This window comes from Heterodontus francisci, chromosome 19 (assembly GCF_036365525.1).
Source record: "Heterodontus francisci isolate sHetFra1 chromosome 19, sHetFra1.hap1, whole genome shotgun sequence".
NCBI lineage: Eukaryota > Metazoa > Chordata > Chondrichthyes > Heterodontiformes > Heterodontidae > Heterodontus > Heterodontus francisci.
In genome coordinates this window covers 15,324,669-15,396,757 of record NC_090389.1, presented here as the reverse complement: position 1 = coordinate 15,396,757, position 72,089 = coordinate 15,324,669, and the positions used below count along the sequence as shown (strand labels likewise).

Genomic DNA, 72,089 nt, shown 5'->3' with positions numbered 1-72,089 from the left:
CAGGTACAGGTTGTTCGATTGTTTATTTAAGCATACGCAGGGAGAGATATCACCCCGGGTATTCCGACGTAATACTCTAACTTTACATTCAGGAGCACAAACTTATATACCGTTCTTATCATACAATGTGTTCAAATAATGGATGATTGATTATAAAACAGAAACTAAACTAGACAATGGCCACTCGGGAATGTGTGAATGGCCTTTTTCCTGCCCCAAGATATAGTAATCACACCTACTATTGGCAATGCAACTGGAGCCACTCCCCCATTGAGGGCAGGATATGACCATGTGGGAGTGGTCCTGGATGGCCAGGGTGGGATGAATAACCCAGTTGGACAATCCGATTTAAGGTATTGCCTTATATGCAAGGGCCAGGGTCAGGAGGGTGTATAAAGCCACAGCCCTCAAGGACATTGTTACTGCAGTCGGTAGAGTGGACTGGTCAGCCATTCCGGACGTGCCTGGAAATCTGTTGAAGACCACCTGAGTCAAACCCGAGCTCGCGCGATTCCTAAGCAACCAGTGTCATTGTGAGTATATACTGTTGCTTAGAGATTTAATAAAAGTGTATCACATTTAGTGAAACAGTATCCAAGTTGTTGCGTGCCATTGAAATCAAGAGTAAAGACAAGAACCTTTAGACCAGAGAGGGGGTCTTACAGCGTTGAGAATTAATTTAGCAGGCTTTTCTTCAAAGACAGGAGACGAGATGAGTTGACATAGTGGACTTCTCAGGGTCTTTTAGAGAGGTGCTGGAAAGCTGAGCTGGGTTGTGGTCTTCTCTCCTTCCTTGGGAATTCTCTTCTCTCCTTGGAGGTTCTCTTCTTTCCTTGGAAGTTCTCTCCCTTTTCTTCTCCTACAGGCTGAGCTGAGCTGGGGTTCTGACCTTCAGGCTGATTTTTCAGATTCAATTTCAGACACAGAAAGTCCACCTTCTGCCCTGTCACTTCTCTGCACACATCTTCCCCACTTACCAGGTTTTCTGTTCAATTTTTAACTTGTGACAACCAGTAAACATTGTTGTCAACAAGTCCATTCAGTGCTCTCTTGATGACCCTCTTGGGAAAAAAAACTGGTCCAACATTTCTTCAGTTTGACTGAATTCTCAAAAGATTATTTTTAACAAAAAGTGAAGTACTTTCGTAAGAGTTGTGACTTCATCCCATACCAGTTTTCCGTTATCTGCAGTCTGTGGTCTCATTTCTATGCTCGCACAGTCATGTCCCTTGTAAACATAATTGTATTAGGTACTTCACACTTTTTATAGATGAACAAACTTCAACATTAATATAAGTGTAATATTTTAAGATTAAGTATGGGTTATAAGGTACCACCCAACAATTATCGAGTCCATATTTTTCAACTTTTAACTCACGTTGGTATTGCGTCTCCTATATTGGGGATAAGCATAAGTGTCTTCAGTTTTGTTTATAAATCCTTTCAGAAATTTTTTACTGCATTGATCATCCCACATACATGGTGAATTAGGATTGAGACTTGGGCCATGTACCATGTAAGCTTTAACAATCTTGAAGAGCCTTCCTTGTTGCTCGGGGAATTCTGCTCTAACAGTCTTGTCGATATTATATTTGTCACATATTTGTCTTCATTGACTAAGTTTATAATGATGTGTGCATGTTGCTGCTACCTAGAGGTGCCTTTACTCTGAGGTCATGAATTAATCCTGTCACATTACACAATACCAAGTCTAATATAACCTGCTGTCTCGTTGGTTCCAGAATGTGCTGCACTAAGAAACTATCTCAAAAGCATTCTATGAACCCCTCATCCAGGTTACTATTGCCAATCTGATTTTTCCAGTTTATATGTACATTAAAATCACCCATGATTATTGCTGTCCCTTTATCACAAGCATCCAATATTTCTTCTTGTATACTTCGTCCTACATTGTGTTTACTTTTAGGGGGCCTGTAGACCACTCCCATTCATGACTTCTTTCCTCTATTATTCCTCATCTCCACCCAAACAGATTCCACATCCTGGTCTCCTGAACCAAGTTCATCACTAATTATTGAACCAATGCCATCCTTAATTAACCGTGCTATCCCACCACCTTTACCGAGCTTCCTATTCTTCTTAAATGTCATATACCCCTCAATATTCAGGACACAATCCTTGTCATCCTGTAGCCATGTCTCCTTAATGGCTATCAGATCATATTTATTTACTTCAATGTGCGCTATCAGTTTGTCTACTTTGTTCTAAATGCTACATGCATTCAGATACAGAGCCTTTAGTTATGTCTTTTGTTACCTTTCAACATCTAGTCTTGACTGTTGGTGTGTTCTTAGGTTAGCCCGTCGAGCCTGCTCTGCCATTCAATTAGATCATGGCTGATCACCTACCTCAACGCCACTTTCCCGTGCTATCCCCATATCCCTTGATGTCAATAATATCCAGAAATCTATCGATTTATGTCTTGAACATGTTCAATGATTGAGCTTCCACAGCCCTCTGGGGTACAGAATTCCAAAGATTCACCACCCTCTAACTGAAGAAATTTCTCCTCATCTCAGTCATAAATGGCTTATCCCTTATTCTGAGACTATGTCCCCTGGTTCTGGACTCACCAGCCAGGGGAAACATCTCCATCCATCCTGTCATGCTCTGTAAGAATTTTGTAAGTTTCAATGACATCACCTCTCATTCTTTGAAACTAGAGAATACAGGCCCAGTTTCCTCAATCTCTCCTCATAAGACAATCCCGCCATCACAGGGATTAGTCTGGTGAATCTCTGGCAAATATATCCTTCCTTAGATAAGGAGACCAAAACTGTACACAATACTCCAAGTGCAGTCTCACCAAGTCTCTATACAACTGCAGCAAGACTTGAGTGTGGGGTGGAGGCAGATTCAATCGAGGCCTTCAAAAGAGAACTGGATAATTATCTGAAGAGGAAAAAAAATATTGCAGGGCTACAGGGAAAGGGTAGGGGAGTGGGACTAGAGAATTGCTGTTGCAGAGAACCGGCATTGACAAAACGGGCTGAATGTAACCATTCTGTGATTCTCACAGCTCTCAATTTATGCGTTTGCGTTTTTGTGCTTCAAAATTTGGTCAGAAGCAATTTGAAAGCAGATATACTATGATACATTGTTAGTAATTTATTTGGATTAGTTTAGTCAGAATAATTTGTAGTTGAAGCAATGAACTCTATTCATACTGAATAGTAATGGACCTAGGTCTCTTGAGTTCAGACTTCTCCAACCCTTTCATTATCAAGTTCAAACTCCTAAGCAATCGCAATTTGATCCACTGGTGGTGAAGCCAACTGGAAAAAGTAGATGGGCTGCAGCCCTTGGTATTAATATTTTAATAAGCTTTTAAAGTTTGAAAACAAATTTTGACATCGTACAATCATCTTTTGAAAAACATAGGCTATCTTAGCTCTTTTCAAGCACTGAAAATTGCACTTTGAATGGGAAGCAGGTGTGTGTTACGTTGTCATACATTTAAGTATGATTTAAGTATCTGTCTTGGTTCAGTGGTAACACACTCATCTTTGAGTTAGAAGGTTGTGGGTCCCACTCCAGAAACCTCAGCACATAATGGAGACTAGCTGAGTTGCTCTTGCTGAGAGCCAGCACGGACTCGATGGGCTGAATGGCCTCCTTCTGTGCCGTAACCATTATATGATTCTATGATCCTTTACTCCTATACTCAACGCCCCTTGCAATGAAAGCCAACATACCGTTTGCCTTCCTAATTACTTGCTGCACCTACATACGAGCTTTTAGTGACTCATGAACAAGGACACCCAGGTCCCTTTGGACATCAACACTTCCCAACCTCTCACCATTTAAGGAATACTCTGTCTTTCTGTTTTTTCAACCGAAGTGGATAACTTCACACTTATTCATGTTATATTCCATGCCATGTTCTTGCCCATTCACTTAGCCTGCCCAAGTCCCCTTGAAGCCTCCTTGCATCCTCCTCACAGCTTACATTCCCACCTAGTTTTGTGTCATCAGCAAATTTGGAAATATTACATTTGGGCCCCACATCCAAATCATTTATATAGATTATGACCAGCTATGGCCCAAGTACTGATCCTTGCGGTACCCCACAAGTCACAGCCTGCCATCCTGAAAAGGACACATTTATTCCTACTCTCTGTTTTCTGTCTGTTAACCAATCCTCAATCCATTGCAGTTTATTACCCCAATCCCATGTGCTCTAATTTTGTTTACTAACTTCCTTTGTGGGACCTTATGAAAAGCCTTCTGAAAAGCCAAATACACCACATCCACTGGTTCTCCTTTATGTGCAATACATCACCTGCCCTGCCATCCTTATTGCATTTTACTTAACTAATTACTTTCTTAATAAATTTTTTAAATTAATGCCTCTCCTTACCACCACTTATTTCAGATTCCCACAGACACTTGTTTGGGTCTGAAAAACTGAACTAGCTCTTCCTCAGAGAAAGAAATCAGCAGAGAATATTACCATCTTCTCGAGACAAGGAGGCCAAAGAAGAAGAAGAAGATTTGTTTTAATAATTATCAGCTAGGTCATAAATATCCCAAGAATTATAAGGGTCTGGGAGACCTCTCTTCAATACGTATCTCCCCACTTAAGGAGATACAGAGAGGGGTTCCTGCAGTTGTATACAGAATACTACATGAGACGATTTACTAACTTTTTTATAAAGTTATTAAAGAATTGAGCGTGCAATACACTTTTGAGTATATCATAACATTAAAGATTACTAAAAGGTGGAAAACATAATCTCATTTCTAAAATAGAATCCAAAAGTTCAACCTCGCCAATGTTACAGCAGAATATCTTAGAATATCCATCAAAATTCAAAGTAAACTGTTACCTTAAATTCCCCGAATAAGCCTCCTGCTTAACAAGGCAAAACGCTCTTGGTTAAGAGCAGAATTATCTTGTCATGCAGTCAGCTTCCTTTACTATGAGGTGAGAAGCATTGTTGAGAAATTGAATATTTCTAATTTTTTGACTGTAAAGTTCCTATGCTTATACTGTTTCTAACCTGATTAGCTCATCCCTTGCAAATGTGGATGTCACCTTTCTGTGAATGTTCCTCCCTCTTTTATTATCTTTATAAGGTTGTATCATTCATTATTATTCTTAATTATTGTTGAGAATTCCCTTATCTTGAAGTTGTGAGCCTTTATCCGGTCAAAACATTTGCAGTGTTTTTTGTGACACAATGACTGATTTATTGAGTGTGTTTTATTCTTAAAACCCCCTTTTTATCAAAAATCGTTTCAGTAACCTCTTTTTTTATCCTTTGGGTTACCTCAGGGTCACATACCATCTGTTTCTTATAGATAATGCTCCATTTTGTGGTTGATTATTCAGATAATGGTTCCCTAGTACTATCCTGTATCACATTAAGATGATCTAGCTATGTTTTATTTCATTATATTAAAAGGCCAGCTCATCAGGACTATAGGTATCTGTGTATGCCATGTATGGCGTGTCTCAATTTCTCCCTGTGTCTGCGTGGGTTTTCTCCGGGTGCTCCGGTTTCCTCCCACAAGCCAAAAGACTTGCAGGTTGATAGGTAAATTGGCCAGTATAAATTGTCACTAGTATAGGTAGGTGGTAGGGAAATATAGGGACAGGTGGGGATGTTTGGTAGGAATGTGGGATTAGTGTAGGATTAGTATAAATGGGCGGTTGATGTTCGGCACAGACTCGGTGGGCCGAAGGGCCTGTTTCAGTGCTGTATCTCTAATCTAATCTAATCTAATTCCATTAATTGATCAATAGTGCAAGTGGACATCATTATATTTTTTCTAGGCCTGTTTAGCCTAAAGGTGAACTTTTTTTCACACATTTCAATGTAGCAGAGATGTTGGGAGGGATTTTTAACTGAAGGGGAATCATGAATTTTTAACCCTGCTTTTAAAAGGAAATTATGAAAACCGACAATTTATTCAATCTTTAATTGTATTAAATAACTCGTTATTCCTAAAGTGTAATGTATTAATTATATCTGAATTCTACCTAATGAAGTGTATGTAGTAATTATCTATATTCTTTCCTAATTATTCCTATTATACCGATATTTCATCACAGCCTATGTTCTGGACATTGATAACGTTCAATGCTTTCAGCAATTTCAGACCATCTTGGATTGCAGGTCAATGTAATAAATAGATGTGGCTTCCCGAATTTTCTGATAATGCCATGATGTCTTGATAATTCTGCTGCACTGCCCTTATCTTGCATATTAACCTTACATCGAATGCCTTTTGGAAATTCAAGTATATTACATCTACTGGCTCCCCTTTTTTAATATTTCATGGCATGTGGTGCCACTGGAAAGGCCATCCCTAATTGCCCTTGACATCTGAGTGGCTTGCTTGGCCATTTCAAAGGGCAGTTAAGAGTCAACCACATTGCTGTGGGTCTGGAGTCACATGTAGGCCAAACCAGGTAAAGACTGCAGATTTCCTTCCCTAAAGGACATTAGTGAACTAGATGGCTTTTTATGAAAATCGACGATCATTTCATAGGCTCATTACTGAGACTACCTTTGATTTGAAATTAAATTTCACCAGCTGCCTTGGGATTTGAACCCATGTCCCGGGCCTCTGGATTACTAGCTCAGTGACATTACTACTACACCACCGTCTCCCCCTTTATATGTTTCATTGTAGGTAGTTAGATTTATGGCTGAATTCTTGAGTGTGTACGAAACACACTTCTGACTGTACATCTGAAAACCTTGAACATATCTACTGTATACCTGGAGCCAAATGTAAACACAAAAAAAGCTTTCATTTCCACAACTCACCTCTGTCACAGTTGAAAATGGTGCCGATAAACTTGTTGCCATGTCCTGAGTGCTGAAACAACATCTATACAAATTAGTCATGTATTTCCATTACTCACTTCTAGCGCCCAACAAATATACCCAACAATAGATAATAACAACCTGCATTTATGTAGCGGCTTTACAAGTGTTATCAAACAGAATCTGACACCAAGCCACATAAAGAGATATTAGGCCAGATGACAAAAGCTTGGTCAAAGAGATAGATTTTAAGGAGCATTTTAAAGGAAGTAGAGAGGCAGAAAGATTTAGGGAGAGGATTCCAGAGCTTGGGGCCTATGCAGCTGAAGGCATTGCTGCTAATGAGTTGTATCAGATGTATTAGCTCCTTCCATCATCCAATAAAATCATTCAACAAATTCAATTCATATTTCCAGGAACAGGATTACCATTTGAGTTTTGGTTTGTCAGCTTTTATAAAGGTAGCCGTTCTCATCTCTCCGATCACCCCACAATGCACATCTCCTGACAGGGTAGGGTATGTATATATAGGACGGCTCCCCACCCTCCCTAATGTGGGCAGTTGTTACTTTTTACTACTGTCCAGTAATATTAATTATCAAAATTCAAGTAGTCAGTTTGTGTTGAAAGATAGTTGCTCATGGCTGTGTGGATGATTTTTCCGCTCTGACCATCTTTGCGCATTGCGTGCGGCAAAGTTTTTCTTTTTAAAATGGCTGAGCCAGGCTGGTGTTTGGACTGGGTCAAAGGTGCCGGCTTAAACCAGCTCCAGACCGGGTGCCGACGTTGCTCTCTTACTTGGCTGCTGTCATGTATACAAGACTGGCTCACTGCCGACTCCGTGTTCAATTTCTCCTTGGGATTCTCTCCTGAGGGGATCCCACTGGCTTCCACTCTGGCACCATGAGTGCAGAGAGGTACTGTTGGGTTTACAGGAGTAGGAGGTACTGCACCCGTTCACTTGGTGAGACAAAACATTGGCTCTCTGCTGTACTCCCACTATTATTCCTGGCCCATTTATGTGCTGTATATTAAGAGAGTGCCTACAGATTAGGATGACTGATAGGTTCACACCTTACCAGAGAAACTATTTACATTGCTTCATGGAAACCGCATAGAATCCATCTAATCGTAGACCCAATGGATGGGAATATCTGCACGGTCTTTATCGTACGGAAATTTATTTCAGAGGCCCACAGGTAGTAATCGATGAAAAGAGAGTTGAGGTCTTCAGCCACATGTGACCTTTACCAAGGTGCGAACAGTGGTGGATGGGAAAAGTGCCTGTGATCCATCCAGTCTGTCACACACAATTGTGATGCCTTGTGCAACTGAAGCCATGTGATGTTCTAGTTAGTATCGAGCTTCTTGGTTAGTGTCGAGCTTCCTGAGTGTTGTTGGAGCTGAACTAACCAGGGAATTGGAGAGTATTTCATTATAAGCCTGACTTGTGGCTTGTAGGTAGTGGACAAATGTCAAATGAATTCTACCTTCTTCCTCTTGGCCTTCGTTGCTGTAAGTAAGGTTCATGCTCTCCTAACCCTCTCCATATTATCTATATTGACATGAGAAAAGGGGGGGATGCTTGTTTTGATAGGGAATACCTGGTAGTTTTGTGTGTCTTCTGCCACACCTGACCCTCTGGTCTGTCTAATCTGTCCCACACAATTGCGACCTCTTTAGCTGATTGTAACTAATCCAAGAGATATGGCCAGGTTCCAGAATCTGCTCCCATATTAATTCCACAGCCACAGATCTCCACTCTCCGGAATGGGAGACTATCTGTATTTTCAGTTTTTCCATGAGTTCTTCTGATTACCTCATGGCTTCAACATAGGACAGTGGCTGAGAGATTCTGTAGTCTGCACATATAACTAGACTGGCTATGTTGGGAGAACAACCATCATCGCCACCCAATCCAAGTTGTCCACATTGCTGTTAGTTTTGAAGTTCCAGGATTTTGACTCATTGGCGATGAGGGAACAGCGATATGTGTCCAAGCTGAAATGGTTTGTGACTTGGCCAGATACCTGGAGGTGATGATGTTCCCCTGCATCTGTTCCCATGTCCTTCTAGGCTTTAGAGTTCACAGGTTTGGCAGTTGCTGTTGAAGAAACCTGACTTTCTGCAGTGCATCTTGTAGATGGTTCACACTGCTGCCAATGTGCGTCGGTGGTGGAGGGAGTGAATGTTTGTGGATCGTCAAGTGGGCTATTTTGTCCTGGATGATGTTGAGCTTTTTGAGTGTTGTTGGAGCTGCACTCATCCAGGCAAGTGGAGACTATTCCACCACACTCCTGACTTGTGTCTTGGAGATGGTGAAGGGGTGATAAATGAATTCTGCCCATTTCCTCTTGGCCTTCGTCACTGTAAATACTTTTCATAGTCTTGGAATTCTGTCCAAGTCTTTTATTTTGACATGAGGCAATGCCTTTTCAAAAGGAAAAGCCAGTAGTATTGTGTGTCTTCAGCAGCACATGAGTTTTACAGACAATGATGGACAGGAAAAGACCCTCAGGTCCATCTAGTCTGTCCCATACAATTGTGCCACCTTGTGCATTGCAATATAGAGACTTCCCACTGCACCTGATACCATGTGATCTCCTGGGAGAGCCAAAACTCCAGGACAGTTTGGGAAGAATGTTTGAGAAATTCCTCTCCAATCTCCTGTAACAATTTTGCACTTTATCTCCTCTTAAGTGGGCCCGACTACCACCTGGAGGTGTCCTTTTGTACAATAGATTTTACTGATTAACCGGGTCTTGTACTTTCTTTGTCAGTTGGTGAGAATCTCTCTCCCTTAAGGGAAGTGGGTAATTTCCAATGAGGTCTGCGTAATTCCGGTTTCATTTTATTCTACATCACAATTAACAATTATCCGCTTTTGTTTACTTCATTTCAAATAGTCAGACTAGTGTGGCGATCTGATCATTACAAGACAGAGAAATACAGACTATATCAAAATAATAACAACTTGTACTTATTTAGCAGCTTTCAAGCATTATGACACATAATATAACACTGAGCCACAAAAGATTACCAAAAGCTTGGTAAATGAAGGAGCATCTTAAAGAAGGAAAGAGAGGTACAGAGATGGTGAGATTTAGGGAGGGAATTCCAGAGCTTAGGGCCTTGGTAGCTGAAGGCACCCCCGCCAAAGGTGGAGCAACTAAATTTGGGAATGCTCAGAAGGCCAGTATTGGCAGAACATAGAAATCTCGGGGCGGGGAATGGGTGGTGGCTGTTGGTGTTAATGGTCCCAGTGACTTCTTAAGCTCGTCAAACGTGTGTTGAAGATCTTCCTGCCAGATAAACGGTACTTCTTCTTTCAGAAGTTCCCGAAGAGACAAGGCTTTCTGTGCAAAATTTGGTATGGATGGTTAAAGAAAATTGAATAAATCTAAACAATGTTGAAGTTCACTCTTATCTTGCAGGTTAGGCATTGCACTCATGTCCTCCAGTTTGCTAGGATCAGGACAGATGCCAGTGTCTGAACATATTGACCCAAAAAAGTTGATCTGTTGTACATTCATGTTGCATTTTTGGCCGTTGAGCACAAGTTCTTCTCGATGTGCTGCTTCCATCACACTCCTGTTTTGTTCGGCCAACAATAGCGATGTCCTCTGCCGTGCGGATGCATCCTGGAATTTATAGAACATAGAACATTACAGCGCTGTACAGGCCCTTCGGCCCTCGATGTTGCGCTGACCTGTGAAACCATCTGACCTACACTATTCCATTGTTATCCATATGTCTATCCAATGACCACTTAAATGCCCTTAAAGTTGGCGAGTCTACTACTGTTGCAGGCAGGGCGTTCCACGCCCCTACTACTCTCTGAGTAAAGAAACTACCTCTGACATCTGTCCTATATCTATCACCCCTCAACTTAAAGCTATGTCCCCTCGTGTTTGCCATCACCATCCGAGGAAAAAGACTCTCACTATCCACCCTATCTAACCCTCTGATTATCTTATATGTCTCTATTAAGTCACCTCTCCTCCTCCTTCTCTCTAACGAAAACAACCTCAAGTCCCTCAGCCTTTCCTCGTCAGACCTTCCCTCCATACCAGGCAACATCCTAGTAAATCTCCTCTGCACCCTTTCCAAAGCTTCCACATCCTTCCTATAATGCGGTGACCAGAACTGCACGCAATACTTCAGGTGCGGCCGCACCAGAGTTTTGTACAGCTGCAGCATGACCTCGTGGCTCCGAAACTCGCTCCCCCTACTAATAAAAGCTAACACACCATATGCCTTCTTAACAGCCCTATTAACCTGGGTGGCAACTTTCAGGGATTTATGTACCTGGACACCAAGATCTCTCTGCTCATCTACACTACCAAGAATCTTCCCATTAGCCCAGTACTCTGCATTCCTGTTACTCCTTCCAAAGTGAATCACCTCACACTTTTCCGCATTAAACTCCATTTGCCATCTCTCAGCCCAGCTCTGCAGCCTATCTATGTCCCTCTGTAACCTACAACATCCTTCGGCACTATCCACAACTCCACCGACCTTCGTGTCATCCGCAAATTTACTAACACACCCTTCTACACCCAGGTCATTTATAAAAATGACAAACAGCAGTGGCCCCAAAACAGATCCTTGCGGTACACCACTAGTAACTAAACTCCAGGATGAAAATTTGCCATCAACCACCACCATCTGTCTTCTTTCAGCGAGCCAATTTCTGATCCAAAGCACTAAATCACCTTCAATCCCATACTTCCGTATTTTCTGCAATAGCCTACCGTGGGGGAACCTTATCAAACGTTTACTGAAATCCATATACACCACATCCACGGTTTTACCCTCATCCACCTGTTTGGTCACCTTCTCAAAAAACTCAATAAGGTATGTGAGGCACAACCTACCCTTCACAAAACCGTGCTGACTATCGCTAATGAACTTATTCTTTTCAAGATGATTATAAATCCTATCTCTTATAACCTTTTCCAACATTTTACCCACAACCGAAGTAAGGCTCACAGGTCTATAATTAGCAGGGCTGTCTCTACTCCCCTTCTTGAACAAGGGGACAACATTTGCTATCCTGCAGTCTTCCAGCACTATTCCTGTCGACAATGACGACATAAAGATCAAGGACAAAGGCTCTGCAATCTCCCCCCTGGCTTCCCAGAGAATCCTAGGATAAATCCCATCTGGCCCAGGGGACTTATCTATTTTCACACTTTCCAAAATTGCTAACACCTCCTCCTTGTGAACCTCAATCCCATCTAGCCTAGTAGTCTGTATCTCAGTATTCTCCTCGACAACATTTTCTATCTCTACTGTAAATACTGACGAAAAATATTCATTTAACGCTTCCCCTATCTCCTCTGATTCCACACACAACTTCCCACTACTATCCTTGATTGGCCCTAATCTAACTCTAGTCATTCTTTTATTCCTGATATACCTATAGAAAGCCTTAGGGTTTTCCTTGATCCTATCCACCAATGACTTCTCGTGTCCTCTCCTCGCTCTTCTAAGCTCTCCCTTTAGATCCTTCCTGGCTAGCTTGTAACTCTCAAGCACCCTAACTGAGCCTTCACGTCTCATCCTAACATAAGCCTTCTTCTTCCTCTTGACAAGCGCTTCAACTTCTTTAGTAAACCACGGCTCCCTCGCTCGACAACTTCCTCCCTGCCTGACAGGTACATACTTATCAAGGACACGCAGTAGCTGCTCCTTGAATAAGCTCCACATTTCGATTGTGCCCATCCCCTGCAGTTTCTTTCCCCATCCTACGCATCCTAAATCTTGCCTAATCGCATCATAATTTCCTTTCCCCCAGCTATAATTCTTGCCCTGCGGTATATACCTGTCCCTGCCCATCGCTAAGGTAAACCTAACCGAATTGTGATCACTATCACCAAAGTGCTCACCTACATCTAAATCTAACACCTGGCCGGGTTCATTACCCAGTACCAAATCCAATGTGGCATCGCCCCTGGTTGGCCTGTCTACATACTGTGTCAGAAAACCCTCCTGCACACACTGGACAAAAACTGACCCATCTAAAGTACTCGAACTATAGTATTTCCAGTCAATATTTGGAAAGTTAAAGTCCCCCATAACAATTACCCTGTTACTCTCGCTCCTGTCGAGAATCATCTTCGCTATCCTTTCCTCTACATCTCTGGAACTATTCGGAGGTCTATAGAAAACTCCCAACAGGGTGACCTCTCTTCTCCTGTTTCTATCCTCGGCCCATACTACCTCAGTAGACGAGTCCTCAAACGTCCTTTCTGCCGCCGTAATACTCTCCTTGATTAACAATGCCACACCCCCCCCTCTTTTACCATCTTCTCTGTTCTTACTGAAACATCTAAATCCCGGAACCTGCAACATCCATTCCTGTCCCTGCTCTACCCATGTCTCCGAAATGGCCACAACATCGAGATCCCAGGTACCAACCCATGCTGCAAGCTCACCCACCTTATTCCGGATGCTCCTGGCATTGAAGTAGACACACTTTAAACCAAGTTCTTGCTTGCCAGTGCCCTCTTGCGTCCTTGTAACCTTATCCCTGACCTCACTACTCTCAACATCCTGTACACTGGAACTACAATTTAGGTTCCCATCCCCCTGCTGAATTAGTTTAAACCCCCCCGAAGAGCACTAGCAAATCTCCCCCCCAGGATATTGGTACCCCTCTGGTTCAGGTGAAGACCATCCTGTTTGTAGAAAGAGCCCCAATTATCCAGGAAACCAAAACCCTCCCTCCTACACCATCCCTGCAGCCACGTGTTCAACTCCTCTCTCTCCCTATTCCTCGCTTCGCTATCACGTGGCACGGGCAACAACCCAGAGATAACAACTCTGTTTGTTCTCGCTCTAAGCTTCCACCCTAGCTCCCTGAATTTCTGCTTTAAATCCCCATCTCTCTTCCTACCTATGTCGTTGGTGCCTATGTGGACCACGACTTGGGGCTGCTCCCCCTCCCCCTTAAGGATCCCAAAAACACGATCCGAGACATCACGAACCCTGGCACCTGGGAGGCAACACACCAACCATGAGTCTCTCTCGTTCCCACAGAACCTCCTATCTGTTCCCCTAACTATGGAGTCCCCAATGACTAATGCTCTGCTCCTCTTCCCCCTTCCCTTCTGAGCAACAGGGACAGACTCTGTGCCAGAGACCTGTACCCCATTGCTTACCCCGGTAAGTCATCCCCCCCAACAGCATCCAAAACGGTATACCTGTTGTTGAGGGAAACGGCCACAGGGGATCCCTGCACTGCTTGCTGGTTCCCTCTCCTTCCCCTGACGGTAACCCATCTACCTACTTCTTTTACCTGAGGTGTGACTACCTCCCTATAACTCCTCTCAATAACCCCCTCCGCCTCCCGAATGATCCGAAGTTCATCCAGCTCCAGCTCCAGTTCCCTAACGCGGTTCTCGAGGAGCTGGAGTTGGGTGCACTTCCCGCAGATGCAGTCAGCAGGGACACTCTTGGCGACCCTTACCTCCCACATTCTGCAGGAGGAACATTCAACTGTCTTAACCTCCATTCCCACTATTCTAAATTCCCAACAAATCTACTGAAAACCAAAAAAAAAAAGTCAAAACTTGTTAGCTTAGCAATCCGACGGACAGAACTTTTTTTTTGGTTAGAGGAGGAGGATGGGTGGGAGACACTACCCGAGTAGTGTTTCGGGTAAAGCAACCGCCCAAATATGTAACCTCACTTACCCAGCAGTCCCGCGTGCGCTCCGCCTATCCACGAGAAATGGCTTCCGATTTCTTGGCGCGCTTTTCAAAGCTCTGCTCCCGCTGTTCTCTCTCTCTCTCTCTCTCTCTCTCTCTGTGGCTTCCGATTTCCGATTTCACATGCAATATGGTCCATGTGTAGTTGGAAAAGATCTTGGTTTACGGAAAGTCTGAATGGTAATTGTTGGAAACAGTATCTCTCGAACGGAGTGCGGAATGACGTTAGCTCCTGAGAGGTCTTTTCCAAATGTACTGACCAGTATCCATTTTTACCATCACATTCGGAGAAAAATTTGGGGTTCACAAACTTGGGGTTTAGTTCCTCGAGAGTGGGAATTTTATGTGGGCATCATTTCAATGCTGCATTCAGACGCCTTGGGTCGAAACAAACTCATATGGAGTAATCTTTTTTGATGATGCATATAATGGAGCTACACCAATCGGTGTGATGCCGAACTTTACAGATTATGCCATCTTTTTCCATCTTATCCAGTTCTACTTTCAGCTTACTCTGCATACGGATACTGCAATTATGCAGAGGATCAATGGAAGGAATAGCGTCTGCATGTATATGCCATACTGCATCACCTTTGAAACTTCCAATCCTGTCAAACCTATCCGGTTATGCAATGTTAGGTCGGCTACGGAGGTGATTGGGTTGTCCTTGTGGTCTGTAATCTTCCCCATTTTCATGTCAAAGCTATGAATGGTAACCAGGTTAGGTCTCTGCACACCGGTAGGCCTGCAATCACCGGACCTGTGGTGACCACAATATAGAATATCTGGCATGACCGCGGTGAGTGGTTGCAGCGACATTCAAGTGCAATGGATCCCAGTGATGAAATCCCTGAGCCGTTGTAGGTATCCAATAGGCAGTCTATATCTTGATCACCCACCCTCGAGGTTATATACTCTTTGTTGTTCTATTAGTGCCAGAAGGGGCACCGAAAGGGCGAGGGAGGGCTCCCCTAGTTTTTTGTCACATCGAGTAACTCCTTCTGTTGCTGGGGCGTCAACTGTTTGAACTTCTCTAGGAGGTCATTACCATCAGGGGATGGACCTGGTCTTGGTGCCGGATTGTATCCTTGCCGTCCTCTGCCCCGTCCCTTTACTCTACACGTCTTAGCCCAATGGCCTTCCTTTCCGCAGTAGTGGCATGCCCCGGGTCACTTATCAGGGCCTTTGGGCGTCCAACCCGCCTGCAGGGCTCGGAGCTTTGCTCCCATGTCCCTGTCCAGCTGATTGCATCGGTCAACCACTATTGCGAAGGATATATCTGTGCCGTCCCAATTCGGTAGGGTTATCTTCAACATCTTTGATAGTTCTGGTTTTAATCCCGCGACAAACGCCGACTTCAGAGGTGGAAAGCGGGAGTCGTCTAGTGCCTCTGGGGCAAGGTCCGTTATCCCCGAGTATTCCGACCAAACAGATCTAAACCTCTCTTCATACTCCCGCACCTCTTTGGTACTGTGTTGGTGACAGGCTATAATTTTATTCCAATCCGTCTTTGAGGGACAGAACGCTCGCAGCCACTGAGTAATCGCAGCCCATCCGGCATCTAGTTGTTGCTCGTCTTCGCCCAAAGCAGTTTGGACCTCTCTGTTCAGCTTTCGCCCCGCTCGCCTGGGCACCATGACAGTCAAAATCTGTACCCCGTCCCACGGGTGGAGGTGGTAAATTCCCTTCAGACGTTCCAACTTTTCCCATATTTTCTGGCCCCCCTTTTTCGGGTCAGGCAATTTTTCAGACCATTTGTCAATTTTCTCAGGGTCCGCTGGGATGTGTACCCAGTGTGTCTGGTGCTCAGACGTGATCACCTCGTTACCGTCTGTAGTCTTCTTTTCCTACTTGACCTTAACATGTTTCTGTTTAAGGGTGGGGGGGGGGCGAACCGCGCAAAAGGAAACTCATCACCCAAATCACTTTGATTGTTGGAGGACACAGATTCCTCTATACCGGCTTCGCGCCGTTGTGTATTCTATAATTTTTTTTGTAATGAGTCCAAGTTCGGATACAAGTGGGGTGGTGGAGGTCCGTGGGGTCCGCAGGGTGGTGGAGGTCCGCGGGGTCTGCAGGGTGGTCCCGGTCCCTGTCGCCTGTTCTTCTCGTAATTGTTTCTTAAATTCTTTTAATTCGGCTTCTAACTTTTCCGATTGAAGTTTCTCCTTCCTCAGTTTTTCGCAAACTGCCTTCAATTGGTCCTTCGCACTGTTCAGGTCGTGGTGGCGTTGAGTTTGTTGGATAATTTCATTACGCTGTCGGATCTGTCCCATTACGGCTAAGGACCACTGGGTTCGTTTTTCCCCAAGCCCTCTTTATATCTTCCAGGGACCACTGTCCCTTGGAGGCACCGTATTTCTGTTCAATTTCAATACAGGTTTTAGCCAAATTAAACTGTTGTTCAATATATCCTTTTTACTGCCAAAGAATTTCATCTTCGGAAACGTCCGGCGGGGCCCGCCCGCCTTTGACGACAGTTGGTAACTGTCGGTTGCCTTCGTCGGTCATTGTATCGATTCGTTCAGGGAGTGAAGGGGGTCTCAAGCCGTGAGGCTTTTCAGCCGATCTGGTGTGAGCACAGTCAAACACTGCTGAGTCAGACGTCTATGAAAGGTGCCTCGAGCCTAAGAAAAGTTCAGGATTGTGTGGTGGTGAACCGTAATCAGACAACGGCCGAGGACTTTTTTAACGTAAGGAGGAGTCCTTATCTCCAGGGCGCCGATATAGGTCCAATGTCTAGGGCTTCGGTTTTAATCCTCCAGCGATCCTGCCGACTACGCCAAGTTGTTGGATCCCATCAATTACAAAGAGAGATGAAGTCTGACCGTAACGTTTAGAAACTTTATTGCAGTATATGGTTGTTACATTGCTAGGTTACAAAAAGCAAAACAAAAGAACATGCAAAAGAACAAAACAAAAGAACATGTGCTCACTACATCAAGCCTTATTCAAACAAAATTAGTAACGCCTCCCCCCCCCCCACCCCCACCCCTTGTTTCTGAGTGGTTTTCAGACTTCTATTATCAGTGCATGATTGGTTCAAAAATTTCTGTTAAAGATTTGATTACAGCCTCTGAATTCTGACCATGTAGTAGCTTAACTTCAACCCATCTTGAATAATAGTCAACGACAATAAGGAACATCTTCCCTTTGTGCTCAAAGGGATCGATTCCTAGACACTGCCATGGTCTGGACGGAAATGAAGATGACATAAGTGGCTGTCTCACCTCTTGTCTGGTATAGCACATGCGATGCATCTGGAGGCGGTAATGGCGGCCATTACGTCTGACATCATTGCGTGGTGACGTCAGTGCGCGCATTCATACTGGCAAGCGGGCAAATGTTTGGACGCACTGATGACGTCCGCGATCGCTCTGCACACGCTCTGTGTTGTCAGGAGAAACTCCATTTTCTCTAACCTCCCACTGCCGGCTTAGCTGAATGGCTTTTTGTAAACTCAAGTCTTCCCTCAACTGTAGTGCATCATCAATAATCCTAACTATGATTCTATCGCAAATCAATTCCTTAAGCAAGCTTCTATACTCACAATCTTCATCGATCTTGTATAGGTCATTAATAAATGATTCAACGCTTTCCCCTTTTCTCTGGGTGCGCTTATTAAATTTTGCCTGCTTGTAGATAATGTTTTTTCTGATCTTGAAATACCCTTCTATATCTTTCATGACTTCACATAAATAGTTTGCTTCTCATCGATTCCTTGGGTTATGAGAATGTAGTCTGCACACTCCCCCATTGTGTATAACAACGTACTGACCTGCTCTTTGTCTGGTCTCTGAGCTAAACCCGATGCAGAACGGTTCTTCTCGAACTTCCGGACCCATTTCAGCCACGCCTCGGCTTGGTTTGGACCTGCTACCCACTTGAAGGCCTCTGACAAGGGCAATGAATTTTCCATGATATGAGAACAGAACGTGCCAGAAATACTCAGTAGGTCTGGCAGCATTTGTGTCAAGAGAAACAGAGTTAACGTTTCAGGTCTGCGACCCTTCATCAGAACTGGCAAAAGTTAGAATTGTAACAGTCTTTGAGCAAGTGCAAGTGGGGAGGGAGGAAGAAGGACAAGAAGGAAGGACTGTGATAGGGCAGTGGGGGGAGAGATTACATGACAGATATCATGGAACAGAATGCAAATGAGTGCTAAATAGTTGTAGTGAAAGACAAAGCACAAGTCCAGATAGAGTTCTAATGGCAGAATAATGAACAGCTCTGTCTGAAAGCAAGAACATGAAAAATAGGTTAGAGACTAGCACATGGGTAAAAATTAAATAAATACATTTGAAAAGGATATATAAATAAATAAATAACTGATTAAAAATAATAAACAAAAAATAATGGGACTCATGGTCTGAAATTATTGAACTCAATATTGAGTCCCGAAGGCTGTAGAGTGCCTAAACGGCAAATGAGATGCTGTTCCTTGAGCTTGCATTGATGTTCACTGGAACACTGCAGCTGGCCAAGGACAGAAATGTGGGCATGGGAACAAAGTGGTGAATTAAAATGGCAAGCAACCAAAAGCTTGGGATTATGCTTACGGACCGAGCTGAGGTGTTCTGCAAGTGGTCACCCAATCTGCATTTGGTCTTCCCACTGTGAGCAGTGAATACAGTATACTAAATTGAAAGAAGTACAAGTAAATCGCTGCTTTACCTGGAAAGAGCGTTTGGGGCCTTGGATGGTGAGGAGAGAGGAGGTAAAAGGGCTGGTATTACACCTCCTGCGATTGCATGGAAGGTGCCGTGGCAAAGAGAAGAGCTGTCAGGGTTGATGGAGGAGTGGACCAGGGTGTCGTGGAGGGAACAGTCCCTTTGGAATGCTGACGGGAGCGGACGGGAAGATGTGTTTGGTGGTGGCATCATGCTGGAGGTGACGGAAATGACGGAGGATGATCTTTTGGATATGGAGGCTGGTGGGGTGGAAAATGAGGATAAGGGGAACCTTGTCGCAGTTCTGGGAGGGAGTGGAAGGGATGAGAGCAGAAGTGCAGGAAATGGGTCGGATATCGTCGCGGGCCCTTCCAACCACAGTCGGGGGGGAATCCTCGGTTGAGGAAAAGGATGGCAGTGTGTGAGGAAGTGTAATCAAGGTAGCTATGGGAGTCAGTGGGCTTATAATGAACATTAGTGGACAGCCTATCCCCAGAGATGGAGACAGCGAAGTCAAGGAAGGGAAGTGTCGGAGATGGACCATCTGAAGTTGAGAGAAGGGTGGTAATTAAGTTGATAAAGTTTTCCAGTTTAGGGCGAGAGCAGGAAGCAGCACTGATACAGTCATCAATGTACCAGAAAAATAGGTGAGGGAGGGGGCCTGACTAGGAATGAAACAAGGAATGTTTGACATATTCCACAAAAAGACAGGCATAACTAGGACCCATGCGGGTACCCAAAGAAACATCTTTGATTTGAAGGAAGTGAGTGGAGTTGAAGGAGTTGTTGTTCAATGTGAGAACAAGTTCAGCCAAGCAGAGGAGGGTGATGGTGGTTGGGGACTGGAACAGGCTGAAACAATGGGTCTGCCAGGACAGTCCTGTTTGTGGATTTTGGGAAGGAGGTAAGCGGGCTGTCTGGGTTTGCAGGACTATGAGGTTGGAAGCTGTAGAGGGAAGATCTCCGGAAGAGATGAGGTCAGTGACAGTCCTTGCGACAGTGGCTTGATGTTCTGTGGTGGGGTCATGGTCCAGGGGGAGTTGGAAGAAGTGTCTGAGGGTTGGCGTTCAGCCTCTGCAAGGTAGACGTCAGTATGCCAGACAACAACAGCACCACCCTTGTCAGTGGATTTGATCACAATGTCAGGTTTGGACCTAAGAGAACAGAGTGCAACCAATTCGGGGGAGACAGGTTAGAGTGAGCGAGGGGAGCGGGGAAATTGAGACGGCCAATGTCTCACCGACAGTTCTCAAAGAAAAGATCAAAAGCGGGTAAGAGGCCAGAGGGAGGGATCCAGGTGGAGGGAGAATACTGGAGGTGGGGTGAATGGGTCTGTTGGTCAGGGGGAGGACTCCTGGTCAAAGATGTGAGCACGGAGGTGAAGGTGACAAAAGAAAAGATCAACGTCATGTCAAGCGTGAAATTCATTGAGGTGGGAGCATAAGGGTATAAAACTGAGTCCTATGCTCAGTACAGATCATTCAGCGTCAGAGAGGGGAAGGTCAGGGAATATTGTGAATACACGGCAAGGGATGAGGTTAGGAGAAGGGATGGGGTCGGGGGAAGGGGAAGAAAGATCTGGAGGGGCATTGGTGCCCATGAGTTGCTGGGGTTTGTGTTCCTTAACACCTGAAAGGGAGAGAAAAAGTTTTTTGTTCATGACTTTTCCATCTTCTTCTGCTTTTTTGGTGTTTTACTGATGTTATCATTTCTTCTCCTCTACGATCACTTTTCTGCTGCCACCATGTAATATCCGGGTTTTGTGCCAAATAAAGTTATTGATCTGGGTTAAGGTAACTGGAGTTTATTTACAAACGTCTATCATCTGTGGCTGCCACTACAGTACAACTCACACGAGGCTAGGTGCAATCTGTAACACATCCTGAAATGATGCTTGCAATCTATTTAAATATCTACCTAGCGACAACCTACATTACATTATACTACAGCTTGAGCCATCACTTTCTACTTCTGTGGGTACATGCTTTTCAGTATGTGAAGTGGAAGAATGTTAGCACTCACACCTGTATTGATTTTTGTCCACAGTGTATGTTTCCCAGGTTTCTGTGGGAATGCGATGTGAATAGTGGCAATGGCTTCGGATGGTACAATAGTGTCAATACGGTTTGTGATGTTGACTTTATGGAATGCCTGCTGACTGTGTGTGTTAATGCTCTGATCATCCTCATCATTCACCCAATGCAGTCTGGCTGGTCATTTCATGGATTTGCTGTTTATGATATCTGGTACGCGCCTTTTGTTTGTTGGACCCATCTTGCATCCAACTGTGGCTTGTCCTGGTGTCAAGCCACCTGTTCTGGCTTCAGCTTCCTGCATTGAAGTTTCCAGTCTCCTCTGGTGCCACATGCCTTACATATGTTGTGGAAAGCTGGACAATTTCTGGGTAAATGTATGAGACTGCACTGCCTGCATGGCTTACCAGGTTTGTTTGAATTGTCTACCGTGCCAATAGTGGACGTAGTGCACAGAGCCTGTAAACTCTGTCTACCCATAAAGATTCCTTCATACTTGTGTCCGCTTTTGAGTAATGCTTCCAAGCTGTAACCTTTGGGTTGGTCCAAAAGATCCTTTTGAAACACTTCGATTGGGGTAAAAGATATCACAAGCTCGATGATTCTATCAGCCAGTTCTGCCTCTGAAAAGCTACAATCACGCCCCTTACCTCTGCAGCAGCTCACAAACTGATCTATTATCTCGTTGGGTTGCTGTCTGAAAGACATAAATTTGAGATAGTGTATATGAAAATTAAGCTTAACTCTTAACTGGACTTCAAATGTAGACCATATTTTGCTTGGGTCTTTGAGGCTGTCTTCTGACAGTCCTGATATGTTCAGTCTATGGAGACCTTTGTTTCCTGTGGCTATTTTTACTTTGATGGCTTGTCTGTCTGGCTTGGAGACAGCCAAGTCCAGAAAATATAGTTCCATCCGTTGCCTGAACAAATTGAATTCAGTAAGGAGGTCTGCTGCCTTCCAATTCAGGAATGGGAATTTTGGATTCATCCTGGCAGTATTCACAGGATTTTCAATGATATCTGAGGCAGGAACAAATATTCAGCCTCGCACAGTTCCTCAGGGCTTTAATTCTGTGGCTCCACTGGCTTGCAGTTCCTTGGATGGCCACACCCTGGTGTTGGACGTAGGATCGATGGTGTTGTAGCTGCCATCCTGTGCTTTTGTTAGGCCCTGCTCATGAAGCTGCAATTCGGCGCGAAGACGCCCCATCGCCTAAAGAAATTGTCTAATGGTCTTTTTCAGCCTTCTTCAAGCTGTTTGTGGCTCGATGGACTCTTTTGCCTGACCCTGTCAATAACATTGGCCCCCACTCCCCACCCACCCCCCCCCCCCCCCCCCCCGTACACCCAATCTGGTTGCTCCGTTAATGGAGCAGTGCCCAGTGCCACACCTCACAGAGTTGGTTCGCTAACAATTGTTCCTGTACAAGTTGTAGCAGTAGTTGAACTCAGACGGATGCTCCTTGATTTGCAGTTGTTTTACTGGGACCCGCCGCCTACCTGTTGGATCGAGGTGCAGTGTCCAGACCACGCGGATTTGCTGTGGATTGGACGGCTACACAGTTGCAGAATCGCTCACACACAGGCTTCCGTGCTGCTGTAAGTACTGCAGATGTACTTGTTATGTCTTCAAACTTCCACTGGAATTCTGTAGTGTGTGGAGGGGTTCAGTGTTGCAGATTCAGCAAAATCGCCAATTCAAATCTTTAAACACCACCAGCTGCCACCATATTGTGTTTTCTACTTTACAGAAACACACCAATTACATGAAGAGGATTGGTAACTCAATTAGGTAAGTTGATTAAGGAAAGCCAGCATGGATTTCTTAAGGGAAAATCATGTTTAACTAACTTGCTGGAGTTTTTTGAGGAGGTAACGGAGAGGGTTGATGAGGGCAATGCTGTTGATGTAATGTACATGGACTTTCAAAAGGCATTTGATAGAGTGCCACACAACAGACTTGTGAGCAAACCTGTAGCTCATGGAATAAAAGGGACAGTAGCAGTATGGATACGAAATTGGCTGAATGACAGGAAACAAAGAGTAGTGTTTAATGGATGTTTTCCAGGCTGGAAGGTTTGTAGTGGAGTTCCCCAGGGATCAGTGTTGGGACCCTTGCTTTTCCCGATATATATTAATGACCTAGACCTTGGTGTACAGGGCACAATTTCAACGTTTGCAGATGATATAAAACTTGGAAGCATTGTGAACTGTGAGGAGGATAGTGTAGAACTTCAAAAGGACATAGACAAGTTGGTGGAATGGGCAGACAGGCGGCAGATGAAGTTCAATGCAGAGAAATGTGAGGTGATCATTTTGATAGGAAGAACTTGGAGAGACAATATAGAATAAAGGGTACAATTCTAAAAGGGGTGCAGGAGCAGAGGGACCTCGGTGTATATGTGCATAAGTCATGAAGGTGGCAGGACAGGTTGAGAGAGCAGTTTATAAAGCGTACAGTATCCTGGGCTTTGTTAATAGGGGCATAGAGTACAAGAGCAAGGAAGTTATATTGAATTTGTATAAGACACTAGTTCGGCCTCAGCTGAAGTATTGCGTCCAATTCTGGGCGCCACACTTGAGGAAAGATGTGGGGGCATTGCAGACAGTACAGAAAAGATTCATGAGAATGGTTCCAGGGATGAGGAATTTCAGTTATGAAGATAGATTGGAGAAGATAGGACTGTTTTCCTTGGAGAATAGAAGGCTTAGAGGTGATTTGATAGAATTATTCAAAACCGTGAGCGGTCTGGACTGAGTAGATAGTGAAACTGTTCCCATTCATGAAAGGATTGAGAACGAGAGGGCACAGATTTAAAGTATTTGGTATGATAAACAAAAGTGACATGAGGAAGAACCTTTTCATGCAGCTAGTGGTTAAGGTCTGGAATGTGCTGCCTGAAAACGTGGTGGAGGCAGGTTCAATTGAAGTTACACAGTTATATGAAAATGAAGAATGTGCAGGGTTTTGGGGAGAAGGCAGGGGAATGGAACTGAGGGAATTGTTCTTTCAGAGAGCCAGTGCGGATATGATGGGCTGAATGGCCTCCTTCTGCGCTGTAACGATTCTGTGATTCTATGTTGGCATACCTTTACCATCCTGTCTTGCAGACGTTCTCTCTCTGCAAGTGATCTGCCACCATTCCGTGTGCAGTATCTGAGCTCGGCCTTCTGCACTGCCTTGCCCAATATCCTCGCATGTCACAAGCTTTACACTGGCCCTGGTACGGCGGACAACTGCAAATAGGGCGAGTCAGGACTTCTGAGCCTTGGTTACCATACCAATTGCTGTAGCTACCCCCAACACTTGTAACTGTTGGTGTCCAGCCATGATGGCTTCAAATTTCCTTCCATCATTAAGTAGTGCATCTTTGGTGTGCCCTTTCTTCTTTTCTAGCAGCTCTTTTTGAAAAGCCTCTAGTGGGGTAGACGAAATTACCAACTAGTTCTGACAATTCGGTATCTGTGAAGTCACAATATTGAGCTTTGTCTTGGCACCTTGCAACAAACTGGTCAATGGACTCATCTTGCCTGTGCTGGTAGGTCATAAGCTCAAGCCTATGCATGCAGAAATTTAGTTGCACCTTCAATTGCTGCTCCAGGAATGTCCAGATCTTACCAGGGTCCTTCAGGGTTCCGAAGAAGGGTCACTGACCCGAAACGTTAACTCTGCTTCTCTTTTTACAGATGCTGCCAGACCTGCTGAGTGGTTCCAGCATTTCTTGTTTTTATTTCCTTCAGATCTTCATCTGATAACCCTGAGGTATTGAGCCACTTCAAACCTTTTCTACCCATTGCAATCTTAATTTTGGTAGCTTGTTTCTCTGGTTCAGTGACTTCCAGGTCTAAGAAACATGACACATTCACCCATGAATCCCCCATGTTTCTAGCTGCTCTTCTTTATTCTTCTGTGTGCATTCCTACGCGGTGCTCCCCCTGCACTGTCAGCTGAAGTGGAAGCAGGCTGCTGACATTGCTGCCCCTTGGCTAGGGATGACCTTGGCAGTTGTCCTCTGGATGCCTGAGGTCTGGAGGGCCCTGGCATGCTGAGGGCCTCCTGCACTGAACCAGTACCACCCTCTGTCATCAGGGATAAAAGGTGATCTGGTGTCACTGGCAGAGGGGCAGAGGAACTGCTGCCCACCCCAGGAGCACCCGAACAGCCCCCAGCTGCAGGGGGGTGGGAAGGGGGCGGGGGGGGGGGGGGAGGTGCAACCGCTCCTCCTCCCTTTCAAGGCGCACTTGTGCCTCCCTGCTGACCTGGGACAGTAGAGAATCTGCTGGTGACTCCAGGTCCCACGTCCCCTCTCGCTTTGCCTCTGCTGCCTTGAGTGCATGGTAAAGTCGAGTGTATGCAAGTCTGCACGAATCTCCTGCAGACACTGAGTGTTCTGCTGGATGTGACTCTCCAGGAGAGCCACCAATCTCTCAATGGTGGACTGTCAGAGACAGTGCAGCACCCAAGGTCTGGATGTACTCCTCCATTGTCTGTGCTGGAGTAGTTAAAACATTAACCTTTATTATATTGTAACTATTTACACTTCACACCAGTCTGTGTGACTCCTCCAAAGCCACGTTGCATCCATCTTCGAGTCTATCTCACATGTGATCTCTTACATCATCATGGTAGGAGATATTCTTTACACTCTCTCCACATTAACTCTTTCAGACCTTATACTACATCTTCTCCCAGATCTTAATCCAAATACATGTTTACATGCATTCACTTTTTATTTACATACTATCCCATCTCCCCCCAAGTCTCTGACTTCATAGCATTCAAGGCGCTCTCTGGTGGAAATGTTATGTCATTCCCCAGCAACAGTGTTTGGGTTGCTCCTGTGTCCCTCAGTATAATGATATGTTTTCCTGCCTCACTTAAAGGATATGGAGTTACTTTCCCCTTTAACGAAACTTTATTATAACTTTCGGGTATCTTATTCTTAACCTCTACACTCACTTTAGTTTTTGTATCTGGTTTTACAGCTGCCGTTAAAGCTATAGCCTGGTCTGCTATACTCTCAGTCAGAGTCTTATCATTGCCACAAAACAGATCATCTTCGTTCAGAATGCTGTAAATAGCGAGATAAACCCATAGGACTTGTTGGGGTATGCAAAGCTAATGCAGAGAAAAACACTTCGGCTTGCAACCCTCACTTCTACCCTCAGCACCTTCCTTTCTGGCCTGAGGTGGTGATCGTGGGTCATTCCCAGCTGTTCCTTCTTGAACCTGGATACTTGCCTTCCTTTCACTCTCCCAGTTTCTATCCTTCTCGGGTTTATGGGGGTGACAGACTAATGCCATTCTGATGATATAGACTGTACCTTATTACACAAGAAACCTGGTTCCTTTTATTTTTTTCATAATTGCCGTAGATTTGGATCCCGACAATTGAGTCTCCAATAAATATGATCTCAGACGAGAGAGCAATTAATATGATGCCAGACGCAAGACTCCAATTTATGTGTTATCCCAGAGATGATTAATTAATATGATTACAAACGTGAGCCCCCCCAATTAATCTGATTCTGATCCCGGACGAGCCCCCAATTAATTTGTTACGACTGTGGCGGGAACAACACACTGTCAGTTCAGTCCCATCACTCCAAAGGTCATAGCATATTATTAAAGTTTTCCCACCCAACTGGAAAACAGCCAAATAAACACTCTAGTAACCCCCGGAATAATACAGAACAAACCAGGTATCTTTAGACAACAACAAATTAACTATTTATTCAAACTAAATCTTAAACACTATTAAGATAAAGACCTTATAACTTCTGATTTTAATTTAACTCCCCCATTCACACACATACACTCAAAAATCACGGTTAACCGGTTTCAAAAGTGGTGTTTTTAAAGAATTAACTGTTTCTTAAGAATAAATAAGTAAATTTTTGTGGGTCATGTTCCTGATGGATGAGATATTCTAATGTGAAAATAATCAAAGGCTACTCGAAATCTCCACGTGGATTGAGGAACATAGCAGGAGTAGGCCATTCAGCCCAACGAGCCTGCCCCGTCATTCAATACGATCGTGGCTGATCGTCCACTTCAATGCCTTTTTCTCACACTATCCTCATATTCCCTTATGTCATTTGTATTTAGAAATCTGTCAATCTCTGCTTTAAACATACTCAATGACTGAGCTTCCACAGCCCTCTGGAGTAGAGAATTCCAAAGATTCACAACCCTCTGAGTAAAGAAATTTCTCCTTTTCTCAGTCCTAAATGGCTTTCCCCTTATTTGGAAACTGTGTCCCCTGGTTCTAGATTCCCCAACCAGGGGAAACATCCCAGCTGCTTCTACCCTGTCTATCCCTTTAAGTATTTTGTAGGTTTCAAAGAACAGTACAGCACAGGAACAGGCCATTCGGCCCTCCAAGCCTGTGCTGATCCTGATGCCTGTCTGAACTAAAACCTTCTGCACTTCCGGGGTCCGTATCCCTCTATTCCCATCCTATTCACGTATTTGTCAAGATGCCTCTTAAACACCGCTATCGTACCTGCTTCCACCACCTCCCCCGGCAGCAAGTTCCAGGCACTCATCACCCTCTGTGTAAAGAACTTGCCTCGCACATCCCCTCTAAACTTTGCCCCTCGCACCTTAAACCTATGTCCCCTAGTAACTGTCTCTTCCACCCTGGTAAAAAGCTTCTGACTATCCACTCTGTCCATGCCACTCATAACTTTGTAAACCTCTATCATGTCGCCCCTCCACCTCCGTCATTCCAGTGAAAACAATCCGAGTTTATCTAACCTCTCCTCATAGCTAATACCCTCTAGACCAGGCAATATGCTGGTAAACCTCTTCTGTACCCTCTCCAAAGCCTCCACATCCTTCTGGTAGTGTGGTGACCAGAATTGCACACAATATTCAAAGTGTGGCCTAACTAAGGTTCTGTACAGCTGCAGCATGACTTGCCAATTTTTTGAAGAACAGAAGAGACTCCAATATCCCGGCTAATATTTATCCCTCAACCAACATCACGAAAGGAGATTTTCTGGTAATTTCTTATTGCTGTTTGTGGGAGTTTGCTGTGCACAAATTGGCTGCTGCGTTGCCAATGTTTCAATGAGATTTTATGAAATGGTCTGTTCCTAATAGGCATTCAAACACTTCGGCTGCAGCAGGCATCAAACACTGGCGAATTCCAGAAAATATAATCAGTCAAGAGATTCAAACTTGAAGCAAATATTTCCTGGCTTGGAAGTAAAGAAAAGGAGTTTTACTACCTTCAGCAATACAAATGGTCTCTTAAAAGAAAGGGCTCTTTTCCTTCCCAACAGGCAATCAACTCAGCCTGTAGCTCCCTGTAGAATTTTTGCTGAGAGAAAAAAGACAGTTCTTAAGTAGCACGCCTCGCTGGAAATTCTCTCTTAAAACAATACTGTTTCAGACTGGCTTTTGCCAGTTTTACACACAGTCAAATCGAAACATTATGCCATATGGCCTCTCTCTCCTGTATTGCCAGGGTAACAAAGTGCAGCTGTGGCACACTGTGCCCCAGAAATCCAAAACTTCTCTCCCTGCCTTAAAGGCCCACTGTTTTGAACAGAGTCTTAAAGGCACACTGTTTTAATCCGAGGAGAAAAAAAATACGGTTCCGTGACACTAGTCTGCTCTCATAAACTCATTTTGCTTTACTTATCAATCTTTTGGTCCTCCTTTGCTGAATTCTAAAATCCTCCCAATTCTCAGGTTTACTACTCTTTGGCAATATTATAAGCCTCTTCCTTTAATCTAATACTATCTTTAACTCCTCTAGTTAGCCACGATTGGTCCTCAGCCACATATGACTTTTACAAATATACAATGACAGACAGGAAAAAGCCTTCTGGTCTCTCCAGTCTGTCCGACACAATTTTTATGCCTTGTGTACCACAGTGTATACACACCCCACCACATCCAGAATCGTGATCTTTTGGGAGCGGCGGAAAAACTGATTTAAAAAGGGCAGGCTAATTTGGGGAAAAATCTGGGAAATTTCTCTTCAAACTAGTCCGGAAGACACAGACTTGTGAGCCATATTTTGATCCCCTATTAATTCCACAACCTCAGGTCTCCTGGATAGTGCCTGAGAGATTCTGTAGTCTAGACACATAGTTAGACTGGCTATGTCATGAGATCAACCTCCATTGCCACCCAGCCCAGGTTGTTCACATTGCTATTAGCTTGGGAGTTCCAGGATTTTGACCCAGTGGCAATGAAGGAACGACAATATATTTCCAAGTCAGGATGGTGTGCGGCTTGGAGGGGAACTTGCAAGTGGTGATGTTTCCATGCATCTGCTGCCCTTGTTCTTCTAGGTGGTAGAGGTCGCGGGTTTGGAAGGTGCTGTCGAAGGAGCCTTGGTGAGTTGCTGCAGAGAATCTGGTGGATGGTTTACACTGCTGCCACTGTGCGTTGTTGGTGAACAGAGTGAATGTTGAAGGTGATGGATGGGGTTCCAATCAAGTGGGCTGCTTTGTCCTAGATGATGTCGAGCATATTGAGTGTTATTAGAGCCGCAATTATCCAGGCAAGTGGAGAGTATTCCATCACACTCCTGACTTGGTGAAGGGGTGATAAATTAATTCTACCCATTTCCTCTTGGTCTTCATCGCCATAAATGCTGTTCATACTCTTGAGATTTTGTCCAAATCTTTTATTGTGACATGATGCAAGGCCTTTTCAAAAGGAAAAAGCCAGTATTACTTCATGCCTTCAACAATATGGGAGTTTTATAAACAATGACAGACAGGAAAAAGACCCTCTGGTTGATCACAGGCAAGTGCGTGAGAGATTCTGTAGTCTGGAAACGTGGCCAGGTTGGCAATGCCACAAGATCAACCACCCAGTCTCAAGTGACCACTCAGAATTTGTGCTCTTTTATAAAGTATAGCTTTCTTGACCTGATGTTTTGCTTTGATACATTACAGAAAATTTAACACAAGCCGTAGCAGTTCCAGGGCACTATTCTCACTGAATCCTTAAACTCTTTGAGGCACTGGATTACCAGCACCTGATCATGGCACTGGATTGCCAATGTCTGAACGCAGTACTGGATCATCAGTGTGCGAACGTGGCACTGGGTCTCCAGTATTGGAAGGTGGCACTGGATCATCAATGTCTGAATGCAGCACTCGATCGCCAGTGTCTGAATGCAGCACTCGATCGCAAGTGTCTGAACGTGGCACTGGATTACCAGTGTTGGAATGTGGCACTGGATTGCCAGTGTCAGAAAGTGGCACTCGATTGCCAGTGTCTGAACACAGCATATGCTTCAGCCGACCCTGACTCTGCTGGCACTGGTGATTGGAAAATAATTCACTTTGTGACTGGAAGAGGGCTGTGTCTTTGCAATTCGACCAAACAGATACGATCTCCACTTTCAAACCGTAAGCAAAGCAATGAGAGTACTGCAACACTATGTTGTCAGAATGTTCACTCATTGTTTGCGGGTCCAAGTCATTGAGTACCTTCATGCTGTTGCAACAAGTTTCTTCGAATTTCTCTGAAGATGGCATTTTGGCAACCTTCTTGATTCCTTCTTCTAAAAAATTTCCCAGGCTAGTTGCGTGCCCACCTTTCCCTTCCCTTTATTCAATGTTGCGAAGAGGCCAAACTAGGCCACACCTGTTCACAGTGTAGACCCAGTAAAAACACAAAGTAAAAACACATATAGCAAAAACACATAAGAACTTAGTTAAAACAAAGGGGCTAGTCACACAACAATGAACAGTGTGTTAAAGCATAGGGAGGATGGGTAAAGAGGCCACAGCACACAGATGGCCGAGGAATTGTAGATAATATAGTAAAGATGTTGAGGAGGATCCCAGACACAGTCCTTGCACTTAGCAGATATAGGGAGTTGTCATGGACACCAGATATGATTAAGCTCATAATAGACAATGGGAAACTGAAGTTTTGAACAGGTTCTCACTGAGCCAAATAAGGAATTACTATTATGTCATTATACCAGACCTCTATGAGTAAGTAAGAGGGGCGGGTCTTAGAAACAAGATTTAACCCCTGACTGAAACCAGGGAAGGTACGAGAACCCCAGGGAAGAACACTCGAGAAGATACCCTGAGCCAGGGGCTCAGAGAACAGAAGAGCAGCCGCAAGTCCGAGACTGATCACCTCGTGTCTTGACGGGTAGTATACTGTACAAGTAGTGAGAGCTTGTACTTGATGATTTAGTGTGTGAATAAAATATTGATATACCTTTCACCAATCGGATTCCGTGGATTCTTTAAGAGTAGAGTGCGTGTTGGGTACAACATAATTGGCGCCCAACGTGGGGCTCGGTTGTAGTGCTATTTCAAGTTATTTTGAATAGCCTCGCTGAGTTTGAACTAAATTATAAACAAAGTTACGAGTCTGACAGATCGGATTGGTGAACCTTTGAGTAATTATGGCCCTGGCCAGGCCAGAGTGGGAGTTGGAGCATTGGAAATATTTGAAGGGCAAGTGGCAGTTAAACAGTAGACGGGCCAGGCGTCCGTTGGGGTACAGCACTGGGAGGATCAACGTACCCACCAAGCCAAACGGGCACCTGATAGGGCCCTGAAGGCAGAGTCAGTTAGTACAGCACAGGTGGTGCAGAGTGAAGTTGAAAGATTGAAGCAGGAGTTGCAAAAGTCAGAAAAAGAAAAGAATGAGTGGCATGATAGGGCCCTGAAGGCAGAAACAGTTCAGCACAGGTAGTGCATTTCATCCAATTCCAGTCTCAAGCTGAAAAGGCTGAGTGCAGTCGCAGTAAGGCTGAGAGGGGAGCAGACAAGGCAAAGGAACAGCTCACAGGAGCGGAACAGAAATGCTCTGACTTACAGACCGCAATGACAGTTCTGCACCGTTTACAGAAGGAGCGGGTGTACCATCAGCAGATCATACCAAATGTCAGGAGGAGACATATAAACTACAGTCTCAACTCTCAGCACAGAGGGGATAATATGCACTTTTGTGGATAGGGAGGATGATGACAATGACAATTTTAATTGGGCCAACTTGGCAGATACGGCCAAAGGACTCCATGACAAAGTTTATGGCAGAGTGACATAAAAAGACTATGTTTTAATGAAATTTCAAGTGAGTAAAAACAAGTTACTGTGTCTTTTGATTCGAATGTGTGAATGTTGGAAGCTTCCACGAAAAAATTGAATGTCCTTGGGATTTGCAGCCTGTGTTCTGTGGAACTAATTGTCGTTAACTCTTTATTGTCTGGCCTTAATGATGAAAGCATGAGTCTGTTACTTTTTCTATTTTTACACGCGTATATTTCGTGGGAACCTTGAGTCATGTTTTGGTTGTGAACTTGTTGAACCTGTGTGTGTTCCTTGGCATCGGGACAGGGAATTTGACAGAGATTTTGGTACTTTGAATTCATAATCCATTACAGGAATCAATTTTCTAAGTTGTTTGGAATTGAATGAGTGTGAAAAGTGATTGTTGAGTGTATTCATTTCAATTTAAGATTGTGCACCCAGGAATGGGATATAAAATTGAATTATATTTTAAGTTAAAGTTTTATTTTTATTTTAAAAGTTGGTTTTGCAATGAACAATTTTCTAAGAGATAAGCTTCAGCCTTGAAGGTCTGAAGATGTCTGGCAGAAATCCAATTTGTAGTTTAAAACACTGCTTTAATTGGAGTTCCAGTTTAAAATCTTTTTTTTTGGAGTTTAAATTAAAGGCATGTTTTATTGACTGTTTTAAGTAGCAAATGACAGGAATTGGATATTGGTTTAAGGGAGAGAAGGATAAACAAAGGAGATGTAGGAAAAATTCTGTCTGTTTAAAGTTTGTTTAAGAAGCTGGTATTAAATCTTTTGTTTTAAGAATGTTAAATAACTTTTTCTTTAGTTTTTGGTTTTATTAGTCATTTGAAAAGGTGCTTGAAGAAAGTACAAGAAAAATGACGTAATTTACCTATCTTTAAAAAAAGCATGTGCTATTCTGTTCTGTGTGTAGTTAATAAGTATTATAAGTTAATAAGTCTGTGTTAAGTTGAAAAACTGGAAATTTCATTTCTGGCCACAATGAACTTTCAAGTTTATTATGTCAAGTTTTGGAGGAGTCTTCAGTTCCGGACATAAGACTCGTTCATATAACATTGGCAGTTTTGATTTTTAAATATTTATTGCAGTGAATTGGAATTTGGAATCATCTTTATTATAAAAAAAAATCCTGGCATTAGAAACCTCTTACAAAAGATGCAAAAAATTTGGAAACAATTGCAGTTTGATCTAAAATGCCGTCTTTCCTGATGGAGATGCTTTCCTTTGAAGTTGATAATGTTAATAATGATTTTGTTGTTTGCAAACCCTAAGGATACCAAAAGGATTGAAAAAAAAAAGTTTAAAATGGACAGTAGTTCTTTTCGATCAGACAAAAAGGTTACGTAAAGTGACGCAGCTGAGAATGTTTTGCTCCGCCCCCTTGGAGACAAACAAAGAAATTAACCCTGCTGCAGCTATTGTTTTTCCATTTAATCCACCACACAATTTTTGCATTGCTGAGGGTAAAATTTATATATATTGGACATTATTAAATCTCTAAATTGACAGATATTTATTTAATTTAGAGATACAGCACTGAAACAGGCCCTTCAGCCCACCGAGTCTGTGCCGACCAACAACCACCCATTTATACTAATCCTCATTAATCCCATATTCCCTACCACATCCCCACCATTCTCCTACCTACACTAGGGGCAATTTACAATGGCCAATTTACTTATCAACCTGCAAATCTTTGGCTGTGGGAGGAAACTGGAGCACCTGGCAGAAACCCACGTGGTCACAGGGAGAACTTGCAAACTCCGCACAAGCAGTACCCAGAACTGAACCTGGGTCGCTGGAGTTGTGAGGCTGCGGTGCTAACCACTGTGCCACCCAGCTATATAATTGGACAAATTAACCCATTGGGCTCAGGAGCAGAGCCACAATGGATTCTTTCTGTTTTTTGTTAAGCAGGTGACAGTGGATTCCAAGGCCACATGAGAACTGATGCCACAGCAAGAGATCCAGCAGCTTTAAGAATTTAAGAACTTAATTGCAGACATCAAATGTCACAGCATTTTTATCAATGAGACAAAGTGCTGGAGAAGGAGTGATAGTTGCAAGCACTTCTGTCTTTAATGTAAAAAAATGCAGTACCACCAATCTGGGCATAAGAAATTGGAATCGATAAGCACAATTTAATTGATACGAGTGGTTATTTAAAGCACTCAAAGGGAAATTTATCTGATATTTAAGAGGACAATCAAAGTCTCAGAAAATAAAAAACAAAAACAGTCTAAGTGGTTTACTGTGTTGGACATTAGCAATGGGTTCTGGTCCATACCACTGGCACAAGAGTGTCAATATAAATTTGTGTTTATGTTCCAGGGACAACAGTACACCTGAACATGTCTCTCCAGGGATTTCATTATAGTCCGTCAATATTCCACCTTCCTCCAGAAGGTTGGAGTGAAAGTTAAGCCGAAAAAGGCACAGATAATGAAGGAAAAGGTTCCCTATTTGGGAATAGTGATAACACAGGGAAAGCATGAGATAGAGCAGATGCGAGTACAGACAATCCTCAAACTCCCCCTACCACAAGATACTAAGGCTCTGAGATCATTTTTGGGCCTTGTTGGGTATCGCAGGAACCATATGGATGGACTTGCCTTAAAGGCAGCCCCTTTATATAATCTCCTGAAAAAGAACTACTATGTGCCTGGCAAAGAATTTAATCTGCTGAGTATTTCCAGCATTTCTTGTTTTTATTTCAGATTTCCAGCATCCGCAGTATTTTGCTTTTATTTTAGTGGGCAATTTAATCTACCAGGTGTGTCAGGTTTTGACAGCAAAGGCCCTCCAGGGACCTTTTGTGTCAAAATCATTGGGGGGTGTACAAGGGAAGGAGCCAGCAATCAAACCAGCACTCAAAATTTTTTTTGTTGATGGTCCCTCTACAGGGAAGTTTGGGATTAGGCAGACAGGGTGTGGATTACATGTACAGGAGGATGGAAGTCCCAGACTCAGGGACAAATTGCGGTGGGTCTTTCTTGTAAATGTTACTATCGGACAGTTTGTATTTGTTGAATGCCCAACAGGGACCCACCAGGGGGCCCCAAATTTCCTCTATGGGAATGCGATGATAAAGACTGTAAAAACCAATCAATATGTGTGAAACCACACAATGATAGGGGCTAATGTCTCTATTCTGTTGGGGAAAATAAAAAAGGACAGTTCCTATTCCAGGTTGTGAGATTAAACGGACAAGAAGCACCAACCCCCACGGTTACCCCCACATCCGAATTACCAACGAGTAAGGTTACGACCCAGCAGCCACAAGTGACTGATCTCCCTTGCCCTGCCTTAACTGCAGGACCAGAAAATGGACTTGCGATAATAAAAACTAATAAAATTGTATATGATAATATACAGCATGAGTTGGTACCGGTAATATTAAATATCTCAGATATCCAGCTACCTGACTGGTGCCCTGAGAAGACTCAAGAGTTGTACAAGGTACTACTGCAACAATTGCTGAGACAACAATTCAGTGATGAGGGAATAATAAAGGGAATGAGACGTAAACGTAGTTTAGTGAATGACGCAGCCACAGTCTCTAATACGGGAATTTCAATTGTCAATACTATAGATTTAGAAAATGTGGACCAGAAGGTTAGAACTCTCAGTCAGCTAGTAAAGGATATTTTGAAAAAGGAACAAAAGGCACAGAGTGGTATAGCTAAAGTCGGACAGGATTTCATGAACGCAGTGACGGGACTGGTGAGAGTACTAGAAGGTCATGCTCATACTATTAATGATATAATGGAAAAGGTAAAGGAGGTCCACGACATTTCAAATAATGAAAGTGTTTGTAGTGAATACAGTTCGTGGATGCTAGAACAAACTCAGGAAAATTTGAGGCAAATTGATGAGGGACAAGTGCCAGTTTGGTTCAATGACACCCAGTTGGAGGACTTAGCTAATCAAACAAACGATAAAATTACCAGGTGCCAACTCAGAAAACTTAAGGGATGGAAAGGTCAGGAGTGTGTAAATACAAGATCTATGAATATTGGAGTAGTGTCGGGAATACCTGTAATTCCGAGAGCTAAGTTAGGGATGTAATTATATGAAGTAGAAAATATAGGGGTGATAAGGGAAAAGATCACATAAAATACTATGATCTATTACCCTATGTTGTGGAAAGTGGAAAAGAGATATTTGGAACAACATTGTCTGAGTGTAGTCTGGAAAACCAGGTGATCCTATGTCCTCATCCTATATATATATAAAACAGTAGAATCAAAATGTGGATTTAATGCCACTGTAAATTGCACCATGGAGACTAGGAAAGCATTATCAGGGCTAACCCATGTGGCCTATATGGGAAAGGGGAGATATTGCTTAACCACCACGGCGGAGGAGTACCAGTATGGACATAACTGGACTTGTCCGGTGAGCAACAGTACGTTTTGTTTCAACCCACAAATACCAACCAGAGTAGGGAAGATGGAGTTGGTAGACATACATAAACGAAAGACAGAAACAATAACTGTGACAGAAAGTATTAAGGAGGATTTGACAAATTACCACCAGGAATGTAAATATACTATTCAGCCATTGCCCACGTGCTTGGGTAAAGAGAGACAGCAGCTAGAAGCCATTGCTGTAGTGTACTACGATCTGGAACAACAGTCGAAGATGCTACAAGATGAGATTGACGAGATAAACGATTCTACCTGGCAGGAGGACTTATGGAACTGGGGGTCAAACGTGCAGATACACCCCTGGTTTAGAATTATGTCCTGATAGTGGTTTTGGGTATCATGGTGTTATATGTGACACTTAATTTGGAAACTTAAGAAATTAATTAGACGATGTGAGAGGATGTATGAACACAGGTTGGAAAGCTACCCGAAAGGCAATCAGTATTTGAACTTGCTCTATAAAAGGATAGACAATTAGTTATGCCACACAAGGGTTATTGTATAACCCATTCATATATAGTTAAAATGCATGAATGAATGATCAATGTACTCTAAGAATGAAATTGTATTATGTTTGCACAATTGATTGATTATGTAATAGTGATGTTTAAATTGTGCTTTCTTTAACATTACACTGCTTATGCTTTTGTTTTGAAAATGAAATTGTAATTGCACAAATGTACTACCTAAGAGACATGAGAGTGTGATCCCTTGGGCATAGGCCTTGCAGGATCAAAGGGGGGACCCCTGCAGGATCAAAGGGGGGACTGTAGACCCAGTAAAAACACATCTAGCAAAAACACATAAGAACTTAGTTAAAACAAAGGGGCTATTCACACAACAATGAACAGTGTGTTAAAGCATAGGGAGGAAGGGTAAAGAGGCCACAGCACACAGATGGTCGAGGAATTGTAGATAGTATAGTAAAGATGTTGAGGAGGATCCCAGACACAGTCCTTGCACTTAGCAGATATAGGGAGTTGTCGTGGACACCAGATATGATTAAACTCATAATAGACAATGGGAAACTGTGAAGTTTTGAACAGGTTCTCACTGAGCCAAATAAGGAATTACTATTATGTCATTATACCAGACCTCTATGAGTAAGTAAGAGGGGTGGGTCTTAGAAACAAGATTTAACCCCTGACTGAAACCAGGGAAGGTACGAGAACCCCAGGGAAGAACACTTGAGAAGATACCCTGAGCCAGGGGCTCAGAGAACTGAAGAGCAGCCGCAAGTCCGAGACTGATCGCCTTGTGTCTTGATGGGTAGTATACTGTACAAGTAGTGAGAGCTTGTACTTGATGATTTAGTGTGTGAATAAAATATTGATATACCTTTCACCAATCGGATTCCGTGGATTCTTTAAGAGTAGAGTGCGTGTTAGGCACAACAGAAGTTGTGGAGAAGTGTCCCGTACGTCACAACCTCTAACCACTTCAACATCTTAGCAGCTCCATAGAAACGCATGGGTAAGACTGAAACAGTGAACCTCCGCACATCGGCTATCGGACAATTGTCGCACGTCTGGAAAGCTGCTTTGGCCATTCTTTTCACCAAAAAGGCCCAGAGCTTCACTTTACCAGCAATAATTTTGCATCTGCACTAACGTAAATGTGGTTTCTTTGGCTGTGTGTTGGCGGTTTTATCAATTCTTTAACTATATAAGCCACCATAAAGTGTTGCAGTAAACAAATTTCAATTCTGCCAGTTGGGAAAAGCACAGGAAATGAACTGGTAAAGACATCAAATATGTTGTAAAAAGCACAAAGTTTAAAGGAGGTTGTATAAAAAAGGACACGTTCAGAAAAAAGGGAGAAAAGAGGGGAGAGAACTGTCTTGACTAAAACTATGGGGAACGTGCAGGTTGGGGAGGGGCAATGACAGAGGAAGAAATATCTGAGGCAGGTTTGGAAGAGAGTGACTGAAGATATCCCAGAGAAGTACTCAAGTTTAGAACAAACTGCTTGGCTGAAAGTCAGCCTGCTTGTTAGAAAGTGGGTAGATTGCATCGTAAAAAGGGATGGTCAGTGTGGACAATAATCCAGGAATTTACACCGGACAATAATCCGTGGATTGTCAGTGTGGACAATAATCCAGGGATTGTCAGTTTTTTACTCTTTCATGGTATGTCCGCATCGCTGGCTAGGCCAGCATTTATTGCCCATCCCTAATTGCCCGTGAGAAGGTGGTGGTGAGCTGCCTTCTTGAACCGCTGCAGTCCATGTAGGTACACCCATCGTGCTGTTAGGAAGGGCGTTCCAGGATTTTGACCCAGCTACAGTGTAGGAAAGGTGATATAGTTCCAGGTCAGGATGGTGTGTGGCTTGGAGGGGAACTTGAAGGTGGTAGTGTTCCCATGCAACTGCTGCCCTTTTCCTTCTAGGTAGCAGAGGTCGCGGGTTTGGAAGGTGCTGTCTAAGGAGCCTTGGTGCGTTGCTGTAGAGCATCTTGTAGATGGTACACACTGCAGCCACTGTGCGTCGGTGGTGGAGTGAGTGAATGTTGAAGGTGGTCGATGGGTTGCCAGAAAGGGGCTGCTTTGTCCTGGATGGTGTTGAGCTTCTTGAGTGCTGCTGGAGTTCCACCCACCCAGGCAAGTGGAGAGTATTCTATCACACTCCTGACTTGTGCCTTGTAGATGGTGGACAGGCATTGGGGAGATAGCAGGTGAGTTACTTGTTGCAGAATTCCCAGCCTCAGACCTGCTCTTGTAGCCACGGTATTTATGTGGCTGGTCCATTTCAGTTTCTGGTCAATGGTAACGCCCAGGACATTGATAGTGGGGGATTCAGCGATCATAATGGGGAGATGGTTGGATTATCTCTTGTTTGAGATGGTCATTGCCTGGCACTTGTGAGGTATGAATGTTACTTGCCATTTATCAGCCCAAGTCTGGATGTGGTCCAGGTCATGCTGCATCTGGACATGGGCTGCTTCAGTATCTGAGGAGTCGCGAATGGTGCTGAACATTGTGCAATCAACAGCGAACATCACCACTTCTGACCTTATGATTGAAGGAAGGTCATTGATGAAGCAGCTGAAGATGGTTGGGCCTAGGACACTAGCCTGGGGAACTCTTGCAGTGATGTCCTGGGACTCAGGTGATTGACCTCCAACAACCACAACCATCTTCCTTTGTGCTCGGTATGACTCCAACCAGCGGAGAGTTTTCCCCCTGATTCCCATTGATTCCAGTTTTGCTAGGGCACCTTGATGCCAAACTCGGTCAAATGTTGCCTTGTTGTCAAGGGAGCCACTCTCACCTCACCTCTTGTGTTCAGCTATTTTGTCCATGTTTGGACCAAGGCTGTAATGAGGTCAGGAGCTGAGAGGCCCTGGCGGAACCCAAACTTAGTGTCAGTGAGCAGGTTATTGCTGTGCAAGTTCCTCTGGCTATCAATTCACAGATGATCGGAGCAGACTGATGGGGCAGTAATTGGCAGGTTTGGATTTTACTGCATTTTACACACTGTGTGGACAATAATCCAGGGACAGTCAGTGTGGACAAAAATATAGGGACAGTCAGTGTGGATAGAAATCCAGGGATTTCAACTGGACAATAATGCATGGACAGTCAGTGTGGACAGGAATCCAAGGACTATCAGTGTGGACGATAATCCAGGGACTGTCAGTGTGGACAATAATCCAGGGACTGTCGGTGTGGACAGGAATCAAGGGACAGTCAGTGTGGACAATTAATCCAGGGACCGTCAGTGTGGACAGGAATCCAGGGATTTCAAATGGACAATAATGCATGGACAGTCAGTGTGGACAATTAATCTAGGGACTGTCGGTGAGGACAATAATCCAGGGACTGTCAGTGAGGACAATTAATCCAGGGAATGTCAGTGTGGACAGGAATCAAGGGACTGTCAGTGTGGACAATAATCCAGGGAATGTCGGTGAGGACAATAATCCAGGGACTGTCAGTGAGGACAATAATCCAGGGACTGTCGGTGAGGACAATAATCCAGGGACTGTCAGTGAGGACAATAATCCAGGGAATGTCAGTGTGGACAGGAATCAAGGGACCGTCAGTGTGGACAATAATCCAGGGACTGTCGGTGAGGACAATAATCCAGGGACTGTCAGTGAGGACAATAATCCAGGGAATGTCAGTGTGGACAGGAATCAAGGGACCGTCAGTGTGGACAATTAATCTAGGGACCGTCAGTGAGGACAATAATCCAGGGAATGTCAGTGTGGACAATAATCCAGGGACTGTCAGTGAGGACAATTAATCCAGGGACTGTCGGTGTGGACAGGAATCAAGGGACCGTCAGTGTGGACAATTAATCCAGGGACTGTCGGTGAGGACAATAATCCAGGGAATGTCAGTGTGGACAATAATCCAGGGACTGTCAGTGTGGACAGGAATCAAGGGACTGTCAGTGTGGACAATAATCCAGGGAATGTCAGTGTGGACAATAATCCAGGGACTGTCAGTGTGGACAGGAATCAAGGGACTGTCAGTGTGGACAATACTCCAGGGACTGTCGGTGAGGACAATAGTCCAGGGACTGTCAGTGAGGACAATTAATCCAGGGAATGTCAGTGTGGACAGGAATCAAGGGACTGTCAGTGTGGACAATAATCCAGGGACTGTCAGTGAGGACAATTAATCCAGGGAATGTCAGTGTGGACAGGAATCAAGGGACTGTCAGTGTGGACAATAATCCAGGGACTGTCGGTGTGGACAGGAATCAAGGGACTGTCAGTGTGGACAATAATCCAGGGAATGTCAGTGTGGACAGGAATCAAGGGACCGTCAGTGTGGACAATTAATCCAGGGACCGTCAGTGTGGACAATAATCCAGGGACTGTCGGTGTGGACAATAATCCAGGGACTGTCAGTGTGGACAATAATCCAGGGAATGTCAGTGTGGACAGGAATCAAGGGACCGTCAGTGTGGACAATTAATCCAGGGACCGTCAGTGTGGACAATAATCCAGGGACTGTCGGTGTGGACAATAATCCAGGGACCGTCAGTGTGGACAAGAATCAAGGGACCGTCAGTGTGGACAATAATCCAGGGACCGTCAGTGTGGACAGGAATCAAGGGACCGTCAGTGTGGACAATAATCCAGGGACTGTCAGAGTGGACAATAATCCAGGGACAGTCAGCGTGGATAATAATCCAACTACAGTCAGAGTGGACAATAATCCAGGGACTGTCGGTGTGGATAATAATCCAGGGACTGTCAGTATGGACAGGAATCAAGGGACCGTCAGTGTGGACAATAATCCAGGGACTGTCAGAGTGGACAATAATCCAGGGACAGTCAGCGTGGATAATAATCCAACTACAGTCAGAGTGGACAATAATCCAGGGACTGTCAGCATGGATAATAATCCCGGTACAGTCAGCGTGGATAATAATCTAGGGACAGTCAGTGTGGACAATAATCCAGGTACAGTCAGAGTGGACAATAATCCAGGGACTGTCAGCGTGGATAATAATCCAGGTACAGTCAGCGTGGATAATAATCTATGGACAGTCAGTGTGGACAATAATCCAGGTACAGTCAGAGTGGACAATAATCCAGGGACAGTCAGCGTGGACAATAATCTAGGGACAGTCAGCGTGGACAATAATCTAGGGACTGTCAGTGTGGACAATTAATCCAGGGACCGTCAGTGTGGACAATAATCCAGGGACTGTCGGTGTGGACAGGAATCAAGGGACCGTCAGTGTGGACAATTAATCAAGGGACCGTCAGTGTGGACAATAATCCAGGGACTGTCTGTGTGGACAATTAATCTAGGGACCGTCAGTGTGGACAATAATCCAGGGACCGTCAGTGTGGACAATAATCCAGGGACTGTCAGTGTGGACAATAATCCAGGGACTGTCGGTGTGGACAGGAATCAAGGGACCGTCAGTGTGGACAATTAATCCAGGGACCGTCAGTGTGGACAATTAATCAAGGGACCGTCAGTGTGGACAATTAATCCAGGGACCGTCAGTGTGGACAATTAATCAAGGGACCGTCAGTGTGGACAATAATCCAGGGACTGTCTGTGTGGACAATTAATCTAGGGACCGTCAGTGTGGACAATTAATCCAGGGACCGTCAGTGTGGACAATTAATCCAGGGACTGATGGTGTGGACAGGAATCAAGGGACCGTCAGTGTGGACAATTAATCCAGGGACCGTCAGTGTGGACAATAATCCAGGGACTGTCGGTGTGGACAGGAATCAAGGGACCGTCAGTGTGGACAATAATCCAGGGACTGTCAGTGTGGACAATAATCCAGGGACCGTCAGTGTGGACAATAATCCAGGGACTGTCAGTGTGGACAGGAATCAAGGGACCGTCAGTGTGGACAATAATCCAGGGACCGTCAGTGTGGACAATAATCCAGGGACTGTCGGTGTGGACAGGAATCAAGAGACCGTCAGTGTGGACAATTAATCAAGGGACTGTCAGTGTGGACAATAATCCAGGGACTGTCAGTGTGGACAATAATCCAGGGACCGTCAGTGTGGACAATAATCCAGGGACTGTCGGTGTGGACAGGAATCAAGGGGCCGTCAGTGTGGACAATAATCCAGGGACCGTCAGTGTGGACAATAATCCAGGGACTGTCAGTGTGGACAATAATCCGGGGACTGTCGGTGTGGACAGGAATCAAGGGACCGTCAGTGTGGACAATTAATCCAGGGACCGTCAGTGTGGACAGGAATCAAGGGACCGTCAGTGTGGACAATAATCCAGGGACCGTCAGTGTGGACAATAATCCAGGGACTGTCAGAGTGGACAATAATCCAGGGACCGTCAGTGTGGACAGGAATCAAGGGACCGTCAGTGTGGACAATAATCCAGGGACCGTCAGTGTGGACAATAATCCAGGGACTGTCAGAGTGGACAATAATCCAAGGACAGTCAGCGTGGATAATAATCCAACTACAGTCAGAGTGGACAATAATCCAGGGACTGTCAGCGTGGATAATAATCCCGGTACAGTCAGCGTGGATAATAATCTATGGACAGTCAGTGTGGACAATAATCCAGGTACAGTCAGAGTGGACAATAATCCAGGGACCGTCAGTGTGGACAATAATCCAGGGACTGTCGGTGTGGATAATAATCCAGGGACTGTCGGTGTGGACAATAATCCAGGGACCGTCAGTGTGGACAATAATCCAGGGACTGTCGGTGTGGATAATAATCCAGGGACTGTCAGTGTGGACAGGAATCAAGGGACCGTCAGTGTGGACAATAATCCAGGGACTGTCAGAGTGGACAATAATCCAGGGACAGTCAGCGTGGATAATAATCCAACTACAGTCAGAGTGGACAATAATCCAGGGACTGTCAGCGTGGATAATAATCCCGGTACAGTCAGCGTGGATAATAATCTATGGACAGTCAGTGTGGACAATAATCCAGGTACAGTCAGAGTGGACAATAATCCAGGGACAGTCAGCGTGGACAATAATCTAGGGACAGTCAGCGTGGACAATAATCTAGGGACTGTCAGTGTGGACAATTAATCCAGGGACCGTCAGTGTGGACAATAATCCAGGGACTGTCGGTGTGGACAGGAATCAAGGGACCGTCAGTGTGGACAATTAATCCAGGGACCGTCAGTGTGGACAATTAATCTAGGGACCGTCAGTGTGGACAATAATCCAGGGACCGTCAGTGTGGACAATTAATCAAGGGACCGTCAGTGTGGACAATAATCCAGGGACTGTCGGTATGGACAGGAATCAAGGGACCGTCAGTGTGGACAGGAATCAAGGGACCGTCAGTGTGGACAATTAATCCAGGGACCATCAGTGTGGACAATTAATCAAGGGACCGTCAGTGTGGACAATAATCCAGGGACTGTCGGTATGGACAGGAATCAAGGGACCGTCAGTGTGGACAGGAATCAAGGGACCGTCAGTGTGGACAATAATCCAGGGACCGTCAGTGTGGACAGGAATCAAGGGACCGTCAGTGTGGACAGGAATCAAGGGACCGTCAGTGTGGACAATAATCCAGGGACCGTCAGTGTGGACAATTAATCCAGGGACCGTCAGTGTGGACAATAATCCAGGGACTGTCGGTGTGGACAGGAATCAAGAGACCGTCAGTGTGGACAATTAATCCAGGGACTGTCAGTGTGGACAATTAATCCAGGGACCGTCAGTGTGGACAATAATCCAGGGACTGTCGGTGTGGACAGGAATCAAGGGACCGTCAGTGTGGATAATTAATCCAGGGACCGTCAGTGTGGACAATAAACCAGGGACTGTCAGTGTGGACAATAATCCAGGGACCGTCAGTGTGGACAATAATCCAGGGACTGTCAGTGTGGACAATTAATCCAGGGACCGTCAGTGTGGACAATAATCCGGGGACTGTCGGTGTGGACAGGAATCAAGGGACCGTCAGTGTGGATAATTAATCCAGGGACCGTCAGTGTGGACAATAATCCAGGGACTGTCGGTGTGGACAATAATCCAGGGACCGTCAGTGTGGACAGGAATCAAGGGACCGTCAGTGTGGACAATAATCCAGGGACCGTCAGTGTGGACAATAATCCAGGGACTGTCGGTGTGGATAATAATCCAGGGACTGTCAGTGTGGACAGGAATCAAGGGACCGTCAGAGTGGACAATAATCCAGGGACAGTCAGCGTGGATAATAATCCAACTACAGTCAGAGTGGACAATATTCCAGGGACTGTCAGCGTGGATAATAATCCCGGTACAGTCAGCGTGGATAATAATCTAGGGACAGTCAGTGTGGACAATAATCCAGGTACAGTCAGAGTGGACAATAATCCAGGGACTGTCAGCGTGGATAATAATCCAGGTACAGTCAGCGTGGATAATAATCTTTGGACAGTCAGTGTGGACAATAATCCAGGGACAGTCAGCGTGGACAATAATCCAGGGACAGTCAGCGTGGACAACAATCCAGGGACTGTCAGAGTGGACAATAATCCAGGGACAGTCAGCGTGGATAATAATCTAGGGACAGTTAGCGTGGATAATAATCCAGGGAGTGTCAGAGTGGACAATAATCCAGGGACAGTCAGCGTGGATAATAATCCAGGGGCAGTCAGTGTGGACAATAATCCAGGGACCGTCAGTGTGGACAATAATCCAGGGACTGTCGGTGTGGACAGGAATCAAGGGACAGTCAGTGTGGACAATAATCCAGGTACAGTCAGAGTGGACAATAATCCAGGGACAGTCAGCGTGGATAATAATCCAGGTACAGTCAGAGTGGACAATAATCTATGGACAGTCAGTGTGGACAATAATCCAGGTACAGTCAGAGTGGACAATAATCCAGGGACAGTCAGCGTGGATAATAATCCAGGGACTGTCAGAGTGGACAATAATCCAGGGACAGTCAGTGTGGATAATAATCTAGGGACAGTCAGCGTGGACAATAATCTAGGGACAGTCAGCGTGGATAATAATCCAGGGACTGTCACAGTGGACAATAATCCAGGGACAGTCAGTGTGGATAATAATCCAGGGACAGTCAGCGTGGACAATAATCTAGGGACAGTCAGCGTGGATAATAATCCAGGGACAGTCAGAGTGGACAATAATCCAGGGACAGTCAGAGTGGACAATAATCCAGGGACAGTCAGCGTGGATAATAATCCAGGGACTGTCAGAGTGGACAATAATCCAGGGACAGTCAGTGTGGATAATAATCCAGGGACAGTCAGCGTGGACAATAATCTAGGGACAGTCAGCGTGGACAATAATCCAGGGACAGTCAGCGTGGATAATAATCCAGGGACTGTCAGAGTGGACAATAATCCAGGGACAGTCAGTGTGGATAATAATCCAGGGACAGTCAGTGTGGACAATAATCCAGGGACAGTCAGTGTGGATAATAATCTAGGGACAGTCAGCGTGGATAATAATCCAGGGACTGTCAGAGTGGACAATAATCCAGGGACAGTCAGCGTGGATAATAATCCAGGGGCAGTCAGCGTGGATAATAATCCAGGGACTGTCAAGGTGGACAATAATCCAGGGACTGTCAAGGTGGACAATAATCCAGGGACAGTCAGCGTGGACAATAATCCAGGGACAGTCAGTGTGGACAGTAATCCAAGGACGGTCAGTGTGGAGAATAAACCAGGGACAGTCAATGTCGACAATAATCCAGGGACAGTCAGCGCGTACAATAGGACAGGGACTGTCAGTGTGGATGACAATCCAGCGACAAGTCAATGTCAGCAATAATCCAGGGACAGTCAGCGTGGACAATAATCCAGGTCCAGTCAGCGTGGACAATAATCCAGGGATCGTCAGTGTGGATAATGATCCAGCGACAAGTCAGTGTGGACAATAATCCAGGGACTGTCAGCGTGGACAATAATCCAGGGATCGTCAGTGTGGACAATAATCCAGGGACCGTCAGTGTGGACAGGAATCAAGGGACCATCAGTGTGGACAATAATCCAGGGACCGTCAGTGTGGACAATAATCCAGGGACTGTCAGCGTGGACAATAATCCAGGGATCGTCAGTGTGGACAATAATCCAGGGACCGTCAGTGTGGACAGGAATCAAGGGACCGTCAGTGTGGACAATAATCCAGGGACTGTCAGAGTGGACAATAATCCAGGGACAGTCAGCGTGGATAATAATCCAACTACAGTCAGAGTGGACAATAATCCAGGGACTGTCAGCGTGGATAATAATCCAGGTACAGTCAGCGTGGATAATAATCTATGGACAGTCAGTGTGGACAATAATCCAGGTACAGTCAGAGTGGACAATAATCCAGGGACAGTCAGCGTGGACAATAATCTAGGGACAGTCAGCGTGGACAATAATCTAGGGACTGTCAGTGTGGACAATTAATCCAGGGACCGTCAGTGTGGACAATAATCCAGGGACTGTCGGTGTGGATAGGAATCAAGGGACCGTCAGTGTGGACAATTAATCAAGGGACCGTCAGTGTGGACAATAATCCAGGGACTGTCTGTGTGGACAATTAATCTAGGGACCGTCAGTGTGGACAATAATCCAGGGACCGTCAGTGTGGACAATAATCCAGGGACTGTCAGTGTGGACAATAATCCAGGGACTGTCGGTGTGGACAGGAATCAAGGGACCGTCAGTGTGGACAATTAATCCAGGGACCGTCAGTGTGGACAATTAATCAAGGGACCGTCAGTGTGGACAATTAATCCAGGGACCGTCAGTGTGGACAATTAATCAAGGGACCGTCAGTGTGGACAATAATCCAGGGACTGTCTGTGTGGACAATTAATCTAGGGACCGTCAGTGTGGACAATTAATCCAGGGACCGTCAGTGTGGACAATTAATCCAGGGACTGTCGGTGTGGACAGGAATCAAGGGACCGTCAGTGTGGACAATTAATCCAGGGACCGTCAGTGTGGACAATAATCCAGGGACTGTCGGTGTGGACAGGAATCAAGGGACCGTCAGTGTGGACAATAATCCAGGGACTGTCAGTGTGGACAATAATCCAGGGACCGTCAGTGTGGACAATAATCCAGGGACTGTCAGTGTGGACAGGAATCAAGAGACCGTCAGTGTGGACAATAATCCAGGGACTGTCAGTGTGGACAGGAATCAAGGGACTGTCGGTGTGGACAGGAATCAAGGGACCGTCAGTGTGGACAATAATCCAGGGACTGTCAGTGTGGACAGGAATCAAGAGACCGTCAGTGTGGACAATTAATCAAGGGACTGTCAGTGTGGACAATAATCCAGGGACTGTCAGTGTGGACAATAATCCAGGGACCGTCAGTGTGGACAATAATCCAGGGACTGTCGGTGTGGACAGGAATCAAGGGGCCGTCAGTGTGGACAATAATCCAGGGACTGTCAGTGTGGACAATAATCCAGGGACTGTCAGTGTGGACAATTAATCCAGGGACCGTCAGTGTGGACAATAATCCGGGGACTGTCGGTGTGGACAGGAATCAAGGGACCGTCAGTGTGGACAATTAATCCAGGGACCGTCAGTGTGGACAGGAATCAAGGGACCGTCAGTGTAGACAATAATCCAGGGACCGTCAGTGTGGACAATAATCCAGGGACTGTCAGAGTGGACAATAATCCAGGGACCGTCAGTGTGGACAGGAATCAAGGGACCGTCAGTGTGGACAATAATCCAGGGACCGTCAGTGTGGACAATAATCCAGGGACTGTCAGAGTGGACAATAATCCAGGGACAGTCAGCGTGGATAATAATCCAACTACAGTCAGAGTGGACAATAATCCAGGGACTGTCAGCGTGGATAATAATCCCGGTACAGTCAGCGTGGATAATAATCTATGGACAGTCAGTGTGGACAATAATCCAGGTACAGTCAGAGTGGACAATAATCCAGGGACCGTCAGTGTGGACAATAATCCAGGGACTGTCAGTGTGGACAGGAATCAAGGGACTGTCGGTGTGGACAGGAATCAAGAGACCGTCAGTGTGGACAATAATCCAGGGACTGTCAGTGTGGACAGGAATCAAGGGACTGTCGGTGTGGACAGGAATCAAGGGACCGTCAGTGTGGACAATAATCCAGGGACTGTCAGTGTGGACAGGAATCAAGAGACCGTCAGTGTGGACAATTAATCAAGGGACTGTCAGTGTGGACAATAATCCAGGGACTGTCAGTGTGGACAATAATCCAGGGACCGTCAGTGTGGACAATAATCCAGGGACTGTCGGTGTGGACAGGAATCAAGGGGCCGTCAGTGTGGACAATAATCCAGGGACTGTCGGTGTGGACAATAATCCAGGGACCGTCAGTGTGGACAATAATCCAGGGACTGTCAGTGTGGACAATTAATCCAGGGACCGTCAGTGTGGACAATAATCCGGGGACTGTCGGTGTGGACAGGAATCAAGGGACCGTCAGTGTGGACAATTAATCCAGGGACCGTCAGTGTGGACAATAATCCAGGGACCGTCAGTGTGGACAGGAATCAAGGGACCGTCAGTGTGGACAATAATCCAGGGACCGTCAGTGTGGACAGGAATCAAGGGACCGTCAGTGTGGACAATAATCCAGGGACCGTCAGTGTGGACAATAATCCAGGGACTGTCAGAGTGGACAATAATCCAGGGACCGTCAGTGTGGACAGGAATCAAGGGACCGTCAGTGTGGACAATAATCCAGGGACCATCAGTGTGGACAATAATCCAGGGACTGTCAGAGTGGACAATAATCCAGGGACAGTCAGCGTGGATAATAATCCAACTACAGTCAGAGTGGACAATAATCCAGGGACTGTCAGCGTGGATAATAATCCCGGTACAGTCAGCGTGGATAATAATCTATGGACAGTCAGTGTGGACAATAATCCAGGTACAGTCAGAGTGGACAATAATCCAGGGACCGTCAGTGTGGACAATAATCCAGGGACTGTCGGTGTGGATAATAATCCAGGGACTGTCAGTGTGGACAGGAATCAAGGGACCGTCAGTGTGGACAATAATCCAGGGACTGTCAGAGTGGACAATAATCCAGGGACAGTCAGCGTGGATAATAATCCAACTACAGTCAGAGTGGACAATAATCCAGGGACTGTCAGCGTGGATAATAATCCAGGTACAGTCAGCGTGGATAATAATCTATGGACAGTCAGTGTGGACAATAATCCAGGTACAGTCAGAGTGGACAATAATCCAGGGACAGTCAGCGTGGACAATAATCTAGGGACAGTCAGCGTGGACAATAATCTAGGGACTGTCAGTGTGGACAATTAATCCAGGGACCGTCAGTGTGGACAATAATACAGGGACTGTCGGTGTGGACAGGAATCAAGGGACCGTCAGTGTGGACAATTAATCCAGGGACCGTCAGTGTGGACAATTAATCTAGGGACCGTCAGTGTGGACAATAATCCAGGGACCGTCAGTGTGGACAATTAATCAAGGGACCGTCAGTGTGGACAATAATCCAGGGACTGTCGGTATGGACAGGAATCAAGGGACCGTCAGTGTGGACAGGAATCAAGGGACCGTCAGTGTGGACAATTAATCCAGGGACCATCAGTGTGGACAATTAATCAAGGGACCGTCAGTGTGGACAATAATCCAGGGACTGTCAGTGTGGACAATAATCCAGGGACTGTCAGTGTGGACAATAATCCAGGGACCGTCAGTGTGGACAGGAATCAAGGGACCGTCAGTGTGGACAGGAATCAAGGGACCGTCAGTGTGGACAATAATCCAGGGACTGTCAGTGTGGACAATAATCCAGGGACCGTCAGTGTGGACAGGAATCAAGGGACCGTCAGTGTGGACAGGAATCAAGGGACCGTCAGTGTGGACAATAATCCAGGGACCGTCAGTGTGGACAATTAATCCAGGGACCGTCAGTGTGGACAATAATCCAGGGACTGTCGGTGTGGACAGGAATCAAGAGACCGTCAGTGTGGACAATTAATCCAGGGACTGTCAGTGTGGACAATTAATCCAGGGACCGTCAGTGTGGACAATAATCCAGGGACTGTCGGTGTGGACAGGAATCAAGGGACCGTCAGTGTGGACAATTAATCCAGGGACCGTCAGTGTGGACAATAATCCAGGGACTGTCAGTGTGGACAATAATCCAGGGACCGTCAGTGTGGACAATAATCCAGGGACTGTCAGTGTGGACAATAATCCAGGGACTGTCAGTGTGGACAATTAATCCAGGGACCGTCAGTGTGGACAATAATCCGGGGACTGTCGGTGTGGACAGGAATCAAGGGACCGTCAGTGTGGATAATTAATCCAGGGACCGTCAGTGTGGACAATAATCCAGGGACTGTCGGTGTGGACAATAATCCAGGGACCGTCAGTGTGGACAGGAATCAAGGGACCGTCAGTGTGGACAATAATCCAGGGACCGTCAGTGTGGACAATAATCCAGGGACTGTCAGTGTGGACAGGAATCAAGGGACCGTCAGTGTGGACAATAATCCAGGGACTGTCAGAGTGGACAATAATCCAGGGACAGTCAGCGTGGATAATAATCCAACTACAGTCAGAGTGGACAATATTCCAGGGACTGTCAGTGTGGACAGGAATCAAGGGACCGTCAGTGTGGACAATAATCCAGGGACTGTCAGAGTGGACAATAATCCAGGGACAGTCAGCGTGGATAATAATCCAACTACAGTCAGAGTGGACAATATTCCAGGGACTGTCAGCGTGGATAATAATCCCGGTACAGTCAGCGTGGATAATAATCTAGGGACAGTCAGTGTGGACAATAATCCAGGTACAGTCAGAGTGGACAATAATCCAGGGACTGTCAGTGTGGATAATAATCCAGGTACAGTCAGCGTGGATAATAATCTATGGACAGTCAGTGTGGACAATAATCCAGGGACAGTCAGCGTGGACAATAATCCAGGGACAGTCAGCGTGGACAACAATCCAGGGACTGTCAGAGTGGACAATAATCCAGGGACAGTCAGCGTGGATAATAATCCAGGGAGTGTCAGAGTGGACAATAATCCAGGGACAGTCAGCGTGGATAATAATCCAGGGGCAGTCAGTGTGGACAATAATCCAGGGACCGTCAGTGTGGACAATAATCCAGGGACTGTCGGTGTGGACAGGAATCAAGGGACAGTCAGTGTGGACAATAATCCAGGTACAGTCAGAGTGGACAATAATCCAGGGACAGTCAGCGTGGATAATAATCCAGGTACAGTCAGAGTGGACAATAATCTATGGACAGTCAGTGTGGACAATAATCCAGGTACAGTCAGAGTGGACAATAATCCAGGGACAGTCAGCGTGGATAATAATCCAGGGACTGTCAGAGTGGACAATAATCCAGGGACAGTCAGTGTGGATAATAATCTAGGGACAGTCAGCGTGGACAATAATCTAGGGACAGTCAGCGTGGATAATAATCCAGGGACTGTCAGAGTGGACAATAATCCAGGGACAGTCAGTGTGGATAATAATCCAGGGACAGTCAGCGTGGACAATAATCTAGGGACAGTCAGCGTGGATACTAATCCAGGGACAGTCAGAGTGGACAATAATCCAGGGACAGTCAGAGTGGACAATAATCCAGGGACAGTCAGCGTGGATAATAATCCAGGGACTGTCAGAGTGGACAATAATCCAGGGACAGTCAGTGTGGATAATAATCCAGGGACAGTCAGCGTGGACAATAATCTAGGGACAGTCAGCGTGGACAATAATCCAGGGACAGTCAGCGTGGATAATAATCCAGGGACTGTCAGAGTGGACAATAATCCAGGGACAGTCAGTGTGGATAATAATCCAGGGACAGTCAGCGTGGACAATAATCTAGGGACAGTCAGCGTGGATAATAATCCAGGGACAGTCAGCGTGGATAATAATCCAGGGACTGTCAGAGTGGACAATAATCCAGGGACAGTCAGTGTGGATAATAATCTAGGGACAGTCAGCGTGGATAATAATCCAGGGACTGTCAGAGTGGACAATAATCCAGGGACAGTCAGTGTGGATAATAATCCAGGGACAGTCAGCGTGGACAATAATCTAGGGACAGTCAGCGTGGATAATAATCCAGGGACAGTCAGCGTGGATAATAATCCAGGGACTGTCAGAGTGGACAATAATCCAGGGACAGTCAGTGTGGATAATAATCTAGGGACAGTCAGCGTGGATAATAATCCAGGGACTGTCAAGGTGGACAATAATCCAGGGACAGTCAGCGTGGATAATAATCCAGGGGCAGTCAGCGTGGATAATAATCCAGGGACTGTCAAGGTGGACAATAATCCAGGGACTGTCAAGGTGGACAATAATCCAGGGACAGTCAGCGTGGACAATAATCCAGGGACAGTCAGTGTGGACAGTAATCCAAGGACGGTCAGTGTGGAGAATAAACCAGGGACAGTCAATGTCGACAATAATCCAGGGACAGTCAGCGCGTACAATAGGACAGGGACTGTCAGTGTGGATGACAATCCAGCGACAAGTCAATGTCAACAATAATCCAGGGACAGTCAGCGTGGACAATAATCCAGGTCCAGTCAGCGTGGACAATAATCCAGGGATCATCAGTGTGGATAATGATCCAGCGACAAGTCAGTGTGGACAATAATCCAGGGACTGTCAGTTCAAATCCCCTTGAAGCTTCCACAGCCCTCTGCTGTAGAGAATTCCAAATATTCACAACCCTCTGAGTCACAAAATTTCTCCTCATCTCTGTCCTAAATGGCTTCCCCCTAATTTTGAAATTGTGACCCCTGGTTCTAGACTTCCCCACCAGGGGAAACATCTTAGCTGCATCTACCCTGTCCATCCCTTTAAATATTTTGTAGGTTTCAATGAGATCACCTCTCGTTCTTTGAAACTCCAGAGAATACAGGGCCAGTTTCCCCAATCTCTCTTCATAGGACAATCCCACCATCCCAGGAACAAGTCTGGTGAATCTTTGTTGCACTCCCTCTATGGCAATAATATCCTTCCTAAGGTAAGGGGACCAAAACTGCACACAGTACTTTAGTTGCAGTCTAACCAAGGTTCTGTACAATTGAAACAAGACTTCACTACTCCTGTACTCAAATCCTCTTGTGATAAAGGCAAAAGTACCATTAGCCTTTCTAATTGCTTGCTGAACCTGCATGTTCGCTTTCAGTGACTTATTGACGAGGACACCTAGGTCCCTTTGTACATCTACACTTTCTAATCTCTTACCATTTGAGAAATACTAGGCACATCTGTTCCTCCTACCAAAGTGGATAACCTCACATTTTTCCACATTATATTCCATCTGCCACGTTCATGCCCACTGTCTGTTCAAATCTCCTGGAAGCCACTTTGCATCTTCCTCACAACACACATTCCCACCTAGTTCCAAGCAGAGCTTGGAAATATTACATTTGCTCCCCACCTCCAAATCATTGTTAGACATTGTGAACAGCTGGGCCAAAGCACTGATCCCTGTGGTACCCCATTAGTCACAGCCTGCCAACGCGAGAATGACCCGTTTATTCCTACTCTCTGTTTTCTGCCTCTTAACCAATCCTTATTCCATGTCAGTATAATACCTCCTATCCCATGTGCTTTAATTTTGCTAACCAACCTCCTGTGGGGGACTTCATCAACAGCCTTCTGAAAATCCAAGTATACCATGTCCACCCCTTTATCAAAAAACTCCAACAGGTTCGTCAACCATGATTTCCCATTCATAAATCCATGTTGACTGTGCCCAATCAGATAATTATTATCCAAGTGCCCATTTATCACATCCTTTAGAATAGATTCTAACATTTTTCCTACTACTGATGTAAGGCGAACTGATCTGTAGTTCCCTGTTTTCTTTCTCCCTTCCTTCCTAAATAGTGGGGGTGACATTTGCTACCTTCTGATCTGCAGGAACCATTCCAGAATCTACAGAATTTTGGAAGCTGATCACCAATGCATCCACTATCTTCATAGCTACCTCTTCCAACACTCGGATGTGGAATATCAGATCCCGGGGACTTATCAACCTTTAGCCTCATTAATTTCTCCAATACATCCTTCTTACTAATACTAATTTCCTTCAATTATTCATTCTCCCTGGTCCCTTGGATCTCTTATTCTAGGAGATTTCTCAGTGAAGACAGGCACAAAGTAATACAAAGAATAAAGAACAGTACAGCACAGGAACAGGCCATTCGGCCCTCCAAGCCTGCGCTGATCTTGATGCCTGCCTAAACTATAACCTTTTGCACTTCCGGGGACCGTATCCCTCTATTCCCATCCTATTCATGTATTTGTCAAGATGCCTCTTAAACTTCGCTATCGTACCTGCTTCCACCACCTCCCCCGGCAGCAAGTTCCAGGCACTCACCACCCTCTGTGTAAAGAACTTGCCTCGCACATCCCCTCTAAACTTTGCCCCTCTCACCTCAAACCTATGTCCCCTAGTAACTGACTCTTCCACCCTGGGAAAAAGCTTCTGACAATCCACTCTGTCCATGCCGCTCATAACTTTGTAAACCTCTATCATGTTGCCCCTCCACCACCATCGTCCCAGTGAAAACAATCCGAGTTTATCCAACCTCTCCTCATAGCTAATGCTCTCCAGACCGGGCAACATCCTGGTAAACCTCTTCTGTACCCTCTCCAAAGCCTCCACGTCCTTCTGGTAGTGTGGCGACCAGAATTGCACGCAATATTCTAAGTGTGGCCGAACTAAAGTTCTGTACAGCTGCAGCATGACTTGCCAATTTTTATACTCTATGCCCCGACCGATGAAGGCAAGCATGCCGTATGCCTTCTTGACTACCTTATCCACCTGCGTTGCCACTTTCAGTGACCTGTGGACCTGTATTCCCAAATCTCTCTGCCTGTCAATACTCCTAAGGGTTCTGCCATTTACTGTATACTTCCCACCTGCATTAGACCTTCCAAAATGCATTACCTCACATTTGTCCGGATTAAACTCCATCTGCCATTTCTCCGCCCAAGTCTCCAACCGATCTATATCCTGCTGTATCCTCTGACAATCCTCATCGCTATCCGCAACTCCTCCAACCTTTGTGTCTCCGCAAACTTACTAATCAGACCAGCTACATTTTCCTCCAAATCATTTATATATACTACAAACAGCAAAGGTCCCAGCACTGATCCCTGCGGAACACCACTAGTCACAGCCCTCCATTCAGAAAAGCATCCTTCCACTGCTACCCTCTGTCTTCTATGACTGAGCAGTTCTGTATCCATCTTGCCAGCTCACCTTTTGTACCAGTCTGCCATGCGGGACCTTGTCAAAGGCTTTACTGAAGTCCATATAGATAACATCCACTGCCCTTCCTTCATCAATCATCTTCATCACTTCCTCAAAAAGCTCAATCAAATTCGTGAGACATGACCTCCCCTTCACAAAACCATGCTGCCTCTCGCTAATAAGTTCATATGTTTCCAAATGGGAGTTAATCCTGTCCCGAAGAATTCTCTCCAATAATTTCCCTACCACTGATGTAAGGCTCACCGGCCTATAATTTCCTGGATTATCCTTGCTACCCTTCTTAAACAAAGGGACAACATTGGCTATTCTCCAGTCCTCTGGCACCTCATCTGCAGCCAATGAGGATGCAAAGATTTCTGTCAAGGCCCCAGCAATTTCTTCCCTTGCCTCCCTCAGTATTCTGGGGTAGATCCCATCAGGCCCTGGGGACTTATCTACCTTAATGCTTTGCAAGACACCCAACACCTCCTCCTTTTTGATAATGAGATGACTGAGACTATCTACACTCCCTTCCCTAAGCTCATCATCCACCAAGTCCTTCTCTTTGGTGAATACTGATGCAAAGTACTCATTTAGTACCTCGCCCATTTCCTCTGGCTCCACACATAGATTCCCTCCTCTGTCCTTGAGTGGGCCAACCCTTTCCCTGGTTACCCTCTTGCTCTTTATATACGTATAAAAAGCCTTGGGATTTTCCTTAATCCTGTTTGCCAATGACTTTTCATGACCCCTTTTAGCCCTCCTGACTCCTTGCTTAATTTCCTTCCTACTGTCTTCATATTCCTCAAGGGATTCATCTGTTCCTAGCCTTCCAGCCCTTACGAATGCTTCCTTTTTCTTTTTGACTAGGCTCACAATATCCCGCGTTATCCAAGGTTCCCGAAACTTGCCAAACTTATCCTTCTTCCTCACAGGAACATGCCGGTCCTGGATTCTAATCAACTGACGTCTGAAAGACTCCCACATGTCAGTTGTTGATTTACCCGCAAACAGCCGCCCCCTATCTAAATTCTTCAGTTAATGCCTAATATTGTTATAATTAGCCTTCCCCCAATTTAGCACCTTCACCCGAGGACTACTCTTATCCTTATCCACAAGTACCTTAAAACTTATGGAATTATGGTCACTGTTCCCGAAATGCTCCCCTACTGAAACTTCGCCCACCTGGCCGGGCTCATTCCCCAATACTAGGTCCAGTACGGCCCCATCCCTAGTTGGACTATCTACATATTGTTCCAAGAAGCCCTCCTGTTTGCTCCTTCCAAATTCTGCCCCATCCAAGCCCCTAGCACTAAGTGAGTCCCAGTCAATATAGGGGAAGTTAAAATCACCCACCACTACAACCCTGTTACCTTTACATCTTTCCAAAATCTGTCTACATATCTGCTCCTCTACCTCCCGCTGGCTGTTGGGAGGCCTGTAGTAAACCCCCAACATCATGACTGCACCCTTCCTATTCCTGAGCTCCACCATATTGCCTCGCTGCATGACCCCTCCGAGGTGTCCTCCCGCAGTACAGCTGTGATATTCTCCTTAACCAGTAATGCAACTCCCCCACCCCTTTTACATCCCCCTCTATCCCGCCTGAAGCTTCTAAATCCTGGAACATTTAGCTGCCAATCCTGTCCTTCTCTCAACCAAGTCTCTGTAATAGCAACAACATCATAGTTCCAAGTACTAATCCAAGCTCTAAGTTCATCTTCCTTACCTGTTATACTTCTCGCATTGAAACAAATGCACTTCAGACCATCAGTCCCGCTGTGCTCCGCAACATCTCCCTGCCTGCTCTTCCTCTTAGTCTTACTGGCCTTATTTACTCGTTCCCCCTCATTTATTTCACTTGCTGTCCTACTGCTCTGGTTCCCACCCCCCTGCCACACTAGTTTAAACCCTCCCGAGTGAGGCTAGCAAACCTCACAGCCAGGATATTTGTGCCCCTCCAGTTTAGATGCAACCCGTCCTTCTTGTACAGGTCCCATCTGTCCCTGAAGAGATCCCCATGGTCCAGATATCTGAAACCCTCCCTTCTACACCAACCGTTCAGCCACGTGTTTAGCTGCACTATCTTCCTATTTCTAGCCTCACTGGCACATGGCACAGGGAGTAATCCCGAGATTACAACCCTAGAGGTCCTGTCTTTTAACTTTCTACCTACCCAACTCCCTTAACTCCCCCTGCAGGACCTCGTCACTCTTCCTGCCTATGTCATTGGTACCGATGTGTACCACAACCTCTGGCTGTTCACCCTCCCCCTTCAGAATGCCCCCTGTCCGTTCAGAGACATCCTTGACCCTGGCACCAGGGAGGCAACATACCATCCTGGAGTCTCTTTCACGTCCACAGAAGCACTTATCTGTGCCCCTGACTATAGAGTCCCCTATAACTATTGCTCTTCTGCGCTTTGTCCCTCCCTGCTGAACAACAGTGCCAGCCGTGGTGCCACTGCTCTGGCTGCTGCTGTTTTCCCCTGATAAGCAATCCCCCCTAACAGTATCCAAAACTAACAGTATACTTGTTAGAGAGGGGGATAGCCACAGGGGATTCCTGCACTGACTGCCTGCCCCTTCTCGCAGTCACCCATCTATCTGCCTGCACCTTGGGTGTAACCACTTCTCTAAAACTCATGTCTATGATGCTTTCTGCCACCTGCATGCTCCTAAGTGCATCCAGTTGCCGCTCCAACCAATCCATGCGGTCTGTGAGGAGCTGCAACTGGGTACACTTCCTGCAGATGTAGTTGTCCGGAAGGCTGGAAGCGTCACGGACCTCCCACATCTCACAGGTGAAGCACTTCACCCCTCTAACTGACATTTCTAGCACTAATTAATAAATTAATTTAAAATAAATACTTATTAAATCCTTACTAAATTGTTATAATTAACTATATGGTCCCTAGTGCTAGATTCCTACTATAAATATTAAATGCTAACTAAATACAGTAATCTCCTCCCTCTGGTTTAGTTACTCTACTTATTAATTAGTTAATTAGGGTTTTAATCAATTTTTATCAATGTTTTATTTTCAAATTCAGTAAAAATTTCCTACCAGCCAATCAGGTCACAGCTTTCCTGTGACGTCACTTTCAGTTTTTTTTTAACCAGAGGTAAGTTTTTTTTCTTACCGGTCCAGAACTCCGCCCTCCGAGTCTTCTCCCAGTCATCTGTGCTCTTTGGAAGCTCTCGGCTCCCCTCATTCTGAGGGCAGGTAGGAAATAAAAGGAGCTCCTCACCGAACTTCCTCAGTTCCCAAACTTCCACTATAGCACTCTAATGCAACCCAAGTCAGCAGTCCAGTGCAAACAAAGTCAGCACTGGAAGATGGCTAATCATTTAGCTCCTCTGCCATTTCTCTATTCCTCATTATAAATTCTTCTGACTCTACCTGTAATGGACCCACATTCCTTTTTACATCCCTACAGAAGCTTTTACAGTCCGTTTTTCTGTTTTTTGCTGGTTTACATTCATATTTTATTCTCGCTTTATCAGTTTCTTGGTCCTCCTTTGCTGTATTCCAAAATCCTCCCAGGTTTACTACTATTTCTGGCAAGTTTTTAGGCCTTTTCTTTTAATCTTATACTCAGGTACAAAGCGTATAATAGAGCCAGATGGAAACACTGTGGTTCCAGGATTGACTCGATGGAAGTGGGCACAGCAGGAAAGACAACCAGTGGTACACAATGAGGCGCAGTGGATGGTGACAAACAGGTCCAGATGACACAGCAACATGATGCAGCCCAGCTTGACCATCAACCGATGAAAACAACAACAGGATGAGGTTGCGGAAGTTGAGCATGGAACTTCAGTGGCGGCTTCTTCACTAAGGCTTTAACCTTTCTTATACAAACCTACCAATACATAGGTAGACAGCTTTGGAGGCTAAGCTGGCTTTTGGAAATTGCAAATTAATTAGCTTCCTCATGGACTATCTCAAAGAGGCTGTTGATGAAGAAGGGGCTTATGAAGGATCTCTGACAGGGGAGTCAGATACAGGTATGATTTCTTATTGCGAATGAACCTCAGGAAATAGAAAATGCAAAGAAAATCAAAGCACTTAATTTCACACGGAGATGCATGAAAGAACTCTAGTCAGTGTTCGTGACATCATGGTTAGCTTGCCTGGGATCATGAAAATATTTAAGCACAGCTATAGACGTAGAAGTTCCCAAATTCTTCACAAAACAGCTGAGGAATGTTAAACTTATCTTCCCTATACCCCTATTGGGTAGTTTTTGCTCACTGCATACTTTCTTTGCAGATGATGAGAATAAACCAAATCCTGATGCTGGTGGAAGAACAGCTGGAGATTTCTTTGCAGAAGTATAAAGATGAGCTTCTCATTCTTGGAAGTGAAAGGTCAAAGGCAGAGATGTTATTGTTGATATTATCCTTTGCCATGAGGCACTGTTGATCATCTGTTGCTGTGATGCATCTCCTGGAGCTTGTAAATACATTGGGCTGAATTCTACAAAGACGGCAGTCCACTTGCGCGGATCACTGATTGCTGAGCTCCCACTATAGTGAGCGCGGTGGCTCATTAGCATGGAGGGGGCGGAGCACCTGCCCCCGATGACGTAAAGGGGCAGGGCGCTCCAGCAACAGCGCCTGGTGCCACCACGCAGGTGCCGGCACCATTTTAGAAGGGCTTCAAGTCCTTCAGGTAAATTTACATTTTTAAAGGTGCCGTGGCACGAAAATTGGAAATAAAATTTTATTTAAACTTTGAATCCCCTCTCCTGGACCCCATCCCCACTGAGTCCTCAATAAATAAAATAGCCTAACCCCCAAAAAACCACTTTTTAATATTCCGAACTTTCACCCTCCAACTGCAGCACCTTTGACCCTCAACCCCTTCCCACCGTCCCCACAACCAATCCGGGCAGTTTTCCATGCTCCCCCCGCCCCGCCCTGCAAATTTCACTCCTCCCCACTCCCCACCAGTGTCATCTCCAAACAGAGATTTGAAGGCGCAGGAGTTCCGGCCAACGGCCGTAATATCGGCATGGAATGGCCATCGCTAACAGGTAAGTGGTTATTCATTAGCAGTAATATGATTAGCATATTTAGATGAAAGCTCCGCTGCTGACCGGTGGGTGCGGGGGGTCACCAAGGCCTCGCTGCCACTAATAAAATGCGGGGGTCGTGGCGGGCTTCTCCCGGAAGAATTTTCCGAGCCGCCCCCACCACGAGCCCTGACGTTGGGGGGCTGGTAAAATTCAGCCTATTGTTTGGGTGATTGATATATAAATCCACAAATCAGTTCTCAGGAAGATGTTTCGCGGCAATGTAGATCACCTATACTTCCACTTCTATAGTCTGTATTGCTACCGTCATGTTATTGCATTCAGAGGTCTTGTTGAAGATAAAGTTCCATGCAACAGGAATGTGTTGTTAAAGATCTGAACAATAGCAACTTCTTTTGTCACTGCAGATCTGACTTCACAGATACAGAGCGAGAGATGATATAAAAGGGCATCTAACATACAGGGACACCAGGCAAAATTTGTAGAGGAAAACGTTGAGGATGTATATGATGCCATATCTATTACAGGAGCATGAAGTCAGAAGGACAGCCACTTAGTAATAGAAGTAACTTTTCATACATTATCAATTTTGATGAATTCTCAGTTTTTAAGTCTTCCAAATATTCATTATGACCTATATACTTAATGATTAATGAACTCCACCACCCGCCCCCCCCCCCCCCTCTCCGCCCCAAAACCAAGAACAAATAATATTATTCTAGCTGGAGTATGCTTCGGAAAGTACAAACCCAAAATGTAAATGTTCCTACATAAATTTGTAAAAGAAGTCAAGAAAACTGTTCAATGAAGCAGTGTTATTTATGGAATCGAAGGGGGGAAATGGTTACCAGCAGATTATTTGCACCTTGCTGCTGCGTGGATTCTCCAGAGTGTGCAGCAATGCAGAATACAGTCCAATTCAATAGATATCAAGGACGTGGCTTATGCTACCATCCTTGGAAAGCAGTAGACCGGGTTGTCAAGTACCCAATAGATGTCTGTGATCATGTGGACAGGAGAGATGATGAAATGCTGCAAGACATGAGTTTGACACAGCTGGAGTGGCGGGGGGTGGGGTGGCAGTTGGAGGCGTCAAGGGACCTAGTGCTTTTTTGAACCTACCACTTTTCCGATAAGCATGGGGATTCCCCCAGATTTCATGCACAGCCTTCTATTGGGTGTTTTCAGACAATTAACTGACGTGGCTTTCCTCGGCAGACAGTGAATTTTACATTGGAGTTCCCCGAACTTTAGCTGTGATAAATGACCAGATCCAATAAACTGGCAAGTTTTGTTGCTAGAGCCCCGAAACCATTAGCTGAGAGGAGGTACTAGAAGGCCTCAGAATAGTACATGTGACTACGGTTCCACAGTCTGCCATGTTTAACTGGGATACTCCCAGAGATTTATTTCAATCACTGGGTTCTACTTGTGCAGATTTCTTTCCTTTTATTACAAAAATCAATCCCTGTTCATGAGGTCCGAAAGTGTAATGTATTGATATATTAATTTGTCGGCAGGGTACACGTCCTATATGGTTCAGGAGCCACGACAAATAATGTGCACTTATTGACACATATTCCCATAAGTGTAGCCATGTAGGGCCCCTTATGGACCCATTCATGCTTCCCCTTTGAGGCATACAATTGGCAAATGAAACAGCAACTTAAAGGGTATAGGGGAATTATCGCACAGGTAGAACATAAGTTTCTTCACATGCAAATTTGCCACTCTTGGATGAGTTTGCAAGATCACCATTAGTTGGAAGATTTTGCAGTGCATTGTTAAGCCCAAGGAAGGGAGAAGAAAATGCCCATGAAACCTTCAGAAAGATATTTAAGCAGAGCTGAGTTGCGAACATTCAATCCTCAAGAAGTTGAAGCTTTATGTAGAAGGGGTTATAACATTGACAGGGATGATATGGAACATGTACACCACTAAATGTGCATGATTGAGCTGGTTTTTTTTAAACACCACAACACAGATCTGAAACTCTGCAAAGAGGTAACTCCCTCTTGTTTTTTTAGATAATCATCAAATTGATCAGCTACAAAGCATCCCGAAATTTCAAGGACATTGTGTAATGATTATTGAAGAGCTGTTGATCCAAGATGCTGCCCATTCCAGGATCTGCAAACAAGCTATAATTCACATCTGAGGGCCAGTGCAGGCATTTCTACAAATATCAAAGCAGTGCCTCCTGGAGAAGCAGTGGCCAACTGTGTAAAAATGGACATTAGTGGCAGATGTTACATTGCATACTTTCCAAATTATGTAACTCTGAAGTTAGACCTCTGTTCATTTGAACTGTTTGAAACTACACTATAATTACAAAATTCCTTTTAAATTGAAATTGTCGCTTCAATCCTGTAACTTTATTTATTTTGGCAAAAAATAAAATATGCAACAATGAAGGTATGTGCCTCAAATGGGCTTTCATTTTTACAAAGACAACCTTCGGAATATTGGAATGTTACAAATGAATTGATATTCAACACCAGTGCCAGATAGGCGTGAAAAAATTCCCGACAGTGCCCTGTGGTGAAGGAAATCATGAAATGGTTCCCCCACAGGGGCATTTTTTTTAAGCTGCAGGCAGTTGGATTCAACTGGTGTGACTATCAGTAATATTTTCCAGTTCAAAGATTCTGCCTGCCAACTGGTTACAATTGAAACTACTATATACCAACTGGCTCCACTTAATTCCAGCTGGTTACAGATGCAAGTCAACTGGGCAACTGGGAATGCCAAATGGTTACCAGTTAAGATTGCCAGTTATCCTGGCTGTAACTGGACAACACAAGTTAAGACCAGTTAAGACTAACTGATATTTCCAAATGGTTTCAAATAGTTTGGAAATGCTCCAGTAGATGTTTAATACCCTCTACCCCTCCTCCACAGGAGGGTTTATACTCCTCTACCCCTCCTTCACGAGAGGGTTTATACCCCTCTACCCCTCCTTCACGAGAGGGTTTATACCCCTCTACCCCTCCTTCACGAGAGGGTTTATACCCTCAATCCCCCCTCCTTTGGTAAGAGGTCAGCGTATCCCTCCTCCAATCTCAGTCTCAGCCAATGAAATGCCCCACTTCCCTTTGCCTGAATCTCTATTCATAGGTGGCCCAGTTTAAGGCATCACTTTCCATTCTGCTTGAGGGTGGGGGTGGGGTTGGTCTGACTTGGTGCTGCACCCTGCCCTCCCCCCCCCCCCTCCCCCCCCCAACCACTCAGTAACACAGAACCGTCACTGTGACACTGGGAAAAGATGCAGCCTCTGAAGTGAGGCCGGGTAGTTCCTCAGAACTGCTCCCACTGCAGTGCCGTGTCCCCACTGGATGTGTGGCATCTGTGCGTAAGCAAGGGGTTGCCAGCTCTGGTTGGACTTTTTTCTGACCTCCCTCCTCGATTCATTTCGCCCAGTCAAACAGCCCATCTCCAATGTTTATATAAATAAATAAAAGTGCTCGCAGATGATATTTCCCCAGGAGATTAATCTGTAATTCCTGGAGATGCTAAGGACATTCTGGAAGATTCGCAAACCTAGAATAAAGGGGCCCTTCAGTGCGTTTCCAGCCTAGTTACAACAGAAGAGTGGGAGCGGCTGCAAGGAAATGCTAGAGCAGGAAAAATGAACCCAGCCTTAAATCTCAGACCGAAAATAGCACCTTTGATTCCAAAAACGATTAGCGTGTCGTCGTTAAAAGGAAAAATGCAGTTGACTGCAGATAAACACAAACCACACACATGTATAGAATTCCTGTGGATCAAACCCACTTTCCCATTTCCTCCCACTCCATTGTTCAGAATTCCTGGTCTATTTTGATGTTTTCCTGTTTGTCTGCTTTCTATTTTCAGCACAGTAACAGAAGGCCTGCCATTGGTCTCAGTCTCATTGAAATGGCACCACTGAGGAGATGAGATAAGACGATTTACACGCAGGATCCCTGAAACAGAACCAGTACTTTGATCAGGTCTGCACCTCAAATTGTGTGGCTGTCTCTGCGTTGGTACTCTTCCAGAGCAGTAGAAATGCCAAATGGCAGGTGCAACCATCTGCACCTCCCAAATGGCATCCAGAAAGTAGTCAGAAAGCTCCTGCTTTCATCCAACTTCACTTGCCTGTATCCATCCTTAGCATATAGGGTAGTAAAGACCTTTGCCGTGGCAAGTTGAGGCAGAATCTCTTTAATAGTTGGTATAGGGTAGTGAGATCTCTTCAAAGCTTTATTGAGGTCCTTTGGATCTAAACACACTCTACTTTCCAAGTTTTTTCACTGTTACCATGCTGCTAATCCAGTCTGTAGGAGTGGTCACTTTCTTGATTACTCCCATTTTTCAAGCTCCTCTATCTTGTCTTTCAGGCTGGACTTGAGGGCAGCTGGAACTCTCCTCGGAAGATGTTGAGTTGGCCTCACATTCTCATCTACTTCGAGATGATATTCAGCAGAAAGGCAACCAAGACCTGTGAAAACATCTTTGTAATCCGTCAGGATTTGTTCAGCAGTCAATGGCTTAGTGTCATGAAAAATACTGCAAATCTCTTCTGGTATGTGGAGGGTTACCAGTCCAAGCTTTTGACTTGATTCACCCAAGCTGAGTGGAGTTGCTTAGAGTCCACTATCTGGAACTGAACTTCTTTTTTCTTTCCATAGCATTGGATTCTCAGCTTGGTTTGTACTCCTTGGGGTGAGCATCATTCCATCATAGAGCCTCAACTTTACCTTCGACGGCTTCATATTCGGGTCTCCATCTTGAGCAGTTTCACACAAGTCTGCAGAGTTCATGATGTTGCACATAGAGCCAGTGTCTATCTGACACCTCACATCAGCTTGGTGCTCTCCTTCTGCAGTCATCATTCCAAGAGCCACAAACCACTTTCTACGTCGAGACGACAGCACCAACATGTTCTCATGTGTAGAGTGATCAGCATCAGACATCTCTCCATCAACCATATTTACAGGCTTGCTTTTCATCTTTCTAGCAAAACATTTGCATGCATAGTGGTTCAGCTTCTTGCAGTTAGAACACTGTTTTCCCCACCTGGACATGCTTCCTTTTTCTTCTTGTGGTGTCCTCCACAGTATTAAGGATGCCCGTTGGTGACAGAAGGCCTTTATTAGGTGCAGGGCAGAGATCAATACAATGTAGTATATCACAGCAGTGATTTACAGCTCCGATTAGTTATTATCCGCTTGGCCACTGGGCAGTATAGCTTGCAATGTCCTGGCAGTCTCGATTCCTTTGACTGGGCAAGTGTTAAGGTCCAGATAGCATCTACTTCCACCTGCACAGCCAGACAACTTTATCTTCTCCTCTACTTCTGCATCTGACCATTCACAATCCTTCTTATTTTATGCCCCAAGGCTTCAATCATCCCTGATCATCTGACTCCAGACATCCAATCATCTCCGTCCATGCTAGTTTAAGCTTATCTGTTTCATATGTCCTGTCAGCTTTGTCCACGCTCAGTAGAGAATCCCTTACCTCTACCCCCTTTAGTTTAGTTTAGTTCAGCGATACAGCACTGAAACAGGCCCTTCGGCCCACCGAGTCTGTGCCGACCATCAACCACCCATATATACTAATCCTACACTAATCCCATATTCCTACCACATCCCCGCCTGTCTCTATATTTCCCTACCACCCACCTATACTAGGGGAAATTTATAATGGCCAATTTACCTTGCTGTTACATTTCTTAGCCTATCTTATCAGTCCTTTACAGATGATGGTTACCATCAAAGTGGCTTACAGATTTCAGTTAATTATAGAATCATAGAGTCATAACGGCACAGAGGAGGCCATTTGGTCCATCAAGTCCATACTTGCCATAGAGGGAGTGCAACGAAGGTTCACCAGACTGATTGCTGGGATGGCGGGATTGTCCTGAGAGGAGAGTGAGGAGACTGGGCCTGTATTCTCTAGAGTTTAGAAGAATGAGAGGTGATCTCATTGAAACATACAAAATTCTTAAAGGGCTCAACAGGGTAAATGCAGAATGTTTCCCTTGACTGGGGGGGTCTAGAACCAGGGGACACAGTCTCAGAATATGAGGCAGGCCATTTAGGACAGAGATGAGAAGGAACTTCTTCACTCAGAGGGTGGTGAATCTGTGGAATTCTCTACCCCAGAGGGCTGTGCTCACTTATTCATTGAGTATATTCAAGACAGAGATTGATAGATTTCCAAGTATTAAAGATATCAAGGGATATGGAGATAGTGCGGGAAAATAGCGTTGAGCCATGATCTAGTTGAATGGCGGAGCAGGCTCGAGGGGCCAAATGGCCTACTCCTGCTTCTATTTTCTATGTTCCTCCGCTGGCTCTCTGCAGAGCAATTCGATTCATTCCGTGTGATATCAAGAAATGACTGAAGGCACTGGATACTGCAAAGGCTGTGGGTCCTGACAATATTCCAGCAATAGTACTGAAGACCTGTGCTCCAGAACTTGCTGCGCCCCTAGCCAAGCTGTTCTAGTACAACTACACACTGGCATCTACCCGGCAATGTGGAAAATTGCCCAGGTATGTCCTGTAGACAAAAAGCAGGACAAGTCCAACCCGGCCAATTGCCACCCCATCAGTCTACTTTCAATCGTCAGTAAAGTGATAGAAGGTGTCATCGACAGTGCTATCAAGCGGCACTTGCTTAGCAATAATCTGCTCAGCGATGCTCAGTTTGGGTTGTGCCAGGGCCACTCAGATCCTGACCTCGTTACAGCCTTGGTTCAAAAATGGATAAAAGAGCTGAACTCTTCAGTCAAGTCTCCCCTCACTCTTCTAAACTCCAGTGAATACAAGCCCAGTCTGTCCAACATTTCCTCATAAGACAACTCGCTTATTCCAGGTATCAATCGAGGAAACCTCCTCTGAACTGCCTCCAATGCATTTACATCCTTCTTTAAATAAGGAGACCAAAACTGCACACAGTATTCGAGATGTGGTCTCACCAATGCCCTATATAACTGAAGCATAACATCCTTACTTTTATTTTCAATTCCTCTTGTAATAAAGGTTAGCATTCCATTAGCCTTCTTTATGACTTGCTGTACCTTCATACTAACTTTCTGTGACTCAGGCACTAGAACACCTAGATACTCTGCACCTCGGAATTCTGCAGTCATTCTCTGTTTAAGTAATACTCTGCTTTTTTATTCTTCCTACCAAAGTGAACAACTTCACATTTCCCACATTATACTCCCATCTGCCAGATTTCTGCCCACTCACTCAACCTATCTATATTGATCTGCAACCTCTTTATGTCCTCTTCACAACATACTTTCCTACCTATAAAAGCAAAATACTGCAGATGCTGGAAATCTAAAATAAAAACAAGAAATGCTGGAAATACTCAGCAGGTCTGGCAGCATCTGTGGAGAGAGAAACAGAGTTAACATTTCAGGTCAGTGATCCTTCTTCAGCACTAGGTTTGAAACGTTAACTCTGCTTCTCTCTCCACAGATGCTGTCAAACCTGCTGAGTATTTCCAGTATTGTTTTTATTTCATACTTTCCTGCCTATCTTTGTGTTATCTGCAAATTTAGCTACCATGCCATCGCGCCCCTCATCCAAGTCATTGATATAAATTGTAAAAAGTTGAGGCCCAGCACAGACCCCTGCAGGACTCCACTCATCACATCCTGCCAATCAGAAAAGGACCCATTTATGCATACTCTGTTTTCTGCCAACTGGGCAATCTTCTATCCATGCTAATATGTTACCCCCTACACCAAGAACTCCTACTTTGCGCAATAACCTTTTATGTCGCACCTGGTCAAATGTCTTCTAGAAATCCCAGTACAGTAGTAAGTCAACATGCTCCCCTTTATCCGCAGTGCATGTTACTCCTTCAAAGAACTCCAATAAATTGGTTATACATGATTTCCCTTTCACAAAACCATGCTGACTATTCCCGATTACCTTGAGTTTTTCTAAGTGCCCAGCTATAGCCTCCTTAATGATCGATTCTAACACCATCCCCACAAAAGGCGTCAAGCTAACTGACCTATAGTTACCTGTTTTCTGCCTCCCCCACTTCTTGAATAGAGGGATTATATTTGCTACTTCCCAGTCTGTTGGAACCTTTCCAGAATCTAGCGAATTTTGAAAAATTAACACCAACACATCTACTACCGACTGCATCGAGGACAGAATCAATTTGGCTAGAGCTAAGGAACAAGAAAAGATGTGGTTACATTGCTCGGTGTTGTCTATAGGCCACCAGCTAGTGGGAAGGATGTGGAGGAACAAATTTGCAATGAAATTACAGAGAGATGCAAAATTTATAGGGTAGTTATAATGGGGGACTTTAATTATCCAAACATAGACTGGGATATTAGTAGTGTAAAGGGCAGTGAGGGGCAAGAGTTCCTAGAGTGTGTTCAGGAAAATTTTCTATGTTGCTAGTCCAACGAGAAAGGAGGCACTTCTGGACCTGGTTCTTGGGAATGAAGTGGGCCAAGTGGATCAAGTATCAGTAGGAGAGCATTTACTTTATCATTGTATCATAAGGTTTAGGCTGACTATGGAAAAGGACGAAGAGCAATCCAGGGTAAGAATAATTAACTGGGGGAAGACCAACTTCAACGGGCTAAGAATGGAGCTGGGTCGAATACATTGGAGTCAAAAGCTGGCAGAAAAACGGGTAGATGAACGATGGGCTACCTTCAAAGAAGAGATAGTTCGGGCACAGTTGAAGTATGTTCCCTGGATGGGGAAAAGTAGGGCAAACAAATCCAGAGCTCCCTGGATGATAAAAGAGATAGAGATTAAGATAAAGAAGAAAAAGTGTACTTATGACAAATGTCAGGTAGAAAATACTATTGAGAACCAGGCTGAATATAGAAGGTTCAGAGGGGTAGTGAAAAAGCAAATAAGAGAAGCAAAGAGAGAGTATGAAAAGAGACTGGCAGCTAGCATTAAAGGAAATCTCAAAGTTTTCTATCGGCATATAAATAGTAAAAGGGTGGTAAAAGGAGGAGTGGGGCCGATTAGGGACCAGAAAGGGGATTTACACATGGAGGCAGAGGGCATAGCTGAGATATTACATGAATACTTTGCATCTGTCTTTACCAAGGAAGAAGATGCAACCCAGGCAATGTTGAAAGAGGAGGTAAGTCAGATACTAAAGGGGTTTAAAATTGATAAAGAGGAAGTATTCGATAGGCTGTCTGTACTTAAAGTGGATAAAGCACCAGGACCAGATGAGATGCATCCAAGGATACTGAGGGACGTGAGGGTGGAAATCGCAGAGGCACTGGCCATAACTTTTCAGTCTTCCTTAGACTTGGGGGTGATGCCATAGGACTGGAGAATTGCAAACGTGTTCAAAAAAGGGTCATATGTACAAATACGAGTTAATTAAGGAAAGCCAGCATGGATTTCTTAAGGGAAAATCATGTTTAACTAACTTGCTGGAATTTTTTGAGAAGGTAACAGAGGGTTGATGAGGGTAATGCTGTTGATGTGGTGCACATGGACTTTCAAAAGGCATTTGATACAGTGCCACACAACAGACTTGTGAGCAAACTTGTAGCTCATGGAATGAAAAGGAGGGTAGCAAAATGGATACAAACTTGGCTGAGTAACAGGAAACAAAGGTAGTGGTTAATGTATGTTTTTTGGGCTGGAGGAAGGTTTGTAGTGGAGTTCCCCACGGACCCTAGCTTTTCCTGATATATATTAATGACCTCGACCTTGGTGTACAGGGCACAATTACAAAGTTTGCAGTTGATATGAAACTTGGAAACATTATGAACTATAAGGAGGATAGTGTACATAGGAACAGGAGTAGGCCATTCAGCCTATCGGGTCTGTTTCGTCATTTGATACAATCATGGCTGATCATCCACTTCAATGCCTTTTACCCCACACTATCTTCATATTCCCTTATGTCATTTGTATTTAGAAATCTGTCAATCTCTGCTTTAAACATACTCAATGACTGAGCTTCCACAGCCCTCTGGGGAAGAGAATTCCAAAGATTCACAACCTTCTGAGTAAAGAAATTTCTCCTCATCTCTGTCCCAAGTGGCTTCCCCCTTATTTTGAAATTGTGCACCCTGGTTCTAGACTCCCCAACCAGGGAAAACATCTTACCTGCATCTACCCTGTCTATCCCTTTAAGTATTTTGTAGGTTTCAATGAGATCACCTCCCATTCTTCGAAACTCTAAAGAATACAGGTGCAGTTTCCCCAATCTCTCTTAATAGGACAGTCCCGCCATCCCGGAAACAAGTCTGGTGAACCTTCGTTGCACTCCCTCTATGCAAATAATATCCTTCCCAAGGTAAGGGGACCAAAACTGCACACAGTATTCCAGGTGCGATCTAACCAAGGTTCTGTACAATTGAAGCAAGACTTCACTGATCCTGTACTCAAATCCTGTTCCGATAAAAGCTAATATACCATTACCCTTCTTAATTGTTTGCTGCACCTGCATGTTAGCTTTCATTGACTTATTGACAAGGACACCCAGGTCCCTTTGCACATCTACACTTCCTTATCTCTTACCATTTAAGAAATACTCTGCACATCTGTTCCTCATACCAAAGTGGATAACCTCACATTTTTCCACATTATATTCCATCTGCCACGTTCTTGCCCAATCACTAAGTCTTTCCAAATCCCCTTGAAGCCACTTTGCAACTTCCTCACAATGCATGCATCTTCCTCACAACACAGTGAAGT

At 44.9% G+C, this 72,089-nt stretch overlaps 1 protein-coding gene across 1 annotated transcript; it reads left to right on the top strand.

The window, feature by feature from the left end:
• Positions 1-30,231: 30,231 nt before the first annotated feature.
• Positions 30,232-60,788, top strand: LOC137380324 (PWWP domain-containing DNA repair factor 4-like). The gene is made up of 10 exons (XM_068052256.1): positions 30,232-30,601; positions 34,594-34,668; positions 35,672-36,244; positions 43,526-44,092; positions 45,212-46,897; positions 49,821-50,306; positions 51,615-53,618; positions 59,511-59,585; positions 59,962-60,074; positions 60,636-60,788. Exons 1-10 carry the CDS (start codon positions 30,232-30,234, stop codon positions 60,786-60,788), a joined length of 6,102 nt encoding a protein of 2,033 aa, XP_067908357.1.
• Positions 60,789-72,089: the final 11,301 nt, after the last annotated feature.

Excerpts from the sequence above, each read along its gene's own strand:
- LOC137380324 (XM_068052256.1), top strand. The coding sequence starts at position 30,232 with ATGGCACTGGATTGCCAATGTCTGAACGCAGTACTGGATCATCAGTGT. Across the intron at positions 34,669-35,671 it reads ATTCCACCTTCCTCCAGAAG|ATATCCAGCTACCTGACTGG; the intron begins GTTGGAGTGAAA and ends TAAATATCTCAG. Across the intron at positions 46,898-49,820 it reads CAATCCAGCGACAAGTCAAT|GGACCATCAGTGTGGACAAT; the intron begins GTCAGCAATAAT and ends ACAATAATCCAG.